Source organism: Nicotiana tabacum, chromosome 19, assembly GCF_000715075.1.
Source record: "Nicotiana tabacum cultivar K326 chromosome 19, ASM71507v2, whole genome shotgun sequence".
In the NCBI taxonomy this organism is placed as follows: Eukaryota; Viridiplantae; Streptophyta; class Magnoliopsida; order Solanales; family Solanaceae; genus Nicotiana; species Nicotiana tabacum.
This window is the reverse complement of record NC_134098.1, coordinates 39,003,472-39,075,560: the sequence shown is the minus strand read 5'-3', so window position 1 is coordinate 39,075,560 and position 72,089 is coordinate 39,003,472. Positions and strand designations below refer to the sequence as shown.

Sequence of the window (72,089 nt, the reverse complement as noted above, 5' to 3'; positions counted from 1 at the left end):
TGGCTCCCAAGAAGCGCCTGATTTAACGTCGCGGCACAACGCAGATTACCATCATTTGAAATGAATTATCGCCACGACGTGGCCATTACCAACCTTTCCCAGATAATGCTTCACCCGGTGACCATTGACACTAAACACCTCATTATTTTTATTCTTCAAGTCCAAAGCACCAAAGGGTGTCACACCCACAACCTCAAACGGGCCACTCCATTTAGACTTTAACTTTTCGGGAAACATCCGTAATTGCGAATTGAACAACAACACAAGATCACCCTCTTTAAACTCTTTGTTCCAAATGCACTTGTCATGAAGATATTTCATCTTCTCTTTGTATAAGGACGAATTTGTGTATGCATGATACCGGAACTCATCCAACTCGTTCAAATGTGCCACCCTTAAGTTGGCGGCGACATCCCACTCAAGATTCAACTTCTTTAAAGCCCACATGGCTTTGTGCTCAATATCCACCGGAAGATGACAGGCTTTTCCAAACACCAACCGGTATGGAGACATTCTTATAGGTATTTTGTAAGCCGTCCTATAAGCCCATAAAGCATCATCAAGTTTCTTGGACCAATCCGCCCGGCTAGCATTCACAGATTTGGACAAAATACTCTTTATCTCCTGGTTGGAGACTTCCACTTGACCTCTTGCTTGTGGATGATAGGGAGTTGTGACTTTATGAATGACACCATACTTGGTGAGTAAGGTGTCGAAAGCTTTGTTGCAAAAATGCGATCCCCCATCACTTATGATAGCCCTGGGAATACCAAATCTTGTGAATATGTTTTTCTTCAAAAATGCCACCACACTTCTTGCTTTATTGTTGGGTAGAGAAATGGCCTCAGCCCATTTAGACACATAATCAACTGCGACCAAGATGTAAGTGTTTTCACAAGAACTCACAAAAGGTCCCATGAAGTCAATACCCCGCACATTAAAAATATCAATCTCCAAAATGGTGGTGAGGGGCATTTCATTTTTCTTTGAGATTCCACCGGCCCTTTGACGCTTGACTAAATCACTTGCATCCTTGTAAATAGTGACCAATAGAAACCGCAACTTAGCACTTTGGCCGCCGTTCTTTCTCCACCATGGTGACCACCATACGGCGAAAAATGACAATCCCCAAGAATTTCAACTTGTTCCTCCTCCGGTACACATCTTCTAATCACTCCATCCGTTCAAATCCGAAAAAGATACGGTTCATCCCAATAATAGTATTGACAATCCCGTTTGAGCTTCTTCCTTTGGTTTGAAGAAAACTCATTCAGGGTGATCCCACTTACAAGAAAATTTGCTAGATCCATGAACCATAGCACCTCTTTCCTTGAAATGGCTAAGAGTTTCTCATCGGGGAAGGAGTCATTGATTTCAAGGCCATCATGCGGCCTCCCCTCTTCCTCCAAACGAGACAAGTGGTCCGCCACTTGGTTTTCACTTCCTTTTCAGTCTTGTATGTCTATGTCAAACTCTTGCAACAAAAGCACCCATCTCATTAACCGGGCTTTGGAATATTTCTTGCTTATATGATAGCGAAGTGCCGCATGATCCGTGTGAACAATCACTTTAGAACCCATAAAGTATGGGCGGAACTTCTCAATAGCAAACACAATGGCAAGGAGCTCTTTTTCGGTCACAGTATAATTGACTTAGGCATCATTCATGGTCTTACTAGCATATTAGACCGGATGAAAGATCTTGTTGATACGTTGCCCCAAAACTGCTCCAACCTCCACATCACTAGCATTACACATGAGCTCAAAAGGAATGCTCCAATTCGGGGTGGTGATAATGGGAGTAGTTGTCAACTTGAACTTGAGCAATTAAAATGCTCTCATGCAATCATCATTGAATTGAAATTTAGCATCTATCTCCAAAAGCTTGCACAAGGGGCTCACCACCTTAGAAAAATCCTTTATGAAACGTCGGTAGAACCCTGCGTGACCCAAGAAACTTCTCACGCCCTTCACAGATGTTGGAGGTGGAAGTTTAGAAATCACCTCTATTTTCACCTTGTCAACCTCTATTCCCTTCTTTGAAATTTTGTGGACAAGGACAATACCCTCCACGACCATGAAATGGCATTTCTCCCAATTCAACACCAAGTCTGTTCTTCACACCTTGCCAAAACCTTATCCATATTTGCCAAGCAATAATCAAAGGAATCCCCGACTACTGAAAAGTCATCCATGAAGACTTCAAGGTAGTCCTATACCATATTCGTAAAGATCGCCATCATACACCGTTAAAACGTTGTTGGTGCATTGCATAAGCCAAATGGCATCCGCTTGAAAGCAAAAGTGCCATAGGGACAAGTGAAGGTTGTTTTCTCTTGATCTTCCGGGGCAATAAGGATTTGATTGTAGCCGGAATATCCATCTAGAAAGTAATAGAACGCCTGGCCTGCCAACCTATCAAGCATTTGGTCAAGAAAGGGTAGTGGGAAATGGTCTTTCCTTATGAATTTGTTTAGCTTCTGATAGTTCATACACACTCTTCGCCCGTTCACCGTTCTTGTTGGAATCAACTCGTTCTTATCATTGGTGACCACAGTTATGTATCCCTTCTTCGGAACACATTGCACCGGAGAAGTCCACGAACTGTTAGAAATGGGGTAGACAACCCCGGCATCTAACCACTTTATGATCTCCTTTTTTACCACATCTTGCATGGCTTCATTGAGTCTCCATTGATGTTTAATAGATAGTTTGGCACCTTCCTCCAAGTAAATCTTGTGCATACAAAATGTAGGGATTATCCCCCAAATATCCGCCAATGTCCATCCAATAGCCTTCTTCCTCTTTTGTAGCATCGCCAATGTAGAGTCTACCTGGACGTTAGTCAAACAAGAGGAAAGAATAACTGGTAAAGTAGAAGAAGGGCAAAAACTTCATACTGAATATGTGGAGGCAATGGCTTCAAATCCAAGATAGGAGGCTCCTCAATCGAGGGCTTTGTTGGAGGAGTTGTCCTATTTTCAAGATCCAAGGACAATTTGCGGGGCTCATAAGTGTACGACCCCATTCCTTGCAACGAGTTCACAACTTCCATGAAGCCATCTATTTCGTCATCATCAAAGTTGAGCAAAACTGCCTCCAATGTATCATCAACATTCATCACAGCACTTGTTTCATCTACAATCACATCGGTCACCAAGTCTACGAAAAACACACCTCTTTGCTATTAGGTTGCCGCATGGACTTACACACATGGAAACCCACTTTTTCATCACCAATCCGGAAGGTAAGTTCTCTAGCTTCAACATCAACTAGAGTCTTCCCCGTAGCAAGGAAAGGTCTACCAAGAATAATAGGCACCTCATAATCAACCTCACAATCAAGAATGACAAAATCCGCCGGAAGAATGAATTTATCAACACGAACCAATACATCTTCAACCACTCCCAATGGTCTCTTCATGGTATGATCGGCCATTTGTAATCTCATAGATATGGATCTTGGTTGCCTAATTCCCAAAGTCTTAAAAACTGAATAGGGCATCAAATTGATACTTTCCCCAAGATCACAAAGAGCATTTTTAAACTCGACATTCCCAATGGTATAAGGAATCATGAAAGCGTCGGGATCCTCCAACTTGGGAGATATTGAATGCACAATTGTACTCACTTGATGAGTCATTTTTATAGTTTCAAAATTCATCGATCGCTTCTTTGTCACTAAATCCTTCATAAACTTTGCATAACCGGGCATTTTCTCCAAGGCTTCAACCAATGGCACATTGATAGATAGACTCTTGATCATGTCAATGAACTTTTTAAATTGATTATCGCCATTTTTCTTGGCGAGCCTTTGAGGATTTAGAGGAGGAGGCCTAGGCATTGGTGCATTAGCCTTTTGCACTACCGGTTCCGGTATGTCAACAATGTGATCCCTAGACGGGTTCACTTCCTCTTGAGCTTCCTCCTCATTATCATTAATATCAATTCTCACTTCCTCATTTGCTTTCACCACATTGTCCGGGATCTCATCTTCTTGAACCTCTTGCTTATCATCTACAAGCTTCCGTTGATTCGAGGTGGGTGCATCCCCACCTTTTCCACTCCTTATAGTAACGACCATGGCATGTCCCGTGTTGTTTACATCCTTTGGGTTCACCACCGTGTCACTTGGTAGTACCTCCTTAGTATGAGTGTTTAGGGCTTGAGATATTTTCCCCATTTGGACTTCCAAGTTTTGGATAGATGTATTGTGAGAGGCAAGTTGGGCATCGGAGTTGGCATTTTTCTCCATCATTTGCTTAAACATGTTTTCAATTCGTCCCATCTCATTGTTGGAAGAATTTGGACCATGGGAAGGATGAGGAGGCGGGTTGCTTGGTTGTTGATACATCGGGGGCCTTAGAAAACCCGACCCCCGATTGCCTTGATTATTGTTCCATCCTCTTTGGTCGTTGCCTCCCCAATATCCTTGATTATTGCCACTCCAATTGCCTTGGTTATTACCACCACTCCAATTTCCTTGATTATTGTTACTATTCTAATTCCCTTGATTGTTGCCAACATTCCAATTACCTTAGTTGTTAGAATTTCAATTCCCTTGATTACCTTGAGGTCACCATTGTTGTTGATCGAGCCTTAAGAGTTGTTTATTTTCCCTTGAAAGTTGTTCACATATTTCACTTCCTCCACTTGTACATTGTAAGATTCATCTTGATCAAACCCGCTATCTTCTTGCACATAATTCACCACTCGGTTTTGCACTTGTGGATCTTTGGGCCATCTTTTGTTCACCATCATACTAACTCCCTCCATGGCATTGACTTGCTTAGGATTTTGCACTTATTGAAGTTGAGCTTTGACTAATTGATTCATTGTGGTGGTCAACTCGGCAATGGCTTGCCCATGGTCATGCAATTCTTTAGGTAGGTGAATCACGTTCGGATCACCTTGAGGAATATTTGCTCTACTTTGCCATGCCGAAAAATATCCACCATTTCATCTAAAATCTCACAAGCTTCTGCATACGGCGTTGTCATGAAATTTCCATCGGCAAGTTGATTAACCACGCACTGATTGGTAGTATTGATCCCCCGATAGAAAGTTTGTTGAATCATAGCCTCTGTCATGTCATTATTTGGGCACTTTTTGACCATAGTTCGGTACCTCTCCCATATTTCATGCAACGTCTCATTGGACTCTTGTTTGAATGCTAGAATCTCGTCTCTAAGAGTAGCCATATGCCTGGGAGAAAAGAACTTGAAAATAAATTTCTCCGCCAATTCATCCCATGTATGGATGGAGTGATTTGGCAATCTTTCTAGAAAATCCAAGGCTTTCCCCCGTAGAGAGAAAGGAAATAGCCTCAACCTTAAAACATCCTCGGAGACGTTTGTCTGTTTACTCCCCCAACAAGTGTCCATAAACCCCTTCAAGTGTTTGTATGCATTTTGACTCGGAGCCCCGGTGAAGAATCCCCGTTGCTCTAACAATATGATCATTACATTCATGATTTGAAAGTTGGCTGCCCTAATACAGGGCGGGACAATGGCACTTGCATACCCTTCATTCGGCAACACCCGGTGTGGAGCCGCTCTTGGTGGAGGTGGAGGTGGAACTGGGACGTTATCTTGAGGTGTCCGGCCTCTTCTATTTGCTTGAGGTTCAAGAGGAACCTCTTCAACTTGGTCATCTTCAACGTCCACATCCCCCAAAGGCATGTTTTCGAGTTGATCATTGTTGTTTGCCATTATGGTGCCTAAAATTGATTCACACAAATCAGTAACAAGGAAGCAAAAGAAGACAATTCACACACAAAACCAAATATATAGCTAAATCCATTTTTTACGCTCCCCGGCAACGGCGTCAAAAATTGGTCTCGACCAATTTCACTCCTCTATTTGAGGATATGAAAATGGTCGATTGCAATAGTAATACCCAACAAGGAGTCGGGGTTGAATTCCATAGGGAGCTATACATGAGACTTAGGAGTATAAATTGTAGTGTATGAGTATGAACTATCCCAAATTACACTTCCATAAATTGATGATTGTTCTATGTATATTCCAATTTAAGATTGCAAGATTAAGTAATGAAACTAAGATATTGTTTTTGTTGTTTTTCAAATGATAAAAAGACCTAGGGCTATGACCTTCACCTAGGTGTTTGCCTAATGGGTTGTAAATTTTAAAGCTTGTTTTATTGGTCGGGATGTATTTCAGCCATCAACACTTGAGTACCCACTCAATACCTCTCGATCAGAGAGTGACTTTGCCTAATTTGGCTTTCTCAAATCCAAATGAGTATAGAACAAAACAGTTGATAACATGCTCAAGTCGGGTTTTACTATCTCTAGATTCAACCCTTTAATTTGGGCTTATCAATCTCTCGATTGACCCAATTTCTTGTTAGCCAAGTTTTCCTAGACTAAATCTCTCTTTCTCGAGTAGAGACCAAGTCAAATAGGCATGAAATAATGTTTGCAACCATTAATTCTTCAAATTAAAGCAAGAACTAGGCTAGATAATCAATACCCAACCATAAACAAGCAATACGCCAAACATCCATTAAGTTCACACACTAGGGTTGGGTCACAACCCTAGTGAGAATCTAGCTACTCATGCTTAAATTGGAAGAGAAAGAAGAAGAAGTGATAATTAAATCCATATTGATAATTAAACTGATGAAATCAATGTTCAAAAAGCTCAAAATGGCAAAAACTACTAAAGAGAGTAAAGAAAAAAGGCTATTGTATCTGCTGATGTCAAAACTTGACCTAAAAAATTGAAACTCTTCTATTTATACAGAGCTGAAACTTTTGGACAAAAACGCCCTTTCGGAGGTTCTGTGGCCACACAATTCCATGTGCAGTCCACACTTTTGATTCAACCTGACAGGATTGGAATCTTGTGGCCGCACAATTCTGAACCGCGGCCGCATCTCTCTCTTTTTGTGGTCCGCATATTTCTGAGTGCGTCCGCACATGGCTCTTTTGCGTACCGCACAAATGCAACTGCGGTCGCATAGCTGATCTTCTGTGGCCGCACAATAATTGTGCAGTCCGCACTTCCGTTGATAGGCTCTCTGAACTTTTTCTCTTGCCTAGCTTCTGCGGCCACACATTTCATGTGCGGACCGCACTTCTCACAAATCTCTGATAAGTTCTTCTGCACAATCTGCGGCCCCAGATGATATTCTTTTGTCCGCACTTTAAGCTTCTGTGTCTGTTTTTGTCCTTGAATTCATATCACTCCTTCTTGAGTAGGATTTCATTTTGGAGGCTCATTTTCCAATATTCCTGCAATTAAGCATATTTCATCAGTTTTTGGGAACACAATTAAATGCTTTTGGACTAAAACAAAAGCTAAAAGGCGCTAATAAGTAGTCAAAATCCCCAATTATCACGCGCCTCAGGTGCCTGTCCCCCAACTGGAGCTACCAGTGGCTCCTCAGTCGCTACTCGAGCAGGTGCTCTGGCTACACCATGTGCCCCTCATCGGCCTCTACCTGGGCCCTGGCCTCGTGCAGATCTAGTAGGGGGTGCGGGTGTCTGATCATCGGATCCAGCAGTGCGTGTCCTCACTATTTGTGAGAGAATAGAAAGACAAAGATTCAGATTTCGAAGTCAACGCACGATAAGGAATCAAAGAAGTGAAATTTCCTAACAGTTTCGTAGCCTCTCGAAGATAAGTACAGACGTCTCCGTACCGATCCACATGACCATACTAAACTTGCTTATGACTAGTAGCACCTATGAACCTAGAGCTCTAATACCAACTTGTCATGACCCCAAATTCCTACCTTAGGATGCCGTGATGGCACCTAGTCTCTAAGACTAGGTAAGCCTAACATATATTAAAAGATAGCAGAAACAATAACTTAAAAATCAAATTAAATTGTTAAACTATCATAATGAACCCCAATAGATACTAAATAACTCCCAAAATCTGGTGGCAGTGAGTCATAAGCTTTACAACGAGTGCACTAAAATCCTTAAAATACAATATTATTTTGAACAGGAAATAAACAATAGAACATCTAAAAGCAGAAGGGGACTTCGAGGCCTACGAACGTCGAGTGGGTGAACCTTGAAGTCTCTGAAAATAGTTAATAAATCACTGGCCTCCAGCACGGGTAGATGTACCTGGATATGCACAAAAATATACAGAAGCATAGTATGAGTACACTACAACGGTACCCAATAAGTATCAAGCCTAACCTCGGTAGAGTAGTGAGGAGGCCAGGTCAAGACACCAACTAGAACAAGATAAATTAAATAGAGTATAATAACGACCAATAATAGAGAACGAGGAAAATGAATGATAACAAAACAGTATAATAACGTAGGCTAACAACAAAATTTAAGGCAAGAAAGGCAATGAGAAGTGAACACATAATGAGAACAACAAGTAACCAAAATACAGACTAATACAAGTAACAAAGTGAAGAATACAATAAGAAATGTTCATCCAACAAGCCTCTTTAATCATGAAATGTACAACAAGAATCACAACCAAGGTACCACGCCTCTTATTCACAATTTAATATTTCAATCAAAGTCTTTCCTTATATCACCGCGTGAGCCTTGCATTTTGTTTGAAAATTATTTTTTCCGAAATAGCTACACGCGTTGTAACCCCCTTATGTCACCGCATGGCTTCAAGTAATTCCCTTATTAGAAACACACGTATAAATCCCACCTTATCTCATTGCATGCGTATCAACCCTATCCTTATACCACCGCATGTGTATCAATGTCACAACACAATAATCAACTTGCACCACATGTGCCCATATGCCATAATACTTGTCAAAATCAACAATACCAAAGTTACCACAACATTTAGCCTATGGCTCATCAACAATGCGTACGAGAATAATAGTAATAACAAAATGAATGAGAATTAATCAACAAGGATAGATATCTCGATAATTAACATCTTCAATCTCAATATGATAATAGCTTTCATAGCTTCAACTTCAATAGCTCAAAATGAAGGTATTCCCATGAAAATACAACTTCCAATTCAATTATATAACATAAGCTAAACAACGAAAAAGATAGTATGAAATAGTGACTACGTATAAATGCTTGAGAATAATTCAACACGAAGAGACATTATGAAATAACAACTTCAATTGAGAATAACTCAATGAATAAAAAGGCACATGACAAAAAGAGAGATAACAGCATCAATTAAGGCATATAAGAGCTTGTTTGACAATAAAAGATAGAGCATGAGATAACAACATCAAATAAAGCATGTAAGAGCAATTTAACATTAAAAACTTTAACGGGATATTACAATTTATTAATTAAATGCATGAAAGGGCCTAAGAGTCTAAACCGGTCATGTTAACATATATAAGCCCGTGTACACATGTCACGCCCCAAAACCGAGGAGCGCGACCGGCGCTCAATCGAGTGAACCCGACCGAGCAAGCCTGTTAGATTCCTTCGACCCAAACTCATTTACGAATAAAGAGAATATATGTTTTTCTTAATTAAACAATAAAGTGGCCATGTCTGAAATTACCAATTTCTTACCATAAGTTTCACCATTTTTTAAGTCTCAAATTGACAAGTAATACAACCACAAGGCTCAAATACACAAAACTATCGATCAGGTCATTACAGCGATGATTATGCAGCTAGCAAAGCTACTATATGACCATCTAGGCATTTTTTTGACAGCTACTTCCGGAAGCTAATTAAAGACAAGTTTTGTGATTTTTATTTCATCTTCCAACTTTTGGAGCTCATTTTGAGAGGTTTGAGGCTAGGGTTTTACCTAAAAGTTTGGGATAAGTGAACCTAACCTAAATCTATGGTTTATACCTGAATTCATTACAAGATTTAACATTGAACATGGATTTGATCAAGAGAAATTTGGGCCTTTTATCTACCACTTAAGAGAGTGTGTTTTGGGGTTTTAAACATAGATTTGGACCCGGATTTGGAATCTAATCACATATTTGGACTCATGCAGTTATGGCTCATCAAGATTTAGTCTTGGACTTGGGTTTTGACCATGTTGGCCCTAGTTGACTTTTTTTTGACTTTTTGGGAATTGATTAACGATTGAAGCTTTATCATTTAGGATTGATTTCTATAACTTTGTTTGACCTTATTGAGTATTATTTGGTTATATTTGAGCCAGTTGGAGGTAATTTCTAAAGGAAAGACAGTTTCGGAAGATTAGTTTGACTTGAAAAAGATAAGTATCTTGCTTAACCTCAACTTGAGGGAATCTTTTTCTAAAAAAATGAATTGTTTGCTATGTGCTATGTGATTTTAGGGTGACGCATATACGAGGTGATGGACGTATGTGCGGATGCCGAGGTTATACCATGTTATGTGTAGATTGTAGGCTTCTTTATGCCTTAATTAGATGTGTATTCTTTTCTACTCAAGCTCTATTTGATTTTATAACTATGTGGACACAATTATTCATGCTAGAGATCACATTTTAATTATGATATCTTATTTGAGCCCGATAGACTATTCTTGAGCTTGTTGATATACTTGATTTGACCGTAGTCACATGTTATATTATAAACACACATTCGCATATGTTATTCTTGTGTATGCCTTAAAGCATTGTATGACTACTTGAGCTTCCTTATTCATATTAGAAATCATGTTTAGACTTTTGATGCTTATTTGTATGATGGATTATTTATTAGGATCGTAGTAATACGTTACACATACGCACACATCATGCCTAGAGATCATTTCTTTTATACTTGCATACATTTTTATATATGGTCCTCTTACATGGACCAAAATTTGGCATGTGAATATTCCGTGCAGTTGAGATGATTATTGTTGACGGTCAATTTTGACCCTCCATTTTAAAATTAATTTATTTATACTTAATAATTTGCAATAATTATTTTCAAAGTATTTTCTAGTAATGAATACCTATTTCTTCAAATTAATTCAGTATTATTTTTGAATTAATCGTTTAACATTAGTATTATGTAATTATAAATATACTTACTATTTTAGGATTTGTAAAGAATAATTCCTATATGTAAGTTCTATAATCAATTTCGTAAATTACTTCTTAAAATAGTTAATTAGTTTACTATTTCAATAATTCAAATTAATGTCTTTAATGAAGTATTTTAAATAATTAATTAAAATATTAGTAATATATATAATAATTATAATTTTACCACATTTTATTGAAATTGTTAAGTTTATTTAAATTAATTTCAAAAGGGATCAAAAATAACCAAAAGGCTACAATTGCAATTCTCACTTAAATGCAAAATAGCTACCTTTTAAAAAAAAATTGGCCCAAACATACAAAGCCCAGTCCGAATTACACCTAGCCCAAACACTCCCCTCTTTCCACTTTGGCAATCCATGCCACACATACTAGACCAATCAGACCGTGCCATGTCACCCTCACTCTCAGCTCACAGAACAACACACCCTCATCTGAGACATTGATCCATCTGATCAACGGCTCACGTTTATTCCCTAGTTCTCCTTTTAATTCAAATACCCTCCCCCAAAGGCCCAATCTCAACCGTCCAAATATTTTAATCCAACGACCACCAAAAATTCCCCTAAAATCCTAATTGATCAAATTATCAGGGTTGTTGATCATCAGATCCAATGGCCCAAATCTCCTCTCATCGTCTTAACTTAGAGACCAGTTGTTCTCACCCCCCCCCCAACCACCACAAACCCTAATCATTTCCATGTTGCCCAGACGCCTCTCTTTCCCCCTCCTCTCTCTTTTCTCTCAACCTCACAAGCCAAATCAATCACCAGACCTTGCACAAATTTGTGCAAGGTCACGGTTCATTAGAGATTCATCTCTTTTGCCTTCCCTAGCCGTGATTTCCGCTGCATTTTCCTCTCTCATCATCAGAGATTTAAACCCCCAAATCCAAACCATACCCTAAAAGATGAAACCTCAAATCGCCATTGTTCTTTCAAATTCGTGTCATGAATGGCCATTCATTTTGCTCTTCTATCTTAGACCTCTGCACTCTTTCCATTTTCACCACTCGATTTCAAATTCCTAATCGAGAAGGTCAGACCAATTGAGTGAAAGTTCAACTCACTAGATTTACTCTTTCGTCTCTTCAAATCAAAGTAATTCTAGGATATTAGCTGGCCTCAACATTGGTATTCAACACCCAGAGGTCAAATGCAATGACCTCTGGGTATTAGGGTTCTGACCAGCGGACCTTCGCACTTCATCGATCATTTTTCTTCACTCAGGTAAACTCAATATTGGTTTTCCCCTGTGTATTCTAATTTTATTTGATTTGCTATCATCATTACCATGAGTCACCTTTCACTATCTGATTTGAATCTCTGAAACCCTAATGGCTCGATGGCTGCTATAAATAGCAGTCTTAAATGCTCTCAACAACACACACCAACTACCAACCGAACAAGAAAAATCACTATCCTATTATCTAAGAGAAGCACACAAAAACACTGAGAAATTTAGGGTTCCAAGTCTTAGGTTTCTTACTACTTTCCTTTTCTCTTGTTGAGTTCTATTGCTGGTCAAAACCCGAGGGTTCTGGGGTTTTGAGCAACTGAAAAGAGTTCGTTTGGTCTGCTGTTCTCAAAAAGGTCACCACCTCTCTAACTTTTTCTCTTTTGTTCATTTCTGTCACGACCCAAAATCCCACTAGCCGTGACGGCACCTAACCCAACCCGCTAGGTAAGCCAATTAACAACTATCTGATTTTAATGATATTTAATAAAGCAATTAAGTAAAGAAATATCTGAATCTGATACATTTTCCAAGAATTGGTAGTACAAATCATGAGCTTCTAAGAATAGAATTTACAAAGCTGAAATGAAATATATACACCGTCTGTTTATAAAGTACATAAATGGAATTTTTATAGATCTAAGGCTACCACGAACAAGAGGCAGCTACAATCGGGACGCAGGTACATCTTCAAATCCAGCTCCCATGGAACATAGCAACATCAGCAGCCAACATCTGCACGTAAGGTGCAGAAGTGTAGTATGAGTACAACCGACCCCATGTACTCAATAAGTAACAAACCTAACCTTAGGTTGAAAGTAGTGACGAGCTAACAAAAAAAGGTCGGGTCCAATACCAATATTCCACAATAGTTCATAACAGCATAGTACAAGTAACAAAAGAGTATCTCAAAAATAAAAGGCTCAATTTGTTCACAGTTCCAGAAAAGTAGGCATTTCTTTTCAAGTATCTCAGTGAAAACCCAAATCTTTTACAGAAAAAGCCAAAATACGAGTAAGCTTGAAAACTGTGATTTTTCCTAAAAGTCCTTTCAACAAATAGCAAGATGTTTCATTTTCAGATAGCATGAGGAAAGTACTTCGCTATGCCTACATGTCAAGATACAGGTAAAATCATAAATGTCCCTAAAACTGGGTAGCAGAAGGAAATTCACCTCTATGCATGTATCTCAAGTACGCATGTCAAATGCAATGCATCTCGATGATGAGCTCATGTACTCACACTCTCAGAGTACTCAATCTCATTATCTCACATTCTCTCTCACTATGCTCAGCACACTCAATCACTCTGCATTGTATAATACCCGCTACGGCGTGCAGCCTGATCCATATTTATAGTCGACTACGCTCACTGGGGGTGTGCAGACTCCGGAGGGGCTCCTTTCAGCCTAAGCGCTATATCGCTGTGGCGTGCAGCCGATCACATAAAATGTAATCCATATAACATGTTGCGGCGTGCAGCCCGATCCCAAAATATCAATATAACATGCTGCGGCATGCAGCCCGATCCCAAAATATCAATCTCACTCAGGCCCTCGGCCTCACTCAATCATCACTCTCCAGTCTCACTCATGGGCTCACATGCCATGAAACAAGCCCGACAACAATGATATGATGTATCAATAAATATCTGAGACTGAGATATGATATGAATGCATGAATATGATTGAGTACGAAATATCAATGAAATCAGTGAAATAACAACAAGAAACGACCACTATGGGTCCTAGCAGTATCGTCATAAAGCCTAAACATGGTATCTAGCATGATTGACAGCTCAATTACTTTATCACATGGTGAAAACACGGACATTAACAAAGTAGGACTACTATACAGTTCCATGGAAACAACATATTCCCAATTCACATGGTGCACGCCCACACGCCCATCACCTAGCATGTGCGTCACCTCAACACAAATCACATAACACGTATTTCGGGGTTTCATACCTCGAACAAGCCAATATCAATGTCGAGCAAGACAAGCGATGCTCCAAAGATGCCATCACACGCGTTCCGGCCTCCGAACGGCTCGAAACTAACAAAAAATAACTCAAATAATGCTAAAAGAACCAATACCGATCGAAAAAGATCAAATCTTGAATCAAAAGCCCAAAATCGGCCAAAAGCCCAACCCAAGCCCGCACCTCGAAACCCAACAAAATTTACAAAATTCAACAACCCATTCAATTACGAGTCCAACCATACTAGTTTCACTCAAATCCGACTCCAATTCGATGTTCAAAACTCAAAAATTCATATTATGAAACTTTAGGCCAAAACCCCCAATTTCCTCTTTAAATTTCACAATCCAATTACCAAAAACGAAGATAGAGTCATGAAATATAACCAAAACCGAGAAGAGAACACTTACCCCAATTCATATGATGACATTTGCTTCAAACATTGCCTCAATCCGAGCTTGGAAATGTTAAAATGAAGCCAAAATCGCGAACCCTTGTATTTATCATTCTTCCCAGCACTTTCGCACCTGCAACACATTAGCCGCTTTTGCGACCAAAAATCACGCTTCTGCGGAGAAGCACTGGAGGCCTGCCCTCGCACCTGCGGTAAAATACCTGCATTTGCACACTCGCAGGTGCACGCCCAAATATCGCTTCTGCACTGCCAACCGCTTATGCGCTCAACTCACCGCATCTGCGCCTTCGCGGATGCGAAGCAATCTCCGCTTCTGCGGAACCTTGCTCCCAGCAATATTTCCGCTCCTGCGACCCCTTCATCACTTCTGCGACCATCGCACCTGCGCATACCAGCCGCAGGTGCGGTCACACCAGAACGAGAAATAGCAACATTGAAGAAAAGGATCCAAAATCAATCTAAAACACGCCCGAGCCCCTCGGGACCCCGTCCAAACATACCCTCAAGTCATATAACATAACACGGACCTACTCGAGGACTCAAAACACAGATAAAAATATCGAAACGATGAATCTCATCTCAAATCGAAATCTATGAACTTTGAACTTTCAATTTCCAAAACTCGCACCGAAACATATCGAATCATCCCGGAATGAACCCAAATTTTACACACAAGTCCCAAATGACATGACAAAGCTATTCCAATTCCCGGAACCATAATCTGAATCTGATATCCTCAAAGTCAACTTCCGGTCAAACTTATGAACTTTCCAAACCTTCAAATTTTCAATTTTTGCCAACTTGTGCCGAAACCTTCTAGAAACAACCAAATGCAAATCCGGGCATACGCCCGTATCCAAAATCACCATCCGGACCTAACAGAACCATCAAAACTCCTTTTCGGAGTCAAATTCACAAAAAGCCAATCTTGGTCAACTTTTTCAACTTAAAGCTTCAACAATGAAATTCATTCTTCCAAACCGATTTCGAATAACCTGAAAACCAAAACCGACGATTCACATAAGTCATAATTCATCATACGGAGCTACTCATGCCCGTAAACTACCGAGCGAAGTGTAAATGCTCAAAACGACCGGTCGGGTCATTACATTCTCCCCCACTTAAACATACGTTCGTCCTCGAACATGCCAAGAGTTGTTCCCAAAACCATCAAACCGCCGTATAACCTTACCATGCACATACCCGGGAGTGATCCCACATCACCCTATCCCATATAGGTCCGATAACACAACATAACTGAAATTTCTCAATTCAACCTAGTCCATAAGCCTTAGATTCCAATTTTCCAGCATCCGGAATTCCTTATAAGATCTGAATCTCGCAACCTACATGCTGCACAAGTCTGAACAAACTGTACAAAACCGCAACCATAACCCAAGATATAATCACAGGATATACAACCTAACTCAAATACCCATAGAAAAATCTCTGATCACAATAACTGCTCAGAACAACCCATTCCCGGTAATAAACCACATACCTAACAAAACATCATTCTAAAACCTTCGTACACTGCTGATGATGAAAGAAACACATAGAACTCATAACCATTCATCAGATCAACTAGCCATAGAATTCCCTCTCATTCAATAAGAACTATAGCAAATTCTAAGCCGACTTTCGATATTATCCTTCTAAACATGTTGTAATAAATTCTGATAGTATCCATTCTAGGTCCAATGATCTCATCTCATCGAACACGACCACTCTAGTGACATGCCACATCAATACAATCTGACGCCATAACCCGTGCAATCCGTGCACCAATAAGCAACCTTCCAAATATACTCAAATCATGGAAAACTGATTCAGACGGGAGAACTATCCCGCAAGCTCAACAAGTACCACCACAATGCAACGCTAAGAACCTATCACACACCGTAGAACCAAAACACACGAATCTAACACGAGTGATCGTATCTCAACATAACTCCGCTGCAATGCGCGACCCTATCCAAATACTGGTCCATATGAAATACCTCAAGCTACCCTGCTAAAAATCAAAAACCATGCGCAATTTGACATCAAGTACTCAAAGTGAATTACCATAACCACGGAGAAGCAAATGACACAATGTCACACAAAACCCGAAAGAACATAACCAATACTCCATCAACCAAGCAATACCCAATTCTCTTCTCGCTCAAATTCAGCTATAAGGCCCTAATAGAACCGCACCATATGTGCATATAACCAACGAATCACAACTCCTCGTAGCATAGAAGAGTAACTCACAAATCATCTCAGAACACGAATAAGCTCAACAACAACCGAATGGCACATCCCTTAATAATAACAGTATGGGGCCAACCAATTCGGCTCAGTGTAGAATACACATCCTAATTGGGCCTACCAATGGACCCCCAAATCAGCTCTAGTCACCCACATATAGATAAATAACCTCTGAATGTCCACAATGACTGAATCGTAACACATACTATCATCTGGCTAGCTACGGTCACAACTTCATAGTCCACAACCATGAAACAACCTACTTCTAAGAACTCCCAATCTCCAAATCCATAGAATACACGAATCACCATATTTGATCCCAACTCCGCCGCCCAAATGTCTAACATATCTCCCATACACGATCATCCCACGAGGAATACTTCTATAGTTCATCCATGCCACAAAGCAAAATTTGAATATCAGCAGTCGATCAACTAGGAGAGTGTCGCAATACCAATGAAGTATCCATAAATCAAAACATGTTGCCCTTTCTGAAATGTATACTCTCATCAAGCCATACCGATTAGTAATATCATTCACCTAGTCATCTGAAACCGTCTATGATGCCTATGAATTTATGCCCTTCCCTTCCAAACTGGCCCATGACCTTGCACATGCAAATCTCAATCCCACACAACACACTGCATCTACCATGCCATCCTGTGAAGAGTACAAGAATCTCATAATAAACTCTGAGTCACAAGCAGAATACATACCCGTTCAGTCAGAAACCTTCCATTTGATCTCATCCTAGAGAAAATCCTAATGCGCAACATATTCCTGACGCCAGTAGAAAATATACTCCTCGAACCGTGGTAAAAACCATTGAAAACTCTTGGAAACCCATTTGCACATAACCAAGCTATCATAACCAAATCTCTCTAACTCAACCCAGCCACGCATGTCGCCAAAACCCAAGAGCATTGCCACGAAACACCTATAGAGACTAGCCACATCATAAGTACCCAAAGAACCGATTATATCCATTAATGTGCTGATCCAACCTACTACCAAGTTATCCTATTTCTCCTAGTCCTTTCGAAATTGCCTTCAAATTGATACTTCTCCTTGCTAGAACACCACGATCCTTAACCAAAATTTACCACACGAGAGACCCTAGTATAAAACCATAACACCCTAAGGCCCCTAAGCCGCCGAATTCCCTTTAAGTACCCCAAAATCACCGCAAACGAGACATCCACTCTGAAAGACCTTATGTGAATTTAAAATTGCTCCTCTTCCCTTTTCTTATACTAATATGTAGAATCGATAATCATACAGAATTACCGTAAGTCTCGACACCATCTAATGTAACTCTTAGTTTCTAGCCATATACACCTCTTGAAAATTCCCAATCGCTACATATAAATCTTGAATCCATTAGAACCATTCTCGAGAGTCATCCACTTTGCTCAAATCTAAATTTTACCACCCCAAATGTGCTGAAAGACAAGTGCCCCACTAGCACAACAACACCCAAAGAAGTAACCCTGCCTTAATACCACCGATCAAATTCATACTATGTGTACACTACATCCTTCGCAAATAACCACTCAATTATTTTATGACTCCCATGATTTTCATATACTCCTAAAGTGCCACAACCCGTATCCAGAAATTTCCTTACTCGAGTCATTCTCGAACTCAACCTCTGTAAGTCATAACTAATCCACAAGTATACCTCGGACCAAAATTAAAATTTAACACATAACCATGAAATCAAATTTTCAATAGAAGGCTCCCCCACTTAGCTCAAAGCCATAAATTAAAACACTCCATAATTCATAATACCCATACTTTATTACTACCATAATACTGTAGTCTGAACAACGAAAATTCTTCTCAAGCTCATACAACGCCAACCATAAAAATACCTCAATCATCCGCTAAGCTCGCATTCATTCTCTTAATGCTCAAGTCAACTTTCTCAACCAGATTCAAATTCAAATCCTAACACATATGCCTCGCTGGCAGAAAAGAAACTCTCCATTCACTTTATAAGGAACACACCTACATAGATTACTCCGCAGGGGATAACCCATATGCTTTGACTCAAACTGATATCTCTCTATACCCTTCCACAGTCATGACTACTACGCAATCACTTAATCTTCTCGATTCCGAACTCATCAACAAGACATGAGAATCTACTTCACCCCACAACCAAACAACATGAGAGATCCCTCAATACACCCATATTTCGAGACAATACGCCAAATCAAGACAGAAATCAGACACCCCATAGTCCTTGCTACATCTCAAGTAAACTCTTCTCCTCATATTCGAACAATCTGAACACATCTCGCAGTCACATCATTCTCATCACAAAGCCATTCTACCGCTCATCGAGCCACAAATTCCACTCGCAGGGACTTTACCGGACATATAAGTCCCAGAAGCACGTGCTCACAAAATTGAAATCTCCGTGCTCAAGCTACCGTCAAAACCTAGCCTCAAGTTCTCCAGACTGGCCCATCATCAGCACGCCAAAAATCACATCTCGCACCTCAACCATGGAATCACAAGTCGTCGTTGCACAGCTGATACCGAGCGCTCATGTGCGCATACGAATGCATGGAAGGAATTCAAAGAGTTACGCTTCAAGATGAATCAATGTCGCACGATAAGGAATGAAAGATGGGAAGTATATCCTAAATGTCTTGTAGCCTCTCGAAGATAGGTATGGACGTCATCATACCGATCCGCAAGACTCTACTAGACACTTGCTCATGACTTGTAGAACCTATGAACCTAGAGCTCTGATACCAACTTGTCACGACCCAAAATCCCACTAGCTGTGACGGCACCTAACCCAACCCGCTAGGTAAGCCAATTAACAACTATCTGATTTTAATGATATTTAATAAAGCAATTAAGTAAAGAAATATCTGAATCTGATACATTTCCCAAGAATTGGTAGTACAAATCATGAGCTTCTAAGAGTAGAGTTTACAAAGCTGAAATGAAATAAATACATCGTCTGTTTGAAAAGTACATAAACAGAATCTTTATAGATCTAAGGCTACCACGAATAATAGGCAGCTACAATCGGGACGCAGGTACATCTTCAAATCCAGCTCCTATCGAACACAGCAACATCAGCAGCAAACATCTGCACGCAAGGTGCAGAAGTGTAGTATGAGTACAACCGACCCTATGTACTCAATAAGTAACAAACCTAACCTTAGGTTGAAAGTAGTGACGAGCTAATAAAAGAAGGTCGGGTCCAACACCAATATTCCACAACAGTTCATAACAGCATAATACAAGTAACAAAAGAGTATCTTAGAAATAAAAGGCTCAGTTCGTTCACAGTTCCAGAAAACTAGGCATTTCTTTTCAAGTATCTCAGTGAAAACCTATATCTTTTATCGAAAAAGCCAAAATACGAGTAAGCTTGAAAACTGTGATTTTTCCTAAAAGTCCTTTCAATAAATAGTAAGATGTTTCATTTTTAGATAGCATGAGGAAAGTACTTCTCTATGCCTACATGTCAAGATACAGGTAAAATCATAAATGTCCCTAAAATCGGGTAGCAGAAGGAAATTCACCTCTATGTATGTATCTCAAGTACGCATGTCAAATGCAATGCATCTCGATGATGAGCTCATGTACTCACACTCTCAGAATACTCAAGTACCCATATTTATAGTCGACTGCGCTCACTGGGGTTGTGCAGACTCCGGAGGGCTCCTTTTAACCCTAGCGTTATATCATTGCGGCGTGCAGCCCGATCCCATAAAATGTAATCCATATAACATAATGCGGTGTGTATCCCGATCCCAAAATATCAATATAACATGTTGCGGCGTGCAGTCCGATCCCAAAATATCAATCTCACTCAGGCCCTCGGCCTCACTCAGTCATCACTCTCCAGTCTCACTAACGGGCTCACAATTCCATGAAACTAGCCCGACAACAATGATATGATGTATCAATAAATATCTGAGACTGAGATATGATATGAATGCATGAATATGACTGAGTACGAAATATCAATGAAATCAGTGAAATAACATCAAGAAACGACCACTATGGTTCCTATCAGTATCGTCATAAAGCCTAAACATGGTATCTAGCATGATTGACAGCTCAATTACTTTATCACATGGTGAAAACACAGACATTAACAAAGTAGGACCACTATACAGTGCCATGGAAACAACAGAGTCCCAATTCACATGGTGCACGCCCACACACCCGTGATCTACCATGTGCGTCACCTCAACACAAATCACATAACACGTATTTCGGGGTTTCATACCGTCAGCTCCAAGATTATAAGAGTTACTTACCTCGAACAAGCCAATACCAATGTCGAGCAAGCCAAGCGATGCTCCAAAGATGCCATCACGCGCGTTTCGACCTCCGAATGGCTCGAAACTAACCAAAAACAACTCAAATACATCAAACAATGCTAAAGGAATCAATCTCAATCGAAAAAGATCAAATTATGAATCAAAATCCCAACCCGGACACGCACCTCGGATCCCGACAAAATTTATACAATTCAATAACCCATTCAATTACGAGTCCAACCATACTAGTTTCACTCAAATCTGACTCCAATTCGATGTTCAAAACTCAAAAATTCATATTATGAAACTTTAGGCCAAAACCCCCAATTTCCTCTTTATATTTCACAATCCAATTACCAAAAACGAAGATAGATTCATGAAATATAACCAAAACTGAGTAGAGAACACTTACCCCAATTCATATGGTGACATTTGCTTCAACTATTGCCTCAATTCGAGCTTGGAAATGTTAAAATGAAGCCAAAATCGTGAATCCTTGTATTTATCATTCTGCCCAGCACTTTCGCACCTACGACACATTAGCCACTTTTGCGGCATCGCTTTTGCGACCAAAAATCATGCTTCTGCGAAGAAGTACTGGAGGCCTGCCTTCACACCTGCGGTAAAATACCTGCATCTGCGCACTCGCAGGTGCGCTCCCAAATATCGCTTCTGCGCTGCCAACCGCTTCTACGCTCAACTCACCGCATTTATGCCTTCGCGGATGCAAAGCAATCTCCGCATCTGCGGAACCCTGCTCCCAGCAATATTTCCGCTCCTGTGACCCCTTTGTTGCTTCTGCGACCATCACACCTGTGCAAACCAGTCACAGGTGCGGTCATACCAGAACCAGCAATAGCAATATTGAAGAAAATGGTCTGAAATCAATCTGAAACACGCCCGATCCCCTTGGGACCCCATCCAAATATACCCACAAGTCACATAACATAACACGGACCTACTCGAGGACTCAAAACATAGATAAATACATCGAAACGATGAATCACACCTCTTATCAAAATCTATGAACTTTGAACTTTCAATTTCGAAACTCGCGCCGAAACATATCGAATCATCCCGGAATTAACCCAAATTTTGCACACAAGTCCCAAATGACATAACAAAGCTATTCCAATTCCCGAAACCACAATCTGAATCTGATATCCTCAAAGTCAACTTCCGGTCAAACTTATAAACTTTCCAAACCTTAAAATTTCTAATTTTTGCCAACTTGTGTCGAAACCTTCTAGAAACAACCAAATACAAATTCGGGCGTATGCCTGTGTCCAAAATAACCATCCGGACCTAACAAAACCATCAAAACTCTGTTTTGGGGTCAAATTCACAAAACACCAATCTTGGTCAACTCTTTCAACTTAAAGCTACAACAATGAAATTCATTCTTCCAAACTGATTCCGAATAACCTGAAAACCAAAACCGATAATTCACATAATTCATAATACAACACATGGAGCTATTCATGCCCGTAAACTACCGAGCAAAGTGCAAATACTCAAAATGACCGGTAGGGGCATTACAGTTTCTCTGAATGATATAAGTATGTCGAGATAGGTTCTGTAGATTGCAATTATTCTATACGTGTTTGACATGTTAATATTTGTTCTTTGTTAGTTTAACGACTTCTTGTGATTAGCTTGTTCTGTTATGAGTCTTTAAATGATAATTGATTAACCGTAATTGATACATGTTGATCCTTGATATGAGTTTTCCAACAGTTTCCATGTTTAAGCTATTATATGTTTATGTTCTAGCATGAACTTCATAGTTTTCATTGACTTGCAGTGAGCTCATCTCTGTCTTGTTGCATCTCTGTAGTTTTGTGAGCTTTGAAGTTGAGTTTACTATCTGATAATTATAACTAATATGAAATTTGAAATTGTTTAAACTTATATCCCCTGTCTTTTAACCTTGAGCTTGAACTTAAAGTGTCTAAATGCTTTCTTCTCTGCCTGTGTTTGTCAGACTATTTTCTGAGTTACTACTATGATATTTCACTTTATTTAGTTATTATTATTGTTAAACCAATCATGCTTACGTAAACTTCATGTTTTTTCCTTCACTGATGATTTTATTGTGATCTTCACCTCTACATATTGTTCCTTGCATCTTATTTGTCTTATGGTCGAGTTCATTATTTGATAATCCTAACTGAGATGAACCTGAAAGTTTAATAAGTCCATATCACTTAACTAAGGTGAAAGAGTCTAAGTGTTTAGATGATGTCCTTCTCTATATCTATAACTGCCAACTCTGAGGGTAATTTCTGGGCTATCACCATGACCCTCTCATGATCACACCTAATTGTTGGATGCATTTGTATGAAGCTATCTTGTTTGAGCTAGACTGTCTTCTTTTCATGAACCTTTACTGTACATATTCTGTTAAGATTAGGCTATCTTCCTCTTCATAGAAAAAGTCATAATCTTGTTTGGTTAAAGTCAACTGATAATTATTGTGTAACTAAGCTTGGTTGTCCCATGATTAGTTGGGATTTTCAGAAACAAGTGTAATTCAAATTTGCTTGTGCAGTACATCCCTGTCCTTAATCCCTTTGTGCCATTGTTGATTTTGTTGTAACATCCCAGAAAATTTTGAAGTATTTCAGTGTAAAGCCCCGTAAATTTTGCAAGTGAATTCAAGATTTCGTGGTCCCAGAGTAGGCTTACTTGTTTGAGGATGGTATAAAATCTTCGCGACAAGCTTGCTCGCCGCGGTTCGGACTTTTTGGGTTGAACAATACATCGGAAAGTAAAGGAAAATTTTAGGCAAAAACGTGCATTTCTGCGGTCCATTATGCGACCGCAGAATCACTCTGTGGGCCGCATAATGGCCGCAGAAGTGAGCAGGAGAAGGGCCAGTCCTGGGGAAATTATGCGGTCGACTATGCGACTGCATAACTGCTATGTGGTGCATTATGCGACCGCATAACAGTTATGCGGAGTGCATAGTGACCGCATACACAGACAGATTTTTTATCATTTTGGTCTGTAATTATGCGACCGATATGCGGTCCGCATATCTATTATGTGGTCGCATATGCGACCGCAGAGCCTGTTCCGGAGCTCCATTTTTAGGTTTTTACAACCCGACCCTACTTCATTAAATACACGCAAAGGGTCATTTTTGAGCAAAAATTCTAATATTTTAGAGATAAGGGAGAGTGTTTTAGAGAGAGAGGAAACCCTAGGCTAATTATTCATCAAGTCTTGCTCAAATATTGGAAGATTAACAAGGAAAACCCACAAGTTCTTCATCTAAGATATCGGGATTGCTAAGAATTCCGGATCATTCTAGAGTTAAGGAAGCTCGATTGAGGTATGTTGGCTAAACTCTCTCTTGGAATTGAATTCCATAATGTTTCCATAAGTTTCAAAGTATGGGTTGCGTATTAAAAGGGTATGGCTTTGAGTCGTGTTTCAATGAAAGATAGTATGTCAAATTGTGTGAGAAAATCTCAATATTCTTAAGACTCTTAATTGCTCATATGTTTACATAAAGTATTGATTTGAAAATGTCTTATTGTTGATAATCTATAAAGATGGTTGGAAGTGAAATAAGTTAATTGGGGATATAGGGTGTGGCCAACGTGCCAAGAATTTAAGTTACGATTGTGTCTAGTAGTGCAAATGATTTGAGAAGATGCGATAAAGAATATGAAATGAGGCTCGACTCAATTGTTTAAAAATGACTTCGAAGATAGAATTACCTAAAAGCTTTTGTACTCAATTCATGCCCATTAGTGGTTTCTTTAACAAATGCTTTGCTTTATAAATATATCTAGTGTGATTCGAGTTCTATATACTCATGTGTTAAAATTGTACATTGTCATTTCTGGGGAAGAGTATTGCAAGAGTAAATGGTATATTGACTGTTTATGATTTTTCATGCGTGTTTCTATTGTTAGTTGGTATGCCTCATTATTTGGGAGGAAACCATTTGTGTTTAAAGTTCCCATTTCAAATGGATTGGAAGTATATGATTTCTAAAATTTTCTATATGTTGATATTTGATAGTGATCTTTGAAATTGAAAGAGGTGAAAGTGTGGAATATGAAATACGGCCATCGTGCCAAGAATAAATAATCTTGTGAATAGCCTAATGAGCCAAGGAAATATTGTCGTTGTGAATGACTAGAAATACTAATGAGAATTTATACAATGTGAAAGATGTTGAGGTGAGTACAACTGTATTTATGATATTTCTGTTTGCAAATCAAATCAAAAATGTTTTTGGGAGCATCATTAGCAAAACCGAGGAAGGGTGGATCATAAGGCCCACACCTGAAACAACACGTGCCGGTGTAGGGGTGGATTGTGATATTATTCCCCTTAATAAGGATGAAACTGGAACCTCTGTGGATTGGAAAAGTCAACCCTCACGGCATATGTGGGAAGGCATCCTAGCTGATCTGGTAGATATCAGATGCCATATTGCGCATATGGTGGTACTACTCTTGGTAATAACTTTCTTTCGCATCACATGTCAAACCATATTGTTCGTGGGGAGATGGCCTAGTCGATCGGGCGTGATCGGACTCCGTGCTAACAAAGACGGTGGTATATCGGTGCTAATGATATCCAAAGCAAAATTGTATATAAAGTTCGTATTTTGAAAATTATCATATTTTAACTGGACATGTGGATATTGTTGATTGTGACTTGCTGTTTCTATGTGTTGCCTTTTCTTATATGGGCATTCTATTTTGAAAGAGGATTTTTAATTATACATACTAGTGTTATTCGACAGTACTAACGCCCCTTTTACCGGGGGGCTGCATCTTTAATGGATGCAGGTGGTTCTACAGCAAGAGGCATTGATCAGTGATAGCAGTACACTCTTTTCAGCTGATTTGGTGATCCCCATTTCATTTTGGGGTCATGTATCTTTTGTTTCTCTTGTACTATGTTTTGAGGTATAGCCGAGGCCTTGTTATCAGCATTACCATATTACTCTTCTATTGTACTTAGAGGCTCCGTAGACAGGTTGTGGGTTGTAGTTGATGTTGGGAATTGAACTAGAAATGTTGGTATTTAGAAATCATGTTTTTCAGTAATTCAATAAACTCGTATTATTTTGAAAATTATGAATGAAGCGGCTAATGGGAATGAAAAGGAAGTTGTTAATAAAATCTTTTCAGTGCTTGATTAATGGAGTACATCTCCTCTTTATTCATGGATGAGTTTGGGTAGAAGAAAATCTAACAGGCTTGCTCGACCGGGTTCTCTCGGTTGAGCGCCGGTCACGTTCCTCGGTTTTGGGGCGTGACATTTGCAAAGCTTGCATGTATCTATCATTAACTTATCTTCCATGAAAGTAGGATTTAGACATTCTGTTATAATCAAGTGAAACTTTTAAAAGTTAAAGCATGATCACTTCATACTTACATATTAAGATAGACTTATGTTTGAGTTAAACTTGTTTTGATACAATGCTTCCATTTCCTTTCTTCATTGACATGTTTAATTTGGTTCTGTAATGTGCAAAGTTCCCCTTCTTATATGAGGTCACTACCTCACTTACCCTGCCTATGTACAGTTGACTGAATGTTACAAGTATCCCTGCTTAACTCTGTAACACCATGTTTTGTCTTGAATTATGCTCAGTCATTCTCCTTATTGCTAATTTGAAACTGAACCGGAATATCAATCCTTATGAAGTCCTTTGTTGATACTATCTGAACATGATATACTATTAATACTATTAGAAGCATGACCCTATCGAGTCCTTAGGAATCTCATGTTTAAACCTGTGAATTTGTAGCCATAATGAGAGTTTAATCCTATTCCTGATATCCTTGATAACCCCTCTATACAATGGTTAACCATGATTGTTTGTCTGAATATGTATTGATGATCTTTAAGGTGTTAAGTAGTGTTACTAATCCTTGCATGTGTTAATAACAAACTAAGTAGTTCACGGTCAGTTTGCCAAAGGCAGGGGTATCTGCATCTCTTGTGATGTTGTCTATATGAGTTATGCATGCCTTTTTTCTCTTGAATATGTTGTTCCTTAATGACTTACTACTGCAACAATATGATATGAAACTTCTGTTTTTCATCTATATGTGTTCTAAAGTCAGTCACTTTAGGTTTACTTGATATGTATTTTTTATTTAGTGTCAAAGGTAATCTGTGTTCTATTGTGTTATTTTATTAAGAGGAAAAGTATATTTTTGTTGTAAGTAATACTTTAGTATTTAGTTTACATTGGAAGGGCATCATTGGAACATAAACCCATAAGAAAAATATGTCATTAGTGTTTAAGGGTATTTGGGAGCGAAGATTGACTCTAGGTTGGGCTGCCCTCCCCGGCACAAGCATTGCCCTGGGCCTTGAGTCCCTTGGGAACTTTGAAGTGTCGGAGATCTAAAGGGAGCATCGGCCTCGAGTGGGGATCCCTTCTTAGCTCTTAATTCATTGACACATTCAGTTCTTTAAGGGTTTAATATTTAATGATAACGAAAGGTTTCCAATGTGAACTATTTGCTAAGTAAAGCCACCACATTGATATATAATTTTCCCACAACATTAATCATATTCATGTTTCAATTATCTGTTTGTGTACCTGTCATGTGCATCAGAATGCGATCTGTTATTAGAGTATGCTGAATATATTGAATATATATCTAATGACTTTCTTCCTCTTTTGGACATGTACATTTGCTTGGGCCGCTGAGTCCCTGATGAACTCAGGCCCAATTCCAACCTTGTTGCATTTTGTCGAGGAGTCCAAAATCAGCTGTATTCGCATCTCTTTACGGTTGGGCCTACCTTATTCTTTACGGCTGGGCCTACCTTATCGAGGCCCAATCGCCAGAGTCCGGTCCTCTTTCCCTCAATTCCTTTATCATTGTTTACTGTTTCGCTAATTCAGTTTACTGCTTTCGCTAGTTTAAATTTACTGTTGGTTGCATTTGTTATGTCTTTGCTATTGTTTTATTTCTCATGTATATAACACTCATATATTAGATCACGTGCAATTCTTTATGCTTTAATATCATATAAACTTAGGCAAGCCTTAAACAATATAGGATTAAAAGGGGAATTAGTAGTAGATCCTCATTTCGCTAATTATAATCTGCTCGTAAAATTGTTATGTTTTCGCTCACCTTTCTTTTCCTTAAAAGGTTTTAAAACCCATAATTTAGCAAAACAACAGCTCTATTTCAAAAAAAAGGAAATCATATCTCAACTTCATCTTAAAAAGGGAAAATCAGAACTTCAAGAACTATCGCCTTAAGGGATTTTCAGCTAATAATCTTTTCTTTAAAATTCTCAGAATCTAAGGTAAATTTTAGGCTCACTTTCTTACAAACACCCTTTTAGAATTACATAAATAACCATCCCCCAAATCAAGTATTTTCATAACTTAATCTCTTTTACAAGCTTGTAAAAAATCTAGACCACTTGCATACCTATTTCAAAATTCTTTCAATATATTTTCATAAATTCGCACCCTTTTTAGGGTCTCGCATTCCTTTTACTAATATCATACTCTCCCCTTAGGTATACAGTAAGCAGTACTCTCTAATACTAATTAAATCATAGTATAAATGGTTGATCCCAAACTTTGTCTAAGTCCTATGGAGCTACCTCAGGTAGATTTTAAGGGGTGTCTAACACCTTCCCCTCAGAAGAACAAGAACCCTTACCCATAATCTCACCGGTTAGCAGACTAAAAAAGAATATGACTTAGTAATTAAATAGGTACCCCTAGTATACCGTTAAATATTAGGTGACAACTCTCTTTCATCAACAACAGAGAAACCACGAGTTGAATCATGTCTTGACTAGTTCAAAATAGGGTGCAACAATTATGGCACGAAGTTTCTACCGTGCGGTATTGCGATATTGATATTGAGTATGACACATGAGTTGTCCGTGCAAATTGGTATTATTAAGTCATGTGAATTGTCCTTGCGAGTGATATTATTTTGGCACGTGAGTTGTATGTGCAGTGCTTGGATATGGATTTGTCCCTCTAGAGTCAGGTGATCACCCAATGTACCTTGAGCCCTGTGAGCGAAGTATGTATGTGCGTGTGTTGGTATTAATTATGTGGAAAGGATTTAGTCTTAAGCATGCATTGACATCCTAGGCTCATGTAGAAATATTAATACACATCATTGACATTTGTACTTCTACACATCTTCCGTATGCATGAAAATAGTTAGCGGATTGCTGGACACTTCGAGAGTGTCGATTTTGATACATGTTGAGACTTTATCATGTATCGACACTTAGACTCATGATTGAGCATTATTATAAATGCTATTTAAAAATTGTAAGAAAATAATTCTCTATCATGCATAGTCCTTTTTGTGATCATGTAGAAATACTTGAGTAAAATCTACTTGATGCAAATTGTATTGATATGTGAATTTGGTGCATTTGTACATGCTTTACTAGGATATTTGAAAGCAATCCTATTACCTTTTTCTCAAATGTGCACCTTATTATTGATACACGTTGTTTCACTGGTTGTTTCATGGATATTCCTCTGTTATTATACATGTCATTGAGCCGCACATGTTATATAAAATGAGCATATTTTGCATAAACCTCGTGACTATTTTGTTGAGGATAGTCTTGATACTTACTGAGTACATATGGTTGGTTGTACTTATACTATATTTTTGCATTGTGCATGCATATTTTAGAGATGAGTTATGTAATGACCCGATTGGGCATTTTGACTACTAGCTCCTTTTTGTGATTTGAGACCTTTCATAGTGCTATTTGATGATTTATGACATGCGTGTCTGGTCTGTGTTAATTTCCGAAAAGTCTAAATGTGAATTTTTAAAGAAAACTTGTTTTTGAACTCGAAAATGGCTAGAGTTGACCATGGTCAACATTGATTGTAAATGACCTTGTATCCGTATTTTGATGATTTTGGTAGGGTCTATGATGAGTTTGGGCTTGTACGCATGTTGGATTGACATCTAAGTGACCCGAGGCCGTTTTAGCACTTGATGTGAAAATTGGAAATTTGAAGAATGAACTTTGAAGTTCTTTGGGTTTAGGTGTTTGAATCTTGAATTTATATGTTATTTTGATGATTTGAGCGTACGAGCGAGTTCGTATTTGTCATTATACATGTGTAAATGTTCGAATTGGATCCCGAGAGGCTTGGCTGAGTTTCCGATTATTTTGGTAAGGCAGTGAATTTGCTAGAACTGCAGACCTCGCATTTGTGAGGATCTGCTCGCAAATGCGTGAAAGTACAAGAGGGGGTGAATTGTCATTTTTTTCTTTTTGTGAAAAAGTAGTTGACTAGTTTACCAATTAGTCGGCTAGAGTTTGATGCGAGGTAAGTAGTAAAGGCAGAATATAAAATGCAGAAAGTAAATGACACGGAATATTTTTATATTGGTTCGGATTCAATGTGAATCCTAGTTCAAGTCCCCTTGGGTTGCAAGAGGGTTCTCTCTTCAAAACTCCTTAAAATTTTCTGTACAAGTGAGTTGATGTTGTCAAGCATACAACAACCGCTTCTCAAAACTTAAGTAGACTTTCTATGTTTTGATACAATGCCTCACCAATATTTTTCTCTCTTTTTTCTCTCCACTAGTTATACAGTAAATCTAATATAGACTACGATGCTTGCTTAGAGTAGAACAAAGAGCTTGAGGTTGGTTCAATCAAAGTATATCTCTTCTGCTTGCTCTTCAATTGTATATATACCTTCAGAGATGATCTGTAAATTAGGGGTCTTGGCTGGAAATATCTTTCAGAGAGAGGCAACCCAAAGGAACTGATCCATGGAATGTACCTTGATTGATCCTTCCAAGAATAAGTGTGGTGATTTTCTATAATTAATCCTTGAAGCTTGATATGATTGGCATGCTTCCCTTGAATGGCGTGAATGATTAACTGTGCAAATCTCGCATATCTCATATTTGATATAATTTTCCTTGTTAGCTGTGATTGATAATCAAGAGTAGATTTTCCGTCTAGATTGATTCTACTAATTTAACCTTCCTTCTTTAGATAACTACTGGATCCCAAGTTGATTTAAACATCCTTTCCTAATCCTTCTATTTCGCAACATCCATTGCTTGTAGATAGTATTCTTCTCCTCGATTTTTGGGTGCATGCAATAAGAGTAAGTTACTTTTCATCATTAAAACCAATATATCTAACAATGCGAGTCTCGTATTAGCGGCAATTATTTAGTGGCAGTAAGATAATTGTCGGTAATTAGTTCTTTATGTCAAATTGTTAGCAGCTAATATAAATTAGACGGGAAAAGTTATATTTTTACTTGTAATTAAAAGAAATGGCCAGTAAAAGAACTTTCTAATCTTTTCTCCAAAAGAAAACCCTATGTTTTTCATTTCCCTCTCACTTACTCCTCACGCCTCTTCCTTTTTCTTTCTATAGTGTTTCTCTACTTTCTTCTCATTTAAAACATCTCAGAATTTCTAGACCTTTTGGCAATCAATGAATATTGAAGATAATAGCAACAACCAAAAAGGAAGAAAAATGATGAACACCGACATTACAGCACTGACAAAGCCCGATTAACTATTTATAGATCAAAACCCTCTATCTTACCACTATCATCGGCATCTCCATCACTGTCAGTTACCTCTCCGATACTTTCGCAAATTTTTCTACTTGTATTTGTCATTTTCTATCCACATCCTTATATAGATAGAATATTTTATGTATTCCATTTTGGTAGAAATTAACTGTTCTCAAATTTGATTTTTGTTTTTCGCTTTGCGTTTGTTTGATATTCATTTTGTAATAATAGGTACTGGGTTTAATTCCGTCATTTGCCTTTTACTATATTACTTGTGATGGGATTTGATTATAAATCATTTGAGTATTCTATTTTATTTTAGGAGTTTCTTCTAGAGGACAAAATTAAGAAACCTATTCAGTGTTTGGTAAAATATCACAAAGAGATATGTTTACTTGGATAATAATGATCAATGTGTATGATGTTTTACTAGTAGTTCTATAAATCTTTGAATGTTCAGACATCGTTTTATTTCCTAACATTTATAGGTTGAGAAGTACTAATTCATGTGACCCTGAGTTAGATTAGTATGATTTGAAAAGTTTTAAAGACAAATGCTTCGAGAGAAGAGAAATAGAGCGCAAGCAGATGCAACAATAGACCAAATGAGGAGAAATATAATTACATGTGTATGTTTTTTATTTTACCAGATTCTATACAAAAGTTGATGCAACAATAGGCTAAATAAGACCACTCAAAGAAGTGATGCTGACTAAAGAGAGGTAAAAACTTTTCTAAACATAGAAAACCATATATCCAATTATATGTCGTTTAACTTAGTAAGCAATTGACAGGATAAGTTATTGGTGTTAATTCATTATTTGTGGGCGTAGGGTTGAATTTTAAAGATATAGTGCGAGAGTCCAAGCAGTGATTAGTTATATACTATGGGTGAGGGTTTGAATGGAAGCTCCTTCTAGTTAAAATTACCTCGTTAGCTTGAGCCCAAATGGGGAAACTTTCTAGTCAATGAACATTCTTCCTTATTGTTTATATTTCAAAAGAGGGAGAGGCAAAAAACGAGAACTTTCTGGGGATTAGCACACATTGATAACTCTTTATTTAATCTATTTTCTTGCATGCAATATATAAATAATTGTTTGGATATCTTACTTATAAATAAGTAATGCGGTGATAGGCCATTGTTATTATCAATATTTTATTTGTGCTAGGTTATTTGCAGTTGTGGATGGCATATTCTTCTTTTTTAAGGCCATATTGAGAATGTATAACATCTAAAGTAACAATATGGTTAAACAATATAGCAAATAAAGTAATTATTGTTGTAGAGGCTTACAGGACTTTTGAGAGATAGAGGTCCTTATTATGCAAATCAAGTTGCTAGAGATTTTCATAGAGAATTTGCTTTCATTCTCTATGACAGCTCTTCAATAACTACCTTTTTAACTATTGTGAGTGTTCTATATATCTTGATTTTGATCTCAAATTATCGATAATCGACTTAAATTAGACTTATTGCACATTGTTCTTTGCTATATGATGCCGATGGAAGTGTACCCTTCTTTTGGGGTATGCTCCTTTCTTGTATATAATGTGAAATTAGTTGAGCTTGCATTTATATATTATTTTGTTGTTGATCCTTTTATAGGAGAAAAAAATAGAGCTATATAAGAAAATTGTTAAATTGGATCAAGATGGCAAGACCGATGGTATCCAAGTTGGTATATTGTTTCATTAATCGATTTGATAGAGATAAGTTAAACTTTTTAAATCAAAAGTTTCTCTTTTATAGCACCGTTCTAGTCACATTCAGGTGAACTTTGAGGTGCCATGACTGGATGAATGTGGCAAAACTTATTAGTTATGACTTAAACTAACTACATTACTTGAACTTTTATTTGGTATCTGCACATATTTTTTTGTTCTTTCTGTGATAATATATGCTTTCATCGAGTTGTCTCATCTGTTGCTATCTTTTTATTATAAAATCAATAAAATCTAATAAAAATAATTGTGTCAAAAATATAACCAATTCCTTGTTATTTCTTTGCACTGAATTAGTACTAAGTTATTGTTCCCAAGAAGAATCTTGCTAATAAAAAACTATTTTCTGGAAGAAATTGTGGTTCTAGAAAAGATTTTTTTCCTCTTAGAAGTGCCATTTAAGTTTAATTTTTCTAGGAAGAGGGTCGGTTTCCAGCAATTTTATTGATTACCTTATATTTTTCGAAAATCAAATCAATTTTTTCTTGTCTGAATGTGTGTTCTTACTGACTTGGTAGGAACTAGCATCGATACATGTGACCCTCAATAAACAAAGATCAAGGGATGAGAACTTGAAGAGAATCAAGGTTCATTTTGCCTTCACAGTCTACATTTCAACTGTAGATAAGTTAATCCTTTTTCATGAGTAGATGCACTAAATATTTTACAACTTCTGTTGTGTAGTTTGATTTGAATCTACAGTCCATAAATGTCATGGTTACCGAATCAGTATCACGAATGAAACCTGTTGCCTAATCAAGAACCATCCATGTTGGTTCAAACTTGTCCGGACACACCATATGACCTGGTATCATCAGATTTAAGATAGAAAGTTGATTGAGAATCGTAATAGATGCTTTATTCTACCACATCTAAGTATGATGTCCTTAGAGAGTTAGATGTTGAAATTAGCATAGTGTGGAATAAGGCTTGTCAGATGGAAAAATAATTGATATTGGATTCAAATGATGTATATTTTTCTCTTATGTTGTTGACCCTATTAATGATACATATTGTGCTTTATAGAATAAATTTTAGGAAAATTTTAATGTTATTATTTATATGAGAATATTGTTATCACTGCCAAAGAATGATGTTGGAATTATTTTAAATGACAAATAGGCATAATGTTTCTCGATATTACCATTTGCCAATTTGTGAATAGTTTTACCGGCAATAAGAAGGGTAAGGAAAATGGCCGCTAGAAGGTTCTTTTTTCGGGCAATAAATGAATATTTACTGGCCATAAAAATTGCTACTAAAACCATTAAAAAGACTAATTTAGGGGTAGTTTTATTGGCCATTATAATTACCGATAAATAAATGCTGCAAAAAGATCAAACTTTTAGAGGAAATAATTGGGACCTTTACCGGCATTCACTATAATTGCTACTAAAGCTTTTAGCGACGCTGTATTTAATGGCAAATAATTAGTTTCCCGTAAAGATATTTGCCGTAATTTTTATTGCCGCTAAAATATATATTTATTGCCGCAAAAAGCTTGTTTTGTTGTAGCCCTGGGTTGGGGGAGGGCAGTCTCGCCTTTGTGAAGCTTTGGTTGCTTTTGCAAGGTAGTGTATTTTGCAATTGTGAGACATGTGTCGCAATTGCGACACTAGAGAGTAGAGAGACAGCTTCGCATTTGCGAAGCTTTTGCGAGGGGCTGGTCATTCGCAAATGCAAAGGCTTAGTCGCATTTGTGACATTAGAGGGGCTCAGACACTATTCGCATTTGCGATCAGTGGTTCGCTTATTCTAACATCGCAACAGCGAACAGTAGTTCGCAATTACAATACCTGTAGCTAGATAAAAGGTTGAAATTTCGGGACTTAGCTCATTTTAATCCATTTTGAGACCTGGACTCCACATATAGGCGATATCGGAGAAGGATTTCTTCCCAACTTCATAGGTTAGTAACTTTAATTTGTTATTGTTCAATTCCCATTACTTTTCATGGATTTTCGCCATCAAATCTAAGATTTCATAGAGTTGAAATAGGGATTTTGGGTAGAAATATAAGATTTGGTAGATTTGAGATTTAGACCTCAAATTGAGGTCGGATCTCAAAACAAATCATATATTTGGACTCGGAGGTGAATGGCTAATCGGGATTTGATCTTAATTTTGGATTTTGACCACGTGGGCCCGCGTTGACCTTTTATTGCGTTTTTCAAATATGTTGAAGATTGAACCTTTCTGATACTAGGGTAGTTTCTAAAGCTTATTTGTTGAGTAATATTTGACTAGATTTGGGTGATTTGGAGGCTTGTTCTAAAGGTTAAGCCGTATTGGATTGTTGATCTTGTTCCGGAAATAGGTAAGTATCGTGGTTGACCTTGATTTGAGGGAATTAGGACATGTTTGGTCTATTTGATTCATGATCTATGTGTGTAGACGGTGTATATGTAAGGTTACAGGTGCATATACGTGTCACATGTATAAGCATACGGGGTGTTCTAGCTTACTTCAAGCCATGAATTGTACCCTATCTTTTCTTATTTTGCATTTTTCTGTATTATGTACCCTTGCTTCCTTACTTGACACATATATGTTTTCACTTGTTAACTGTCTTTTTTTATTACATGCTTCCATTTACTTTATGCCATGATCCGAGGTATGCCTTTACTTGTTATATGTTCTCCCATGTTATTAGATAGATGTTTTCACCTGCTTCATATCCTTATGTTCCTTATTGTCTTACATGCTCCTTTTTTCACTTTATTGTATTACTTTTTATTGTATGACCTTAGATTATTATCATGTTACAACTTGTTAAGTCTTGTGGGTGTATGATGTGAGACTAGTTTCTTGGATTTTGCACTTTGTGACCTTTCCTGTTCATATTCGTATTTTCTTGGTGAATATATAAGTTCTAGCTCCCCTTAATATTATGTTGTAAGACTTGACGTGTTGATTTCTATTGAGCATTACCAACTAAACTAATATAATAGGATCGAATTGCGCGTTGCAACGGTATTGTTATTGATATGGGATCGGGTTGTGCGTCGCACGGTATGGACACTTTTGGTATTGATATTGGGATCAGTTTACGTGCTGCAACTTGCCAGTCTTATAGTTATTCTTGGTTGTTATATTCCACTACCATGTGGTGTTATGTGGGTGTGATGTGATGATTTTGTGGGCCCTATGTTTTCTATTTTTTTATTTTGATCTTTGTGTATTACTTGTTTCTTTATATTGTTATTATTTTTATGCTTATTACTCGTACAGGTTTATTGTGAGTGTCTTGTCATAATATCGTTACTCATCGAGGTTAGGCTCGATACATACTGAGTACATGGTGTCGATTGTACTCATACTATATTTCTGCACTTCTTGTGCCGATTTCAGTGTTAGTCCCAGTGGCGTTCAGATGTGATTTGCTCGGACCCTTTCTCAGGATACTTAAGGTAGTGTTGCTTGGCATTCACAGAACCTGATGTCCCCTTCCTATCATTTATCTACTATTTATTGTACCAGACAGTACTATACTTTCCATTGCAGACTTGTATTTAGTATTACTAGTGGCTCTTGTACTTATGACACCGATTCTGGGAATAGTCTTGGACAGCAATGGTGGTAGCAGGGGTGCAGAGACTTGCACTATGATTGATAGTTTGGGTCATAAAAAGTTGGTATCAGAGCCAAGGTTACATAGGTCTCACGAGTCATGAGCAAGCTTGGTAAAGTCTTGAGTACCGGCACAGATATGTTTGTACTTCTCTTCTAAAGGCTATTAGGCTTTAGGAAACTTTACTTTCTTTCCTTCTCTATTATGCGGCTTTATTCTATCATGAAGTTTGAATCTTTCTCCTCTTACTCTCTCACAGATGGTGAGAACACGTGCTTCGTCTGTAGCTGATCAGGGACTGGAGCCCTAAATTTTGGCCACTACCAGGGGTAGGGGCAGAGGTGGAGGTAGAGCTCAGCCTAGAGCACGTGCAGTAGCACCCATAGTCAAGCCTTAGATAGCTTAGGATGATGAGGTTCTAGATCAGGTTGAGCCAGTAAGACCGGCTCAGGTCCCAGAGGGGTTCATTGATCCCCCAGTGCTTCAGGATGCCTTAGTACGCATGGTTGGCTTCATGTAAAGTATAGATTAGGCCGGTGGGTTTTCTATGGCACTAGCAGTTTCTCAAGCCGGGGGATGAGCTCAGATTCCGGCTACTCATACCCTAGAGTAGATGGCCCATAGTTATCAGACCCTAGGAGTTCTACCAGTTAGGGTGGTTAGGCCTATTGTTTCTACTCAACCCGGGACAAGCCTTGATGTCAGCTGATGAGTTGAAGAGGTTGGACAAGTTCACCAAGTTGTTTCCCCCTCATTTTAGTAGTGCACCTTCAGAGGATGCCCAGGACTTCTTGGACCATTGCCATGAGATTTCGCGCAACTTGTGACTAGTGGAGTGGACTGGCATAGATTTTACCGTCTTTCATATGCATGGGTCAGCCAAGAGGTGGTGACATGTTTATGAGTTGGGCAGGCCGGTGGGCTCACCTCCTCTTACATGGGCTCAGAATTTGTAGTTATTTTTGGAGAAGCTTATTCCCTTCACTCTGAGAAAGGAGTTGCGCAGCCAGTTCGAGCACCTTCAGTAGGGTAGCATGACCACAACTCAGTATGAGACTAGATTTATGAATTTGTCCTACCATGCAGCTATCCTGATCCGTATTGAAAGGGAGTAGGTGTGGAGGTTCATCGAGGGTCTTACATATGGCATTAAACTTCAGATGGCCAAAGAGGCCGAGATTGAGATTTCTTTTACTCAAGTAGTGGAGATCGCCAGGAGGATTAAACACATTAGGGGTCAGGCAAGACAGACAACCTTTGATGAGAGTCCCCGTAATTTTGGAGGATTTAGTGGTGCCTCGCGTGGAGGCAAGGGAACCTTTGGTAGAGGACATCCTATCAGGCCGATAAAGTTAGCACTATATGTTACACAAGGTGCATCAGATAGTCGTAGTGCTTATGGAATCAATTTCGAGCAGCCAGCATTTAGTGCATCTCCAGCTTATATTATTGCACCACCGATTCAGAGCTACTACAATGGTTATTTGAGTCGACAGGGACAGTCTCAGATTCAATTGCCATGCCAGCCAAGGATCTACTTTGAGTGCGGAGATACGGGTCATATCAGGAGGTATTATCCCAGATTGCAGAGTAGCATGCCATAGCAGGGTACTCGTACCATGATTTTCACACCAATTGCTTCACCACCCGCCCAACCAGGTATAGGTGGGGGGTCAGATAGCTAGAGGTGGAGGCCATCCAGTTAGAGGTGGAGGCCAGTCAGTGAGAGATCGTCCTAGAGGTGGAAGGCAGATTGTTAGGGCTCAGCCTCGTTATTATGCATTTCTAGGTAGACCCTAGGCGAGTTGTCTAATGCAGCTATTACAAGTATTATCTCATTCGATCATAGAGATGCTTCCATGTTGTTTGACCCGATTTCTACATACTCTTATGTGTCTTAATATTTTGCTTCGCATTCGAGTATGGCTCATGATTCTCTTGATGTCCCTGTTTCGATGTCTACATAGATTGGTCCATAGTAGTTGATCGAGTGTACCGATCTTGTGTTGTTACTATTGATGGTTTTAATAATGTAGTTGATATTTTGTTGCTGAATATGGTGGATTTTGAGGTCATTCTTGGTATGGATTAGTTGTCCCATTATCAAGCTATCTTCGATTGTCATGCCGAGACTGTGACCTTAGCCATGCTGGGATTGCCTAGATTAGAGTGGAGAGGGACCTTCGGTAATTCCACTAGCAAGGTGGTTTCATATTTGATGGCTCGACGCATGGTTGAGAAGGGGTGTCTAGCATATTTGGCTTACATCTAGGATTTTAGTGCGGAGGTTTCTTCAATGGATTCAATGCCAGTGGTGAGAGAGTTCCCAGGGGCGTTTCCTGTAGATTTGCCGGGCATGCCACCTGACAAGGACATTGACTTTTGCATTGATTTTGTTTTGTGCACTTAGCCTATTTCTATGCCACCGTACTGTATGGCTCCGCCGAGTTGAAAGAACTAAAAGAGTAGTTACATGATTTGCTTGATAAGGGATTCATTACACCTTGGGGTGCACTGGTGTTGTTTGTTAAGAAAAAGGACAGATCGATGAGGATGTGCATTGACTATCGGCAGTTGAACAAGGTTACCATCAAGAACAAGTTTTTGTTACCTAGGATGGATGATCTATTTGACCAGCTTTAGGGTGCCAAGGTATTTTTCAAGATTAATTTGAGATCTGGCTATCATTAGGTGAAGATTAGGACATCAGATGTCCCTAAGATAGCTTTTAGGACTCGTTATGGTCATTATAAGTTCTTAGTAATGTCATTTGGTTTGACTAATGCTCAAGAAACCTTTATGGATTTGATGAACCGAGTCAAGCCTTACTTGTATTCCTTTGTGATTGTCTTCATTAATAATATTCTGGTTTACTCTCATAGTAGAGAGGAGCATGAGCAGTTCCTACAGATTGTACTTCAAACTTTAAAGGATCATCAGCTATTTGCCAACTTTTGAAAGTGTGAGTTTTGGTTGGACTCAATTGCCTTCTTGGGTCACGTTGTGTCTTCCGATGGTATCAAGATGGATCCCAAGAAGATTGAGACAGTTCAGAATTTTCCCAGACCTACTTCCACTATAGAGATTCGGAGCTTCTTGGTTTTGGCGGGCTACTATTGTCGTCTCGTAGAGAGTTTTTCATCTATCGTAGCCCCATTGGCCAAGTTGACTCAGAAGGGCAATCTTTTCAGATGGTCTGATGAGTGTTAGGAGAGCTTTCTAAAGCTCATGACAGCCTTGACTACAACCCAGTGTTGATGTTGCCCACATGTTCGGGGTCTTACAATGCGTATTGTGATGCATCACATATTGGACTTGGCGCGATATTGATGTAGGATGGTAGAGTGATTGCCTACACACCTCGTCAGTTAAATATCCATGAAAAGAACTACCTTGTGCATGATTTGGAGTTAGCATCCATTGTGCAAACGCTAAAGATTTGGAGGCATTAATTATACGGCATAGAAATGCAAGGTCTACAACGATCATCAGAGTCTCCAGCATCTATTCGAGCACAAGGATCTTAATTTGAGGCAGCGGAGATGATTGGAGTTATTTAAGGACTATGATATCACCATATTGTATTATCCGTAGAAGGCTAATATGGTGGATGATGCTTTGAGTAGGAACACAGAGAGCATGGGTAGCTTGGCATTTATACGGGTAGCGGAGAGGCCATTGGCTATAGATGTTCAGGCCTTGGCTAATAGGTTTGTGAGGTTGAATATTTCTGTAAGGCCCCGTAAAATTTTGCAAAGGAAATAAATAACTTTTCATGGTGCTGGACTAGGCTTACGTGTTTGAGGATTGTAGAAATTCTTCGTAGCGAACTCGCCGCGGCTCGGACTTTTTGGGATGAACAATGCACTGGAGAATAAAGGAAAATTTTCGGTAAAAGAAGACGTTTCTGCGACCCACTATGCGATTGCAAAATAACTCTGCGGACCGCATAATGGTCACAGAGTCAGACAGGAAAGGGGAGGTTTGGAGACCAAGTTTGCGGCACATTATGCGACCGCAGACCAATTCTACGGTGCATTATGCGGCCGCAGAACAGGTCTGCAGGCCGCATAATGACCACAGACCAGGTCAGTCACGCCCAGTTTTGGAGGCCAAATTATGCGGCCGATATGCGGTCCGCATATCGATTATGCAATCGCAGACCTTGTTCCGGAGCTCCATTTTGGGTTTTTAAAACCCGACCCTACTTTGTTAAATACACGTTTTGGGTTATTTTTGAGCTAAAATCTGACATTTTAGAGTGAGAGAGAGTGCCCTAGAGTGAGAAGGTGTCCCTCAATAATTGTTCTTCAATTCTTGCTCAAATTTTGGAAGATTAAGAAGGTAAACTCACTAGGTTTTCATCCTAGAGGTAAGATTCTACAACCTAACCCTCAATTTCGAATTTTGTCTAGAAATGGGTAATTAGCAAGATAATATTTGGGCATGAGAGTTTTTTATTTTACACGCATATGTTATCAAAGGGTGTAGGAAGATTATTGAGCTAAATATGGTAAAGATTGGGTTGTGGGATGATGGAATCCTCCATAAAAGGACCTTGAAACCTTTACGCACACCTAGTGTTTGATAAAATGCTCAAATGAGCTAGAACCAAGAGCATCTTCCTAATTTTAGTTCAATTTGTTATATTTCTACAATAGATTGAAGTTGCTAAGAATTTTGAAACATTTTAGAGTTTAAGGAAGCTCCATTAATGTATGTTGGCTAAACTCTTCTCTTAGAATTGAATCCTACGACATTCATGTAAATTATGTAAGTCCTGAGTGGTTCATTATAAAATTGGCTATTCCGAGTAAGATTGGGTTGAGAGTTATATATTCAATAAGTATCCTAAATGCTTTATTCATGTTATGTTATCAATTGAGGATGTGTCCAAGTATGGGATGTGCATTAATAATATTTCGACTTCTAGTCATGTTCAAACGAAGGCTATTAAGCCAAATTTTATGAAATATCTCTATGTGCCTTAGACTCTTAATTGCTCATATGTGTACTACACACCTTGAATTGGGTTGTTGTTGTTGGTAATGATGACGTTGATGTTTGAAAGTGAAAAGGTGAGCATGAAATACTAAATACGGCTAGCGTGCCAACAATGATTATATAATTATGGAATTAGTGCAAATGAAATGTAAAGAGGTGAAAGAAGTATGAAATGCGATGATTGATATAAAAAGGTTGATGTCTCGAATAAGACATCCTAGTCGATCGGGTCGTGATCGGACACCGTGCCGCACACATGGTGGTGATTCTGCTGGAAATTGTAATTGAAATGGTGATTGTGGTCCATGTCCCTAATGGACAGCCTAGCCGATCGGGTTGTGATCGGACTCCGTGTTAAAGACGGTGGTATTGATATTGAGAGTAATTGTGGTCGATGTCTCTAATGAGATAGCCTAGCTGATCGGGTCGTGATCAAACTCCGTATTGAGAATACGGTGGTACTAGTTTTGTGAATAATGGTATTGTGGACAATGGTATATCGATACTAAAAATCTCTCAATGTGAGATATGAAAATTAATTTGAACACTGTCTTGATCCTAAAATTGAGGTGTGATGTTGACTAAGGCTTTCATTGATATTATGATAATCTTGTTTATATTATTTGTCATTCTATTGAGGGGGTGTTTAGTTATACATACTAGTGCTATTCGATGGTACTAACGTCCCTTTTTGCCGGGGGCGCTGCATCTTTAAATAAATGCAGGTGGTTCCACTGCAGGAGATATTGATCAGTGATAGCAGTGCACCTTCTTCCCAGCTGACTTGGTGAGCCCCATTTTATCCCGGGGTCATGAATCATTTGTACTTTGTGTATTCTGTTTGAGGTATAGCCGGGGCCTTGTTGCCGGCATTATCATTGTGCTCTTCTTTATCTATAAATGCTCCGTAGACATAGTGTGGGTTGTATATTGGTACTGTGGAAGTAAAACTCATTATGTTGTGCTTGAATTACTATTTCCACTTCAGATTATGAAAAATGTGTGTGGAATTGAGACTTTAAAATGAAGTAACTAATGGTAAGAAATTGGTATTGCAGACATGATCACTTTATTATTTGATTAACGAAGATATATATTCTCTTTATTCATAAATGAGTTTGGGTAGAAGGAAATCTAATAGGCTTGCTCGGCCGGGTTCACTCGGTTGAGTGCTGATCGTGCTCCTTGGTTTTTGGGCGTGACAATTTCGGAGCCAGTAGGGTTCTTGCTTGTGTTGTAGCACGGTCACATTTGTTGGAGCGCATCGAGGCTCACTTTTTTGATGATCCTCACTTGTTGGTGTTGAAAGACTCGGTGCAGCCTCGTGGTGCTAAGAAGGTTTTTATTGGGGATGACGATGTTATGATTCTTTAACGTCGGATTTGTGTTCCAAATATTTATGGTTTGAGATATTTGATCTTTGAGAAGGCCCACAGCTCATGGTAGTCGATTCACCTGGGTGTCACGAAGATGTATCATTATTTGAAGTAGCATTATTGGTGGTGGAAGACGAAGAAAGATATTGTTGGACATGTCTCTCGGTGCTTGAATTGTCAAAAGGTAAAGTATGAACATCAGAAACCGGGTGGCTTGACTCAGATTTTGGTGATATCGGAGTGGAAGTGGGAGGGAATCTCTATGGACTTTGTGGTAGGCTTACCACGGATGTTGAGGAAGTATGGTGTTGCTTGGGTCACTGTGGACCGGTTGACCAAGACCGCACATTTCATCCTGATGATGACTTCCTACTGTTCATAACAGTTGGCTTAGATTTACATTAGGGAGATTATTCGCCTGCACAGTATGCCCAATTCTATCATTTCAAACCATGGAACGCAGTTCACTTCACACATTTGGAGAGCTGTGCAACGTTACTTGTACACGCATATTGACTTAAGTATTACGTTTCACTCTCAGACGGACGGGTAGTCCGAGCGGACCATTCAAATTTTTGAGGACATGTTGAGGGCATGCACTATTGATTATAGGGGGTTAGTGGGACCAGTTTCTACCTCTAGCAGAGTTTGCCTACAATAATAACTATCGGTCGAGTATCCAGATAGCTTCGTCTGAGGCCTTATACGGGAGGCAATGTCGTTCTCCAGTTGACTGGTTTGAGCCTAGTGAGGCTAGATTGTTGGGCACAGATTTAGTTTATGATGTCTTGGAGAAGGTGATATTGATTCAGAAGTGGCTTCATACAGCACAGTCCAGGCAAAAGAATTATGATGATAGGAAGGTTCGTGATGTGGCTTACATGAAGGGTGAGAAGGTTCTTCTTCGAGTTTTGCCTATGAAGGGCCTGATGTAATTTGGGAAGAAGGGCAAGTCGAGACCGAGGTTTATTGGCATGTTTGAGATCTTGGAGAGAGTTAGGGAGGTTTCTTATAGGCTTGCATTGCCTCCTAGCTTAGCAGGGATACATCCATTATTTCATATTTCTGTGATTCGGAAGTGACACAAAGATACATCACATGTTTTGGACTTCAGCGCAGTGCAGCTTGATAAGAATTTGACTTATGAGAAAGAGTCGATGGCCATTCTAGATTGGCACATTCAAAAGTTGAGATCTAAGGATATTCCTTTTGTGAAAGTGCATTAGAGAGTTCATTCGGCTGAGGAGGCTACTTGGGAGTCCGAGTCCGACATAAGGAGTAGATATCTACATCTTTTTACGATTCAGTACATTTCTATATTCGTTCGAGAATGAATGTTCCTTTTAGAGGTGAAGAATATAATGACCTGATAGGTCATTTTGAGTACTAGCTACCTTTTTATGATTTAAGACCTTTCATAGTGCTATTTGATATTTTATGACTTGTGTGCATGGTCCATGTTAATTTCAGGATAGTCTAAATGTGATTTTTAAAGAAAACTTGATTTTTTATCTTGAAATGACTAGAGTTGACCACGGTCAACATTATTGGTAAACAACCTCAGATCGGCCTTTTAACAATTCAGATTGGTTCATATGATGATTTTGGACTTGTACGCATGTTTGGTTGGGGTCCCGAGTTACCCGAGGCCGTTTCGGCACTTGATGTGAAAATTGGAAATTTGAAGTATGACCTTTGAAGTACTTTAAGTTTTGGTCTAATGTGCAGTCATACTTTGGTACAAGGAAGCAGACTCTCTCATGCTATATGGTCATATTTTGGACATGTGAGCTCATTAGCATTGCATACGGCTCGGAAGAGAGGACAGTCCCAGAAAATGATGATGTTCTTTAGGGATTCACATTTGCTTTGTCCTTTGGAATGCAAAACTTGGCGCCTGGTGAGAGCTTTAGAAGTTCTACATTGAGGTTTTGCTCTTGGCTTGTGGATACACACACCACTATATGTTGGGAGTTGTTTATGATCATATTTGTAATAGCTAGCATTCATAGTTTAGTTAGCATTCGCTTTACATCTCTTAGCTTTGATATTAGAGAACTTGTAAACATTGGATCCTTGTTTTTGATTTTTTTATATATATATTAGCCACTAGGCAGGCTGCCTAGTGGTATATTTGCTATAAAACAAATTCCCGAAAAAAAAGTTGGACCCCGTTGTCATAATTCCACGTGTCCAAATATATAATTATTTTCTAAACTCTAGTCCAAATTGATTATCAAAACCCCAAAGTAAACTTTCTTAACTTTCAAGTTAAAATCCTCTTTGAATCCTTGATTCTAAGGCAAAGTTGATGATAAATTCATGTTACAATCATGATTTGAGTGAGAATCACATATCCCATTGTTTTAAGAGAAAATCGCTTCGAAAATCACCTGAATAAGAGCTCCCTGGTTCCTAAAATGATAAAATAAAGTCCAAGTACTAAATTGGATTATATACACAAGTGCAGATTTTTAGTGCATATTTTTAGAAATAATAGCATTCCCTTCCTTCACGTAAACAGTCATAAACTTTCTTACAAATGTCGGAATGACAAACGGTTTGAAATTCTGAAAACTACGTTCAAAGGGATACAATTATCATTAAGGACGTCTTCACCATATTTTTTATAGATTGGAGTCAGTCTTCTTCTAAAGTCAATCAAAAGTAGAAAACTACATTTCAGCACTTCAAATCTTGCTCTAAACGCGCCGAAACCACTCGAGTCTCGTCGAGCCCCTCCAAACCATCTCAACAAGTCCAGATATTCTATATGAACTTGTCCAAAGGATCAAAACACGAAATGAAGCATTGCAATAAAAATCAACTCTTAAGTTACATTTCTAAACCTTAAACTTTTAATTTTTATACAATAGTGCTAAATCGCACTTGAGCCCCTCGGTTCCAAATTTGAATATACGTACAAGTTTAAAATCATCATACAAACCTATAGGAACTTTTAAATCTTGATTCTGAATTTGTTTACTTAAAATGTTGACTTTAGTCAACTCTATTAACTTAAGGTTTCAACTAAGGAACTAAGTGGTTCAAATTCTCCCTGAACCTCTCGGAACCCAAACTGACCATACCTACAAGTCATACATCACCAAATGTATATAATGACCCGATCGGTCATTTTAAACTCTAGCATTTTTGTTCGGCAGTTTGAGATATTGAGTAGCTTCATATGACGCATTATAACTTGTGTGTATGGCTGATTTTGATGTTCAAGAAGTTTGGGATAAATTTGGAAGAGTGATTTTCAAGTTAGAAGCTTTAAGTTGGAAGAGTTGACCAAGGATTGACTTTTGACCAAACGACCTCAAAATTGGGATTTGAAGGTTCCTATAAGTTCGTATAGTGATTTTGGGTTTAAACGTATATTTGGGTTGAGTTTTTGGTAACCCGGGAGCGAATTGGCACTTATTGTCAGAAGTTGGCATTTTGAAGATTTTGCAATTTGTCAAGTTTAACTTAAAGTTGAATTTGGTGTTATCGGACTACGGATGGTGTTCCGGGACCTTGGATAGGTTCATTTAGTCGATTGAAACATATGTGTGAAGTTTGGACGTAATCTAGAATGTCTAAGTGTTATCCGGGTGAGTTCGGCGAAGTTTGAAGGTTTGGGAGTTAAGAGAAGGATTTTGATCTTCGATTCTTGGTTTTAATGTTAATTGTGGTGTTTCAAGCTGCTGGGTAAGTTTGGGTAATGTATTTGGACTTGTTGGTATGATTGGATAGGGTTCCGGGGGCCTCGGATATGTTGCTAATTTCTGGTGTTATTGGTATACATAGCCATTGCGAAAGGTGAGGCCCGATCACAAAGAGTGATTTTGAGCTAGGGAGCATTTGTTCTTCGCGATCGCAGGTGGCGCACCGCTTTCTCATAGTGTACTTGGTGGTCTGGAAGTTGGTTCATCGTATTTGCACTATGGGGTACGGTTCGCATAGTGGCTTGGGCAGGATCTCCATGTTCGCATTGAGTCGGAGCCTGGCAAGGGGAAATTGGTCTTCGCGAACGCGAAGAGGTCCCACATTTGCGGAGGCGCGGCTGATTGTATTTCGCGATTGTGGAGTGAAAGACGCGATCGCGTAGACTATTTTGTGCAAAAGAGGAAATTTTATTTTGCGATCGCGAGGCTTTGGACCGCGATCACGAAGGGTAACGTCTAGGCAGATTTTAAGTTTGCAAATCGGGAATTTGCTCATTTCATCTCACTTATCTCTTGCTAAGGTGATTTTAGGCAATTTGGAGGAGCCATTTTCATCAACTAACACAAGGTAAGTAATTCCAACTTGTCGTGAGCTAAATACATAGATTATATATGAATTTTATCATGAAAATTAGTATAAATTATGGGATTTTGCTGGAAAATCTAGAATTGGTAAAAAGGAGATTTGACCACGAAATTAAACATGAAATTGGGAACAATTTTTATATTTGAGTTCGTGATGTTATGGGTAACATTTATTTTCGAGAATTCTCAAAATTCAGGCGTGTGGACCCGGGATTTACTTTGTTGACTTTTTGTGTGGGGTTGAAAATTGTGAAATTATGGGTTTTTTAGTATGTATTGATTGGTTTGCATGTTCTTTTGCTAGTTTCAGATCGGTTGGCATTGGTTTAAGATGTTAGAGAGGTGTTAGAGCTGATTATCAAATTGTGGAGCAAGGTAAGTCTCTTGCCTAATATTGTAAGAGGGACCTTACCTCCTAGGTGTAAAGACCCGACCGGTCATTTTGAGAACTTGCATTCAGTTTGATGGTTTGAATTCTTGAGTAGCTTAATATGGTGTATTATGACTTGTGTGTATTATCAGTTTTAGTCTTTGAGTTGTTCATAATTGATTTGGAAGAATGATTCTAAAATAGGAAGCATTAAGTTGGAAGAGGTGACCAAGTTTGACTTTTGTATATTTGACCTTGGATTGGAGTTTTTATGGTTCTGTTAGGTCCGGATAGTGATTCTGGACTTGGGCATATGCCCGGATTTGCGTTTGGATGTTTCTAGAAGGTTTCAGCACTATTTGGCGAAAGTTGGCAATTTGAAGGTTTAGAAAGCTTATACGTTTGATCGGGAGTTGACTTCGATATTAGCAGGTTTGGTTTGTTGTTCTGGGAGTTAAAATAGATTCTTTATGTCATTTGGAACTTGCGTGCAAAATTTGGGTTCATTCAAGATTGGTTAGGCTTGAATCGGATTCTTGGTTCAAAGTTTGAAGTTGATGAACTTAGGAGATTGACCTTGATCCACGATTCATGGCTTTTATGTAATTATGTGTGATTCGAGGCCTCGGGTAGGTTCGTGTTATGTTTTGGGACTTGTTGGTATGCCCGGACAGGGTTCCGAGGGGTTCAGGTGAGTTTCGGATGGGTTTCGAACCTTTTCGGAGTTGCATGCATTACTGGTTTTCTGCTAATATCTAATGCCTTTGGTGTTCTTCGCGATTGCGAAGGTCCAGCCGCAATAGCAAAGTATGTTTTAGTCCATTGGTGGTTTGTTCTTCACGGACGCGACATACAAAAACACGTTCGCGAAAGGTTGAGCTGATTGTTATCCGCATTCGCGCCTTTGGTTTCGTGTTTGTGTAGGAGAGCTGGGAGTTGGAGGTATAGTCTTCACATTTGCATGGTCTACGCCACGCTCGCGAAGGTCTGGGTTAGCTATGCATCGCGTTCACGAGGTCTGTGCCACAAATGGAAGGTTAGTTTTATGGCAGTGCATTTTGTTCATCGCGAACGCGAGGATTCTTCCCCGTTCACAAAGGGTATACCTGGAGCAGATCTACAAGTACTCTATTTTTGGACATTAAATTATTTTATCACATTTTGAGTTAAAAACTCGGATTTGGGAGATTTTGGAGAGGATTTTCACCACATGGATTGGGGTAAGTATTTTTACTCGGTTTTGATTATATTTCATAATTCCATCTTCGATTTTGGCATTTGATTGATGATTCTAAAAGAGAAATTTGGGGGTTTTGTCTAAACATTTCGAAGTGAATTATTGTATTTTGAACATCGATTCGGAGTCGGATTTGAGTGAAATTAGTATGGTTGGACTCGTATTTGAATGTGTTGTTAGAATATGTGAGTTTTGTTGGGTTCCGATGTGCGGGCCCGGGTTGACTTTGAGTATTTGATTAAAGATTCGACCTTTGTCACTTGGTTTTGTTTCCTAAGCCATTATTTGATATTATTGAGTTTCTTTTGGCTTGTTTCGAACCGTTCGGAGGTTGATTCACGCGGAGTGGAGTTTCTAAAGTGTTGTTTGGCTATCTCAGTATTTGATTTGGCTTGCTTGAGGTAAGAATCTTACTAAACTTTGTTGAGGCACTATTTTCCTAAGTTATTTATGATATCTACACGCTATGGGCGCGCATATGTGTGAGGTTTGAGCCCATGTGCGAGCATCAGGGTATTTATCCATGCTCGGGGTAGTGCTTAGGCTACGATGTCATCATAAAGCACACTTTGCACATGCATACACCTTAGCATGTCATTTATATCAGTCTAGGAGCATGAAATCAGATGCTCATTGATCATATACATGCATTCTTGTATATTTTCTTCTGTGTGATATGATTTAGACTAGATGCATGTGACCATGCCGAGTGGATTGTGTTGTTATGCCTGTGACCATGCCGGGCAGATTGTGTTGTTATGCTTGTTACCATGCCGGGCGGATTGTGTTGTTATGTCTGTGACCACGTTAGGCGGATTGTGTTGTTATGCATGTGACCATGCCGTGCGGATTGTGTTGTTATGTATGTGACCACGCCGGGCGGATTGTGTTGTTGAGCCTGTGACCATACCGGGCTGATAGCACATTGAATTGGTCATGTATGCGTGTGGATATAGATCTATCCCCTAGGGTCACTCTCTCATATGCCTTCTTGATAGTGTACATGTGGATTGTGGTTTCGGGTTGATGTGAGCTCTGGGAGAGCTGGTTATTGATTTTGGTTCTGTTACTAGGATTCTAATGTGGGCCTTAGTGCCGTGATGTGATTTCTGTTGGATCGGGTTACACGCCACAATGGATTGATATATGGTTATTACATTTCATCTTTACTTGCAATTTCCTTGGTTGTTTACATGTTTTATTTGCATATCTTTCTTATATGCTAAATTGTTGACTAAGAGAAATACAATAAGAAAATTAAGGGCACCAAGGTGTATTTATCTATGATATCATGATTTGATCATATGTTTGTCCTATACTTGTTGGAATTTATGAACTTATACATGTGATTGGCCAGTATCATTTATAATTCTTACTTCTATTATCTTGCCGAGATTAGTTATGATACTTATTGAGTACATGGTGTCGGTTGTACCCATACTACACTTCTGCATCTTGACTGCAAATTTTGGAGCTGATGCTGCTGATTATGACGGTAGCCGGTATTGAAGATGTACCCGATTTCTGGCCTTAGCTACCACTTGTCCTTTGTAGTTTAGATTTTAGTTCTGTTTATGTATATTTCAAATAGACATTGTAAATATTTTCATACCATATTTGTAATTCTAAAGTCTTAGTGGCTCGTGACTTGTACTACCAATCCTTAGATTATTGTATAAAAAATTTAGATATTTCATTTATTAATTCTTACTATTCTCATTTGAGTTGTGTTGATTGTTATTTGGCTTACGTAGCCGGTTGGGTTAGGTGTCATCACGACTAAGTAGATTTTGGGTTGTGACAAGTTGGTATCCGAGCTCTAGGTTCATAGGTTCTACGAGTCATAAGCAAGTATCTAGTAGAGTCTTACAGATCAGTATGATGACATCCATACCTATCTTCGGGAGGCTACAGGGCATGTAGGAAAATTTCCCATCTTTCTTTCATTATCGTGCGGTATTAATTCAGCTTGAAGCGTATCTCTTTGAATACTTTCCACTCACTCATATGTTTTAATTGAGCATTCGGTACCACATGTGCATCGCCGTCTTGTGATGACATGGATGAGGTGCAAGATGTGTTCTCTATGTTGTGGAGTTAGGCCAGTCTAGAGGACTTCAGGCCAGGTTCAGACCGCAGCTTGGGCTTGGTGGTTTCGGTTGTGTGAGTATGTGCTTGTGGACTTATATGTCTGATAGTGTCCCTAAGAGTGGGAATGATGGCTCAGTGAGTGGTTGAATAGCTATATGATGAGTATTTTATTACTGAGGCCTGTGCTTAGATGGTTTAGATGTGACGAGAAGGGTTTGCTTGGGGCGTAAAGGACTATGGATGCTTGATTTCCTTCTTGATGTGTGGTACAGTCTCGAGTTATGAGTGTGTTCAGGGATCTTTTATGTTGTTCATTTATGTAATGAAGTAGGTTCTTGTGCCTTGTTGACAATTTCAGACTCGGGAGGATTTAGTAATTGCATAAAGATTGTTGCCATACAAGGGCATATAAAAAATGCCAATTTGAGGCTAAGCTGGTGGGTTATCTCCTGCCAGATGTTCTGAGGTTGTGTGATCCCTATGATGTTCTGTGAAGAGTTTCTTTCTACTAGTGGGTTATATCATATATGTGTTGCAATTTGAGTTTGGATCTCTTGAAAGAGTTTGCACAACTGTCACGATGACGGATATGCGCTTAGCAGATGATTTGAGGCATTTATGATTAGTGTTACATGAGTTTCTGGAGGATTTAGTTGAATTATAGTGTGGGCTTGTGGCAGTTATGGAGTAAGGGTATTGTGGGATTATCGGATGTTGTGATCTATGGCTTCGAGCCAAGTGGGGGAACCTTCCATTGACGATCAGATTGCATGGTACGTGTTGTACTGGTTTCAGTCTGGGGCTTATTTTAGGATCAGTTATGACTTGCGGAGTTTGGTTTTGAGGATGACTTGAGCAAGGAAATTTCTGGATGCATGACGTATTATACTTTATGGATATATGGAAATCTTGGAATGATTCGGGTATGTTATTAGTTATGGATGTAGTGCGCTAAGAGAAGGGATTCACTCGGTTGCTTAGAGATGTGGAGTACTTCTTTAGGTGTTTGGGTGCTAATGGAGCACAAGTTGTTCGGCTCGTTTTGGAAGTGCATTTGAGATTTAAGTCGGATGGATAACTCTTGAGAAGGTTCTAATGGGTTCAAAATTCATATGTGGTATTTGAGGAATTTTCGAATTTATAAATGGCTAAGATATGAGATTTGCATTAGAGGGTCTCGGGACTTGCGGTGTTTCTATATCATTAAGATTCAACATTTCAGTATTAGGGAGGTTAAGGAAATAGCTTCAGATTCACATAAGGTCTAATCAGAGTAGGTATCTCAGATGCGGTATTTTAGGGACTTAAGAGGGAGTACAATGGCTTATGGGCATAGGACGACGTGGTTTCATGCTAGGATCTCTTGTGATGAGCTTTGGGTAAGGATTGTAATGTGTTGGGAAGGAGAAGTGTTAACTTGTAGGCAATTCATGAGGAACTCGGAGAAATAGGACAGCTTGGTAGTAGGTTGGATCAGCATGGTAATGGATATGATCGGTTCTTATGAGGTTATGAGGCTTTACCGGCATTTTGGCAATACTCTTGGGTTTGGAGACATGCATGACTTGGTTAAGTTAGAGGGATTCAGTTTTGATAGCTTGGTCTTGTGCTAATAGGTTTCGAAGAGTTTCTGATGAGTTCTGCCACTGCTTGAGACGGATATCTTCTAACGGCATGAGGAGTATGTTGCGTTTGTGATTTTCTCTTGGATGGGAGTCAAGTGGAAGGTTTCTGGCTGACGAAATGTGATCATGTTTGTGATTCGGGGTCGATAATGGGGTTCTCGTGTTTTTCTATGATGGTTTTCTTTCTATAACTACTCTAGAAAAGAAAGTCTTACTACTCAATGGCTTAATCATAGATGCGATACGGCGTGTGGGATTGAGATTTGTATGTACAAGTTTGTGTTTCGATTTTGAAGGGAAGGTCAAGAGTTCTAGACAGCATGAGCGGTTCAGATGCTTACAAGAATATTGGCACTATGTGGTATCACCTGGGATTGTTACGCATTTCAGAAAGGCGCATTGTTTTTTGACTTGCAGATGCTTAATTGGTATTACGGTGATCGCCTGGTTGGTCGACTGCTGATGTTCAAATTTTGTTATGTGGCATGGAAGAATTAAGGAAGTATTTCTTTGGAGATGATTATGCATGAGATATGTGACAGCCATTTGGGTGGTCAAGTCGGGATGGGATATGGAGATCTTTGTATTTTTATGATTTGGAGACTATGAGTCTCAGAGGTAGACTATTCCTTCGTTGTGCACTATGAAGATATGGTCAGGGTTAGTCAACTGGTGGTATGTGTTATGGATAGGCTACTATGTATTTTTGGAATGGTTATCTACCTATTTCGGGAGGATCGGAATCGATTTGAAGGCCACTGGTAAGCCTAACTAGAATGTGTAATCTACATCAGGTCAAATTTGTTTGCTCAGCACAACTATTGTTGAAGGATGTGTCATTGGTTAGAGTTGATCGTATTTATGGCTGTTATGTTCCATGTATTCCTCCTTTATGCTACAATGGGTTGTGTGACTATTGATTATTTACGCACACGATGCGATTCTGTTTGGGACTTGTGGCAGAATTCGAGCAAGATGCCTCTTGGGATGTTGAATGGTTGGTTGCGCTTTGGTTATGGTCTTCCTATTTGTGATATATTGTGCTATCTGTATCTCTATGGTTATGATCATGCACTTCACGTAGTTGTTGTTGTTATGCATATGGTTGTTTGTCGTGAGCGTCATGGCTCGGGGTATTCTATATAAACCGGTGTTTGGGTTGGGTCACGTATCGCAGCAGAGTTATTTTGGGATAGGATCCTTTGTGCTTATTTCGTGTGTTTTGTTTCTCCTTTGTGTGATGGTCTCATAGAATTGCGCTTTGTGGTGGTATTTGTTGAGCTTGCGGGACGGTTCTCTCATTTAATTCTCTTTCCATCATTGGGTACATTCGAGTTGTTATTTGTTTGGTGCACGAAGTATGTCGCACTAGGTGGTATTGGTGTAGCATGTAGGTCGAGTAGCTTGTACTGGATAAGATGATGTTATTAGATCTGGAATGAGTGTTACTGGATTTGACTAAGGTATGTTTGGAAGAATAACGTCTATAGTCAGCTTGAATTTGTCTATGGTTCTTGGAGGGCGGGAGAGCTCCATGACTTGTTGATATGATGAGTGGTTATGAGTTTCTACATGTTTCTTTTATCATTGGCAGTGTACGAAGGTTTAGGACAAGGTTTTATCTGATATGAGGTTTGTTACCGGTACCGGTTTGGTTATTGAGTATCTATTGTGGTCGAAAGTTATTGCTATGAGAATCTTAGTTATGTGGTATATCATGTGATTACATTTTGGGTTATGGTTATGGCTTGATTAGGCTTGTTCAGACTTGTACAGTGTATAGATGTGAGAATAGGGTCTTGTAATGGATTCCAGATATTGAAGATTTGATTCTAAAGTTCATGGGCTAAAGTTGAAGTAAGGATCTTCAGTAACAGTTTGCGGTACTCCATTAATACGGGTTCCACTAAGATGTATCAAGATTTGAGGCAACACTATTGGTGGAGGAGAATAAAGAAAGATATAATGGAGTATATGGCTCGGTACCTAAATTGTTAGCAAGAGAAGTATGAGCATTAGAGGCCAGGTGATTTGCTTCAGATATTTGAGATTCTTGAGTGGAAATGGGAGCATGTTAGCATGTATTTCGTTGTTGGGCTCCCACAGACTTTGAAGAAATATGATGCAGTTTGGGTGAATGTGGACAGGTTGACCAAGTCGGCTCATTTTATTCCGGTGGTGACAACCTATTCTGCTGAGCGGCTAACTAAGATCTATATATATGAGATTGTTCGTCTCCACGGTGTGCTGGTATCCATTATCTTCGATCAAGGAACGCAGTTCACATCACGTTTCTGGAGAGCTATGCAGCGTGAGTTAAGCACACGAGTTGAGTTGGATATAGCATTTGACCCTAGACAAAAGGGCAGTCTGAGTGCACTATTCAGATATTGTGTTGTCGGGCTTTTATGGATTGGGGTGACGTAAGATCACCTATGGATATTTGTATGGTGAACTTATACAGCGTTATGATGGTTGTGGGTTGACTCTTGGCACGTTCGAGGATGAACGTATGTTTAAATTGGGGAGAATATAACGACCTGATCGGTCGTTTTGAGCATTTGAATTTAGTTTGGTGGTTTGAAGTTTTGAGTAGCTTCACATGGTGTATTATGACTTGCGTGTATCATCGGTTTTGGTCTTCGAGTTGTTCGAAATTGATTTGGAAGAATGATTCTTAAAATAGAAGCTTTAAGTTGGAAGCATTGACCAAGTTTGACTTTTGTGTATATGACCTCGGATTGGAGATTTTATGGTTTCGTTAGGTCTGGATGGTGATTATGAACTTAGGCGTATGCCCGGATTTGCATTTGGATATTTCTAGAAGGTTTTTGTACTATTTGGCGAAAGTTGGCAATTTGAAGGTCTAAGAAGTTTATAGGTTTAACCGCGAGCTGACTTCAATGTTATCGGGTTTAGAATTGCTATTTCGGGGCTAGAATAGGTTCATTATGTCATTTGGAACTTGTGTGCAAAATTTAGATTCATTACGGATTGGTTAGGCTGGAATCAGATGCTTGGTTCAAAGTTTGAAGTTGATGAACTTAAGAGATTGACCTTGATCAATGATTCATGGTTTTGATGTTATTATGTGTGATTTGAGGCCTCAGGTAGGTCCTTGTTATGTTGGGACTTGTTGGTATGCACGGACGGGTTCCGAGGGGTTCAGGTGAGTTTCGGACGGGTTTTGGACCTCTTTGGAGTTGCATGCATGGCTGGTTTTCTGCTGATATCTGATGCCTCTGATATTCTTCGCGATCACAAAATCCCAGACGCGATCACGAAGTATTTTTTAGTCCACCGGTGGTTTTTTCTTCGCGAACATGACATACAGAACGCGTGCGCGAAAGGTTGAGCTGATTGTTATTTGCATTCGCGCCTTTGGTTTTGCATTTGCGTAGGAGAGCTGGGAGCTGGAGGTATGGTCTTTGCGTTCGCGAAGGTCTGGGTTAGGTATGTATTGCATTCGCGGGGTCTGTGCCGCGAACGCGAAGGTTAATTTTGTGGCAGTGCATTTTGTTCATTGCGAACGCGAGGATTCTTCCGCGTTCGCGAAGGATATACCTAGAACAAATCTATAAGTACTCTATTTTCGGACTTTGAATTATTTTATCACATTTTGAGTTGGGGAGCTCGGAATTGGGCGATTTTGGAGAGAATTTTCACCGTATGGATTGGGGTAAGTACTTTTGACTCAGTTTTGATTATATTTCATGATTCTATCTTTGATTTTGGCATTTGATTGATGATTAAGAAAGAGAAATTAGGGGGTTTTGTCTAAACTTTTCTAAGTGAATTATTGTATTTTGAACATCGATGCGGAGTAACATTTGAGTGAAATTAGTATGGTTTGACTCGAATTTGAATGGGTTGTCAGGATATATGAGTTTTGTCGGGTTCTGAGGTGCGGACCCAGGTTGACGTTTTGGTTGACTTTGAGTATTTGATTAAAGATTCGAACTTTATTGCCTAGATTTGTTTCCGAAGGCATTATTTGATATTTTTGAGTTGCTTTTGGCTAGTTTCGAGTCATTCAGAGGTTGATTCGCGTGGGATGGCATTTCTATAGTATTGTTCGGCTTGCTCGTTATTTGATTTGGTTTGCTTGAGGTAAGTATCTTACCTAAACTTGGTTGATGCACTAGTTGCCTGAGTTATTTGTGATGGCTACGTGCTATGGGCGCGCATATGTGTAAGACCCCTTAAAACTTTTACCTAGAACTCGAGGTTTGTGGTGTCGAAGTAGGCTAATCTGTTAGAAGGTAGTAGATAATAAAGCTCACCACGGTACGGACTTTTTGGGTTGTGCAATGTGTTGGGGAGTTGGAAGAATAATTTTTGCAGAGCATGTCATTTCTATGGTCCAGTATGTGGCCGCATAACTACTCCACGAATCGCAGATCCGCCGCAAAGTCCAACAGAAACAATGTCAATTTTTGAGGTCATTTTGCGGTCCATTATGCGACCGCATAATCATTTCACGGGCCGCACATCCATCGTAGATTCAGCATAAAAAATTATGGAGAGGAACTTTTGCGGTGTGTTATGCGACCGCATAACTAGTCTACGGACCGCAGACCTGCCGCAGACCTGACCCGAGCAGCCCAGTTTTGGAGGGTGATTTTGCGTCCCTTATGCGGACCGCATACCTGTTCTGCGGTCCACTCTGCGACAGCAGAATTGAGTTTGGAGGGTCCATTTTCTATTTTTATAACCCGACCCCATTTTGATTAAAAGCCATTGGGGCTCGTTTAGAAGGCAAAAATCTGATATTTTAGTGAGAGGGGGAGGGATCTAGGGAGAGAAGGAAGGTCACTAACATCTCCACACTTCAATTCCTTGCACAAGCCTTGAAGAATTCACAAGGAAAACTTGCAAATTGTCTACTAAAGAGGTAATGTTCTAGCCCTAGCTTTCTATTTCGAATTTGGGGCAGAAGATGGGTAATGTAGAGCGTGATTCTTAGGAATGGGAGTTGTTTTTGTGCATGCATATACCAATAAAGGTGGTGGGGAGGTTATTGAACTAATATGAGTAAACTCTTGGTATTGGATTGGTGGAAGGGTGAAGAAAATCCCATAAAAGAAACTTATAACCAAATTGCACACCTAATGCTTGATGAAATACTTAAATGAGCTGAACCCATAAACCTCTCCCTAATTTTGATTTAATTTTGTCATGTCTCTAATTAGATTGAAGTCGCTAGGAGTTTCAAAACGTTGTAGTAAATTTAAGGAAAGCTCAAGCGGGGTATGTTGGCTAAACTTCTCTCCTATAATTGAATTTCGTGATGTTCTCGTAAGTTCAATTGTGATTGTCCCAAGTCCTTATTTCTCATGTTCCGAGTCATTCCTAGTAGATTCGATGATTTCAAATAAGCTTTTTGTTGAAAGATGTATACTCCAAATGTGCCCCAATTGCCCATATCATATGATGTTCTCCTTTGGGAATGTATTCAAGTATGACCAATGTATCAAAATGTTATGATTTGAAATCATGTTTCATATGTAAGTTTATTATGCCTAATTTTGAAAGAAACTCAATGTGCTTAAGGCCCCTGTTGTTCATATACATACTAAAAGTCTTGATTTCAAATGCCCTTACTGTTGATAACCTATGATGATGCTTAAAAGTGAAAGAAGTGAGTATGAGATATAAAATGTGGCCATCGTGCCAACAATTGAGATTACACCTGTGGCCAATAGTGCCAATGAAATGAAAGGAATGTATGAAAGACTATGAAATCAGTTTTAATTTCTTTATGTCATAACTGTTTTGGGAGCATCGTTTAGTTACCGAGGAAGGGTAGGTTGAAATAACCTAACCCCGAAACTACATGTGCCGGTGTAGGAGTGATTGAGGGGTAAATCCCAGTATTTATGTGTTGAGATTATTCCCCTTAAATGGGATGAGATTGGTGTGCTGAGATTATTCCCCTTATTTGGGATGAGGTGATTGCTAGCAAAAAGTGATGTTGATCCACACGTCATTGTGGTAAAATAGCTTAGCCGATAGGGCTGAGATCGAATGCCATGTCGCGCACATGGTGGTGTTGTGATTGAATGTCTCGGGGTGAGATGTCTTAGAGGATCGGACCGATATCGGACTTCGTGCTACAAATACGGTGGTATATCGGTACTAAAGATCTTCCTATTTAATAATAGTGATATTCACTTGAAATATTATCTTTCTCTTAACTTGATTCTTTATCATTGTTTGAGGTCCTCATTGATTCTATATTTCTGTTTCCTTATACTGTTTCTCGATTCTTTAAGAGGGTGTTTAGTCTTATATACTAGTACTATTCCATATGTACTAAAGTCCCTTTTGCCGAGGGCGCTGCATATTTAATGGTGTAGGTGGTTCCACAGCAGGCGGCATCAGTAAGTGATGGCGGTACACCCTCTTCTCAGCTAACTTGGTGAGCCCCACTTTATATCGGGGTCTTGTATCTTTTGTTTCTTATGTACAGTGTTTTGAGGTATAGCCGGGGCCTTATTGCCGGCACCATCATGTTACTCCTTTGTATCCATTAGAGGCTCCGTAGACATAGTGTGGGTTGTATCTTTATTTTGAAAAGTCAAACTAGAAATGTTGTATATGTGTCACATATTTCCACTTCTAAACTATGAATGTGTAATGTATTTTGGGAATTACAAATGAAGTAACTAATGGTAATGAAATTGGTGTTGTTTATGAAATCCTCTCATTGTCCAACGAGCGGTATGCATCTCCTTTGTATTCATGGGTAAGGTTGGGTAGAAGGCATCAAGTAGGCTTTCTTGACTGGGTTATCTCAATTGAGCGCCGGTCGCGCTCCCCAAGGTCGGGGCGTGACAATATGTATGGAGTTTGAGCCCATGAGCGAGCACCGGGGTATTTATCCATGCTCGGGGTAGTGCTTAGGCTACAACATGTCTTGAATTGATTGTTAAGCTTTATGCTATGATGTTTCTCACATTGTAACTTTGTTATGAACTATTTGATCCATATTTGAGGTTCTATATAGGCTAATTCCCTGAATGAACATGATAATTGATATTTCCGTGATGAAATTGTCGATCTGAGCTATGATAGCATACTTTGCACATGCATACACTTTAGCATATCATTTATACCAGTCCAGGAGCATGAAATCTGATACTCAGTGATCATATACATGTATTCTTGTATATTTGCTTCCGTGTGATATGATTTGGACCGGATGTCTGTGACCAAGCCGTGCAGATTATGTTGTTATGCCTATGACCATGCCGGACGAATTGTGTTGTTATGTCTGTGACCACACCGGACGAATTGTGTTATTATGTCTGTGACCATGCCGTGCGGATTGTGTTGTTATGCTTGTGACCACGCCAGGCGAATTATGTTGTTATGCATGTGACCACACCGAGCGGATAGTGTTGTTATGGCTGTGACCACGTCGGGCGGATTGTATTGTGATGCATGTGACCACGCCAGGCAGATTATGATATTGAGCATGTGATCATGCTGGTCTGATATCACGTTGAATTTGTCGTGCATGTGTATAGATATGGATCCATCCCCCTAGGATCCCCCTCTCATGAGCCTTCTTGATGGTGTACACACGGATTGTGAGAAACCGGCGGGTTTCTAGTTGATGTGAGCTCTAGGAGATCTGGTTATTGATTTTGGTTCGGTTATTAGGATTTTGATGTGGGCCTTAGTGCCGTGATGTGATTTCTGTTGGATCGGGTTGCACGACGCAACGGATTGATATGTGATTATTGTATTTCATTTTTACTTGCAATTTCCTTGGTTGTTTACCTGTTTTATTTGCATATCTACCTTATATTATAAACTTTTGACTGATCAGAATACGTTAAGAAAATTTAGGGCACCAAGGTGTATTTATCTGTGATATCATGATTTGATCATATGTATATCCTATACTTGTTGGAATTTATGAACTTATACGGGTGATTGGCAAGTATCATTTATAATTCTTGCTTCTATTACCTCGCCGATATTAGTTACGATACTTATTGAGTACATGGGGTCGGTTGTACTCATACTACACTTCTGCACCTTGGCTGCAGATCTTGGAGTTGATGCTGCTGATTATGACCGGAGTCGGTATTGAAGATATACCCGATTTCTGGACTTAGCTACCACTTGTCCTTGGTAGTTTAGATTTTAGTTCTGTTTATGTTTATTTCAAACATACATTGTAAATATTTTCATACCAGATTTGTAAATCTAAAGTCTTAGTGGCTTGTGACTTGTACTACCAATCCTTGGATTATTGTGTAAAAAATTCAGATATTTTATTTATTAATTCTTACTATTCTCATTTGAGTTGTGTTGACTGTTATTTGGCTTACCTAGCTGTTTGGGTTAGGTGTCATCACGACTAAGTGAATTTTAGGTCGTGACAAGTTAGTATCCGAGCTCTGGGTTCATAGGTTCTACGAGTCATGAGCAAGTATCTAGTAGAGTCTTACGGATCAGTATGATGATGTCCATACCTATCTTCGGGAGGCTACAAGTCATGTAGGAAAATTTCCCATCTTTCTTTCATTTTCGTGCGGTATCTTCACGAGTTGGGCTAGTGACCCGTTGAAAGTTTCAATATTCTTATGGGATCGGATCATTCACCTCAGCATTATTATAAAATATTCTTTTGGGAGCAGGTCGTTCACCTCGGCAGTATTATGAGATACTTATGGGACCAGGCCGTACGACCTCGGCGGTATCATATAACACCACTCTGATAGAATCGGGTTGTTCACCTCGGCAGTATCTTGTGTAATATTTTGATAGGGAGTCGGTGCATATATGAGTATCCTGACTCGGATTTGACATTTGCACCTAATATTGGTCACATATATTCCATTCGAGGCAGTATTTGGTTTTGATGATTTCGTATTTATTCTTCTGTTGAGAATAATGTACATGTTCATCTGTTTCATTGCTACTTGCTATGCTTCCTACCTGTCTACTTTTTATTGTACTGTGATTATTGGACTATTAGTAAGTATAGATATTGATCCCTCTTTACTACTTCTTCGAGGTTAGACTAAATATTTACCGGTACCCATTGATTTACATACTCATACTACACTTATATACTACTTGTGCAGGTACTGAGACAAGTACATTTGGTGGTCATACAGGCGCGTAGGCGCAGCTGCTAAGGAGATTTTGTGGTGAGCTGCTTTTAATGTTACGATCCGCAGCACATAGAGTCCCCTTCCTATTCATTTACTATATTCTGCCTATTTTCTTTTCCAAACAGTTATTGTAGTAGTATTTTATACTCCTAGATTCTCATGCACTTGTGACACCGAATTTTGGGGATTTTAGACCATTATTCATGGATGTATTTCTGTTATGACATTCGGATTTATTTTGACCATGTTCAAACCTTGAAGATGATGTCAGTATGTTACTATGAAAACGAAACAATTCCGCTTATTTATTTCATCACTTGTTTTAAAATGTGTTATGAACCACTGATCGTCGTGTTGATTTATTGTTAGCTTGTCTGACGGCAACGCTAAGCCCATCACGGCTTATGGTGAAAATTGAGCCATGACAATAAACCTACGGGAAGTCTCAGATCATAAAACGACATATTGCGACCAGTTGGATTGTTATACAATCTCATTAACTTATTACTTTTGGCTTAAGTTACCGATCTACAAATTACTTTTCATGTTTATTCTTTCAAGAGTCAAATGAAATAGTCTTTACAGAAATCTAGTTAGAACTATCTTCAAGTTCTTAAATTGCAAAAGTGTGCAACCTTTAGTATTTTTATTTAGTTTATAATAATCGGGAAAAAACATCATCAGTCTTTGAGCTCCTTACAGGAAAAAGAGTAGAGCAAGTTCGAAATATGCTATCTAAGGTTACATTTTCCAGAAAAAAGTATTACCAATTTTTGTGATCCAAAAGAATGAAAGATAGAGAACCAGAGGCACCCTATCTCCTTTGAACCCACGCACAAAAATCTTTTAATTGTATTATTCTAAAAATCGTAGACAAAACGGTCATAACTGTCACAGCACATTTGTTATTCAAGAATTCCATGGCTACTCTTCACTGTCACTGCTTCCGCATGCTCCCCTCTTCTCCCCCTGATAGGATCAATCTGCCACTTCACCAATTCTCTCTTCCAAAATACCATGGAGCTCAGGGAAGGAAGAAACTTTTGCGATTCCGTTGCCGATCGAGCAGCGATAACAACGACGTACGTATAACTTTACTGTCATATCTCGTGATCAGTATTTCTCTTGAAGTAAATTATGTTTCTGGGTGTTTTGTAAATTGATGATAAAATATTCAGGAGTATTTGCTGGATGCTCCTGTTTCAGTTGGGGACGGATTTTCTTTTAGCGGAGGTTGGAATTTGAATAATTTGCAAAATTCGTTCTTGTTTCTGTTAAATTTAATTTAATTTTGTTTCAAGGAAGGATGTGGCATCTTCAGTTTAATTACGGACCAATAGTGAGATCAAATTGATTAATTTGTACAGGAAAATATTCAGACGAGCCGAGCCCCGCTGATGAATGGTTCAAGAAAGGAAAATTTGTGCGTTTTTCCTGCTCCGTTTTTCCATTTTCCATGTTCTATAATTATGAATATGGCTGATGAAAATCAGAGTGCATTTATCTTTTATACTAACAATTGTGGTACCCATCTGAATTTTGGTATTCGTTTGTGACGTTCAGGTGAAAGCTCATCCTGTATCTGGGACTGGGGAGAAGGCAAAAGATCCTCTTTTTGGACTTACAATGGGTGGGGGTTCACAGGCCTCAACTGATCTTTTCAGGTGAATCTGGTTGATTTTTTTTATTTTTTTTTTTGAATTTATTTGTTTGTTTGTTAGACAATTTAAGGGATATAGCAATCTTATATGCAGAAATTGAGAATGGGTTGTTTGCAGGATTACCGATTGAATGCTCTCTGTCTATGATTTTGTGCAATAGATGGTTTTGTGTAGAGAGCGGAAGCACTGACAATTCTACCATTGTATTAGTCCACGGATTACCCTCACAGGTTAGTATGTTGCCTTATTACCATTCAAATTAGTAAATCTCAGAAAATGGAAAACCTAGTTAGATCGTTAGTATATTCTGATTAACTGTCTCTTGAACATGTCAACATTTTGGTGGTGTTTGTATTTTAATTCAAACTAAATGCAAGCTCAGGTGATGAACCAATTATTTTCAATATGAATTCCCAATTACCAACTTCCATCTAAGTTCTACATTTCTAGTCTGAAGAATTGTGGATTCTGATGCTTGTGTTCCTTCTAATATGACCAGCTTTTTATTCTTGGCTACTTGATTCTAGTTTATATCACTAATCTATGTCCATCATTTCACCATGTAACGCTTGTCTTGGTTGATAGTTTGCTAACCATGGTTGCACTGCTACTTTACAGGCATACTCTTACCGCAAAATTCTTCCCATTCTTGAGAAGAACTATCATGCTATAGCATTTGATTGGCTGGGTCAGTATTTTAGTACTTCTTACATTATCCTCCTAATTTATTCGGAATCGTTTCTATTGTCAATGCTAGCATTCATACCTCCACATTTAGATGAACAGATGAAGTAGTGTCTTTGAATGTGTTTTTATTTCTTATGCTACTCAACAATTTTAACAGTATCCCCATATTATCTTCCATTCAAGTTTTCTACTATTCTTTTAAAAAAAATAGTGAGGTTCACGTTCATCCATGTTTATGTTAGGAAAATGAATAGTTCTACTTTCTCCTTCTTACAGGATTTGGATTCTCAGATAAGCCCCAACCAAGATACGGATTTGACTACACATTGGATGGTAAGTAATATTTTCTATCCACCTAAGAATATTATGATAATAATGAACAGATTATTACAATATAGAAATCTCCACTCCTTGACATTCAGTTTCTCATGTCTGACAGAGTATGTGGCATCCTTGGAATCTATTCTCAATGCTCTTACTGACAAAAAGGTTACTCTTGTAGTACAGGTATGTTTATATATATATATGGAAAAATTCTTCTATAGGGCCACCATGCCATTTCATCTGAAAAAAATAATGTTCAAAACAAAACCGAGCCTCCCTATTTAAGCGGGAGGCAGTGCCGTTGATCTGTCTCCAAGATACAGAAATGCCTCCCTACATATTCATCTATTTGCACTACTGTATTTGACTGTTAGAATTTAACTTGCTCTGTGTTACTTATCTTGTGTTTTCTGATTTGAAGAAAACCTCTCCTTTTGCCATTCTCTTCCAGGGATACTTTTCACCAATTGCGATCAAATATGCTAGCAATCACCAGGAAAAGCTAAACGGTCTTATACTTCTCAATCCACCAGTAAGGATTAGTCAACTGTAACCAGTACATGCTTTTATTTTCTGAACATTTTTTCTCTGGATCTGTATAGCTTAATTGTGACGGTGATGTGCAGTCAAACTATAGAATTGTCATATTCTGCTGAATGACTTTATTATTCTGCAGGTTACCATATTTCCAGTGAAATCCAAGATATAGAATATCTTTTTGGTTTTCTTGGTTCTCTGTCCAATCGTGTTTCTTCTTGGCTGAACACCGTTCCGAATTACTCTCGGACCTTGGGCCACATTACTTTACACTCTTTTCAAACATATGAAAGATGAAACTGTTTAATGACTTCAGATTCATGTCATTTAGATGAAGCTACTCTTGTTTCCTCAGCGTCTTTTTCTCCTTCTAACTAGTTGAGTGAAGACATGTTCGGATTCACTAACCATTCATTTTTCTGGTTTACTGAAGCTGACAATGCAACATGCCGATCTACCATCAACCTTATCAGTCCTGAGCAACTTTTTGTTGGGCGAAATATTTTGTCAGGTAGGGTAGATGCAAATATTTTCACATATGTTCTGCTACCGACATATGCATGTTCCTCTGCAAATCTGCTGCCAGTTGTCTCTCATTCTTGGTTTAACTCTCTTGCAATCAGGACCCTCTTAGAGCTAGTGATAAAACAATGCTGAGTTGTGGTCCTTACCAAATAAAAGAAGATGTGGCGATGGTTTACAGAAGACCTTATCTCACATCTGGTTCTGCAGGATTTGCATTAAATGCAATAAGCAAGGCAATGAAGAAGCAACTTAAGGTGCACTTTTATACTCACGATGTTAATTTTCTATTTAGTTTGCAGGCACTTTGCCACGGGTCAATCAACTGAAGTTTAATTATCTATGGTTATCGGAAAAGTGATATAGTACCCCCCCCCCCCCTTTTATTCTTCTTTCCCTCCCTATTCTGGTGTCTGTGAAGATTACGATTGTTGCTTTCTTCTTTTGTTCTTTTCCAACCAAGGCAGTTGGCTAAGGGCCCTCTGTCTAATCTAGACTGTGAAGTTCAAAGAGCCTGATCCTCCAAGATCTGCCATTGCTGATGCAAAGGTGAAATAAGCTAGTACCAGAGGAAGTCGGAAAGATATCTTTGATGTTGGAGATAAAAAATTGATATTTATTATTCAAACTTGAGTCCGAATTTCTCCATCCAAATGGTAAAAGCAATGTGCTTGATAGTTGAGGGGTTCTATTTGTCAACGGAAACTCCATGAAACAAATATGAAAAGCCATTCAAATTGTCTTCTTCCTACTGAGTCTGTTAAAAGAAGAAAACCGAATATGCGTCTAATTCAGTTACTTTAATCTCTCTTCCTCGTTATTTATGGATATATTGATCTTAGACCTCCTTTGGTGCTCTCTGATTGGAAGGGCTATGTTGAGGACTCAAGAGCAATACTTATGGACAATAACTGGACAGTCCAAACAACAGTTTGCTGGGGACAAAGAGACCGCTGGTTAAGCTTTGATGGTGTAGAAGATTTCTGCAAAGAGTCAAAGCATCGGTTGGTTGAACTTCCTATGGTAATGACACTATTTCATAGCTCTTTTCTTGTGGAGGATAATGTTAGAAATGCAGAGCACTCTTTTGGGAATGAATCCAATATTCTTGAATATGTGTTTTGAAACTCGGTAAATTAAAGTGGGGGCTCTGATCATTTGAAAGAGCGTTGCTTATAAGAAGATTCATACAACTAAATATTCTTTATATCTTTCTTGTATTTCAATGTGCATTTATTTTATGGATCATGCAGTCAGGACATCACGTTCAGGAGGACAGTGGTGAAGAATTAGGTCAACTCATTGCTGGAATTGTTGGAAAAAGAAGCAGCATTTTGTGATTGTGATAAGATCTAATCTCTGTATTAAATGGTTAGGCCATCTATTTATATTTATATTTCAGCGTGTTTATTATTTGTACAACATGATGTATATTTAATATTGTGATGCTGGCATGCTGCATAGATAACACCAGAAAATGGTAAAAATTTCATTTAAGCTGCTTAACGGCGTTGTATTTTCAGTAATTGCTTCAGATAGAGAATGGACCTCAGGGTGGATATCATAAGTTAATCTGACTGTCTGAACTCTGAACTATTCTATGTGTTTTTAACATAATTGGAGCTTATGGAAATTGACAATATGCCTCTGTATATCATGAGCACTTGAAGTCCGTAGAGAATCATCTCAGCCTTCCAAATTCATCTTCAAGATGGAATAACTGTAATTTGTATATCTTCAGTCTTAAGTTTGACGATGCAACCCTTCAGTCACTTTTTTGTTTCACAGGCTGCTGAAAGGGATCGACCCAACATTGGTCTTCTCTGACAGCCTTTTTCCATCTATTCTTGAATCTTTCTAATTCGACAAGAGATTGTTTCCGCACCTGCAAAATTACTCTGGGTTTATCATAACATGGAAGGTAACTTGGAGATACTAGTAAGTTGTTGTGTTTAGCTTCATATGTAATTCATCGTCAGAAGATTGTCATATTGCATCGTGTATGTGGTGTAGATACACTAAGATGTCTGAAAGACACTGGCAATGCAAGGGCAAGCTACTAAGAGGTTCTTTTATATAAAATCTAATGGAACTTACAGCATTTCTTGCATCAGACGGATGAGATTCCGGCAGTCCCTGCAATTATATTTTAGTTAATTTCATGCTATTGAAGCAGTTGATTGTTGAAAGCTAGTTACTTTTGCTACATACTGTTTGCCCTTCGTTCGACAAGCTTTCCTTTTGAAGAGTTATCTCTTGTGCTAAACTACTCTTCTGCATAGAAAGACAATAGTTAGGATTTACTGAAAAAACAGAAGATAGACACTTGATCTCCTATTCAATTGTCCAATGTAAGTTCAATCCTCGTTATTTTGCCAGAGGTACCTCATTTTCTGTACCACCTAGTGTCGGAAGACCATAGTGAACTAAATATTCTGAGTCAACAACCCCAACGTTTGCGGTTCTGTTCCCCTATCAGAAATAATAACAGATCAAACAAGAAATTAGATTTTTCTGAATTGATAAAATGAAGACTCTAGACAATAATTTTTAAAGAGAAAAATAACTGTTTGTTGCTGGGATATGAAACCTGTGCACAATATCCAAGCTGAAAGTCCACCCCCCATGCATGAACGAAGTCATTCTGTAAGCAGAAGGAAGGTCAAACTTAGCAAATTTAATACACCTAGTAAGAAATTTGGTTATACAGATAGTGTACTAGATTTACTAAGATCTGAATCCATACCTGAATTATGTACCACGAACAACGCCAGGATGCCCTTGAGAAAACAGGAGCCATCATTTCCACCCACCTGCATGTGCATTACTTTTTTCTTAGAAATCTAGGATTTTGAGATGGATAGAAAAGATATATAATTGAAACATAGTTCTTTCTGCCTATAACTGGTAATAATTTTACCCAGTGCATGGAGGTTCAGGACTGTCTTCGTAGCACCTCCTTCCTGGACCCTTTATGTTTATCGCCCTCCTATTTCAACCATAAGAGTTTTTAGAATTAGCAATATTTACAAGACAGCTTTTTTCAAGAAGATCAACTTATTATTGATGAATCTGTCACTGATCATGAGCCTCATGACAGCCTTCAGCAGGCTCGGAATAGAGTAATACCTGTGCACTCTTGACCCCTTTTCTCGTGCTGTAAGTTGGTGATGAATTTCTGATATATCTGCATCAATTGCTGGCTGTGATATCTGAAGACCCTCTTCTTTTACTATTGATAAATATCTGCAGTAAAGATCCAGGTGAATATTTTTTCAGTGTAACATCAATGCTATTACCTTCTGACAAATAAAATAGAGGGATTGCCTTTTAGAGCTCATTGAAGTCATACTGCTACAAATTTTTAGTATGATCTTTTATAGGTTGCATATTACGAGGATATATTGCATCTTTTATAGGTTTAGCCCAACATCAGTGATAATTACCGTCCAGCATTGAAGTTTTCAACTCCAAGATCTTCATCCCACAGGAATATGTAAGCATACTCTGCAACAACATCTGGGTGTAAGAACCTCTTGGCAAACCACCTAAGATAACAACAGAATAAGGAGTCAGCTAATGCTTTTACAAATACATCCAGTGGCGGATCCAATAATGGATTCATAAGATTGGTAGAACTTAGTGTTTTAGAGTCGAAGGCTATATATGTGTGTGTGTGTGAGCGGAAGAGTTAGGTTTACGTTTCAGAACACAGCCTATCAATTCAAAACCGAGTGTCTAAATTCTGGAACCAACACTGAGCACGTATCTTGCCAGATTATACCAGTCCTACTCTGGATGTAAGAACTCATACCATTTAGTTTGATTAATAGCAGAGATGTGAATAGCAGTACTACTCCATTCTAGATCTTTCCATTCATCCACGATACCATCATAATGAAAAAGCATAATGACAAAATCAGTCTCTGGAAACTGCAAGTGAGATAATATAGAAAGGTTGTTTTAGTCAAAGGCTGGGATGAGAATTGTGTAAGTGCGGATAAATTATTGTCTCTCACCTTCTTAACAATTTCATTGACATTCTGTTTCTGCTTTATTCCAACTGCCATAGCTAGTAAGCTCATTGGTGATTTTGATTTCTGCAAGGAAAAAGAACATTACCCCCTTAAGTGTAAGGCCGTCATTAGAATCTGTTAACAAAGGAATAATTACATACCTTTTTATTGGGGGGACCCCAAAGCGGATGCATTTCTAAATCAGAGGTCTTAGCCACAATACCTCGTGGCAGTCTCTCGCTTCCTTCAGGCCTGCACTCATCCTATAATACAATTAAAATAAAAGTATAAAAACGACAAAATTACACATTTTTCTACCAACTAAGTTAGAGTAATTTTATTTATTTATTCAGAAAAAGAGAAAAAGAGAAAAAGTAAAAGAGATGGTCTGATAGACAAACCTCACACGTACTAGGTTTTGTCATTCTGAAGGATTCAATCAATTGCCATCCTAAAATTTTCTGTACGAAGAAAGGGCACAAATTAACTCAACGTCTAGTAAAGTTTGAAAACCAAAAGAAGTTAATAAAGTGTGGAATATATTAGCAAAAATACAGGGAATATTAAGCATGTAAGAACAAAAAACAAGAGTTATCTGAATTATGGAATGAAGAGGAGTAGTCTCTGCCTTAATTACCTCTTTACATTCAGTGACAAGGAAGGCGCTTCCTATAAAGAAAGCAGCGGAAAGCAGGATTGCACAAGGTATTAGGCAAGTCCATGCTAACGATTTTTTTCTCTTAGTACCAGAAGTTAATAAAGCCATGGGAAGTTAAAAGACGCAGCTTTAAGCTGTGCAAATTAAATGCCAGTTATAAGAAGAAGAAGAAGAAGGGATATACACAATTTCGCCAAATATATATGCTGAAATGTACTATTTGAATACTATAACATAGTGCTTTGAAAAATCAATGGAGGTCAACGGGAGAGATAGTGGAGAGTTGCTTAAACTCTAGAAAAAGTAGAAAAAAGTTAGGGAAAGTAGCGGAAAGAGGAAGATATTGCTCACAGATATATGGCAATCTCAACTCAAATGCCGAACTACGCGGGTTTCCTGTAAGATACAAATAGCTTCCCTGGAAGTAAGTTTTACAATTATGGAAAATTTTACAGGATAATCCCAATTAATAATGTAGTATCTTTATTTATACGTATTCATCAATTTTTACAAGCGTCAATTATCCGCGAAATAACTATTCATACGAAAAAGTATAGACTTAATCAGCTCATCCAAAGATTTGGATCAATATAGGCCACATTATTACTTATTAGCCATTCAGAAAGAAAGCTTCGGCCAAATTATAAAAATAAAAAGAATTGAGAAAGAATAAGACAAGTATATAGTTTTGATTGTATAATTTACTGCTATTTTATTGCATAACAAATCATTTGTTATATCTTTATTGTATAGCTATGAACTGGGGGGGGGGGGGGATTACATACAATTGCCGTTGGCGAGTTTTTTTTTTCCTTTCTTTTTACCTAGTTAGACTATAACCACCTCAATACATTCTACCATATAACCACCTCACGTATCGTATCTCATTAATGACCAACAAGGATTGTGATGGAATGATAAATGCTCATTTATCATTAACTTGATGTCTGAGTTTCGAGCCGGGGTATGAATAGGTAGTGCTTTACCTTCCAACGTGAAACTTTCCGACACGAATTCAAATTTAGTGGAAGCCTATGCGGATGAAAAAGAAAAACATCTTACCCAATTTCTTTTTGCGAGTTGGGTCATTATTTGTTCATTGACTCAACACTTATTTAACCCCTAAAGTTTGACCAAACTTACTCATTTGTTGCTCCTACCAATTTTACATGGTCATTTAATTCGATGTGTTAATGTTAATTTCATTAATTTTTACCACAAATAACTATAGTTTGGCATTGTATCAATAGTTTCAATGGCATGTGTATACGGTCAAAATCGGTTTCGACCTTTGTATGATTAGTCAAGATTGGAACATAATGGACCGAAGGTCATCTTCATAATATCGAGATAAGATCTGAAGCCAGGATACCGAGCTCAAGTTTCAGGGACCGATCAAATACCGAGCTCGAAGTCATTATCGAGCTCGGGTCCAAATAGAATTATGATGTGAAGTGGTTTTATCGAGCTCAAGAGCCAGAGACCGACCAATACCGCGCCCGAGTCAATATCGAGCTCTAAATCTGGAAATCGACCAATACC

General features: G+C 38.7%; 2 protein-coding genes across 2 annotated transcripts; one reads left to right on the top strand and one right to left on the bottom strand.

Annotated features, from left to right (window-relative positions):
* Window positions 1–62,816: 62,816 nt before the first annotated feature.
* On the top strand, window positions 62,817–67,974 carry LOC107816225 (uncharacterized). The gene is given in 14 exon segments (XM_016641922.2): window positions 62,817–63,224; window positions 63,321–63,375; window positions 63,510–63,565; window positions 63,706–63,806; window positions 63,964–64,033; window positions 64,422–64,491; window positions 64,767–64,823; window positions 64,930–64,997; window positions 65,266–65,346; window positions 65,785–65,862; window positions 65,975–66,130; window positions 66,744–66,896; window positions 67,127–67,192; window positions 67,194–67,974. Coding segments are annotated over 14 exon segments (1,209 nt in total). The 5' UTR covers window positions 62,817–63,062; the 3' UTR covers window positions 67,230–67,974.
* Window positions 67,621–70,944, bottom strand: LOC107816224 (uncharacterized). Its single transcript, XM_016641921.2, has 14 exons — window positions 70,527–70,944; window positions 70,291–70,350; window positions 70,051–70,152; window positions 69,893–69,973; window positions 69,688–69,806; window positions 69,320–69,421; window positions 69,003–69,119; window positions 68,794–68,862; window positions 68,620–68,686; window positions 68,464–68,517; window positions 68,259–68,345; window positions 68,085–68,147; window positions 67,971–68,009; window positions 67,621–67,758 (listed from the first exon to the last, which is right to left on the bottom strand). Exons 1-14 carry the CDS (start codon window positions 70,653–70,655, stop codon window positions 67,639–67,641), a joined length of 1,209 nt encoding a protein of 402 aa, XP_016497407.1. The 5' UTR covers window positions 70,656–70,944; the 3' UTR covers window positions 67,621–67,638.
* Window positions 70,945–72,089: the final 1,145 nt, after the last annotated feature.

Excerpts from the sequence above, each read along its gene's own strand:
- LOC107816224 (XM_016641921.2), bottom strand. The coding sequence starts at position 70,655 with ATGGCTTTATTAACTTCTGGTACTAAGAGAAAAAAATCGTTAGCATGG. Across the intron at positions 68,863-69,002 it reads AAGGGGTCAAGAGTGCACAG|GAGGGCGATAAACATAAAGG; the intron begins GTATTACTCTAT and ends TGGTTGAAATAG. Across the intron at positions 68,346-68,463 it reads AGCTTGGATATTGTGCACAG|GGGAACAGAACCGCAAACGT; the intron begins GTTTCATATCCC and ends TATTTCTGATAG.